The 72,089-nt window shown below is 44.1% G+C and overlaps 1 long non-coding RNA gene across 1 annotated transcript; it reads left to right on the top strand.

The window, feature by feature from the left end:
- The first annotated feature begins 44,596 nt into the window (after positions 1 to 44,596).
- On the top strand, positions 44,597 to 62,247 carry LOC146352147 (uncharacterized). The gene is made up of 3 exons (XR_014787615.1): positions 44,597 to 44,967; positions 60,834 to 60,927; positions 61,125 to 62,247. It is a non-coding gene; the product is annotated as an uncharacterized LOC146352147 (long non-coding RNA).
- Positions 62,248 to 72,089: the final 9,842 nt, after the last annotated feature.

Genomic DNA, 72,089 nt, shown 5'->3' with positions numbered 1-72,089 from the left:
CTCTTCGCATTTGGTGGCCAAAATATTTGAGCTTCAGCTTCAGTATCTATCCTTCCAATGAGCACTCAGGGTTGATTCCCTTTAGGATTGACTGATTTGACCTCCTTGCAGTCCAGGGGACTCGTAAGAGTCTTCTCCAGCACCACAGTTCGAAAGCATCAATTCTTCGGCGCTCAGCCTTCCTTAGAGTCCAGCTCTCACAGCCATACGTTGCTACTGGGAAAACCATAGCTTTGATGATATGAACCTTTGTCGGCAAGGTGATGTCTCTGCGCTTCTTACTATGCTGTCTAGGTTTGCCATAGCTTTCCTCCCAAGGAGCAAGCGTCTTTTAATTTCATGGCTACAGTCACCATCTGCGGTGATCTTGGAGCCCAAGAAAATAAAATCTGTCACTGCTTCCATTTCTTCCCCTTCTATATGCCAGGAAGTGATGGGGCCAGATGCCATGATCTTCGTTTTTTTAATGTTGAGTTTCAAACCAGCTTTTGCACCCTCAACAAGACGCTCTTGGGAGTAAACCCCACTGAAAATAGGGTGCTCTGAAACAACAGAGGACATTACGTCTGAGCTTGGTTTTTGGGGTGGGGGATCAGATGTGTCTCCGTTGCAGGGAGGCATTTTACCCTCTTCTCCCTCCAACTGAGAAATGCAGAGCAGATGCAATCGGCAGGCGATTCTTTCCCTCATTCCTGTCAAATCTCATCCTGACCATGTCCCCAACAACTGAAAACAAACACCCACAGCAGTCAGACTCAGCTGTTTCTTCCGCTATTGGAAAATTTCACAGGGAGGACATGGGGCTCCTGTTCCAAGGGCTGGAAAAAATACCATATTTTTTTGCGTTTGGGGAAAACATGAGATAGGGCTCCTTCACACGGGCCTTTTATCCTGCAGTTGAGATTGCTCCTTCACGGACACCATGACCCTGCCTTTACCCTCCAGGGCATCTCCTGCACTAAATGCCCTTTGTTCCATTTTTAAATAGATCGCAGATAATGAGCTATCAAATTACCCCATTGTGTTCCACTTCAGTTTCCTCTGTGAAAAAGAGTTAAAGCGGCAAGAAGAGGAGCAAGATCAATGAAAGATAATGGAAGACTCAGAAACAGGGAGAAGGAGGGGGGAAGGGGAGGGGGGAAAGGAAGTACGTGTAAAGGGAGTCAGCTGTGATCCTGCATTTAAAACAGCTCCATTTTAAATGCAGGATTTTAGGCTGGTGTAGGGATGCCCATAGGCTGGAGGAAATGGCAGGAGTCACCCTGGAGGGTAATGGCATCATCTAAAAAGCCTGTAAACGTCCGAGAGACAGCCATCTCAATAGCAGGATGAAAGCTCCGTTTGAAGAACCCCTAAAAAGCCCCAAATGTTGCAGCTTTTCATCACTGGGGAGTTGCTGTAGCCCACTGATCATTTTATCTTTCCTTTTGGAGTTGTGTTGACTGTACACAGTTTTCCAAGTGTGGCTACACCATAGATTTATATAATGGCCTTTGTTTCTAATCCCTTCTGTTCTGCAGTATTTTCTTAAAATGTGCTAGCCATTACTATATATGTTTAAATTCTGCCTTAAATCTCAGGACAACAGATTTTTTTGCACTGAATCCTGAGACTGGCTCTGTAGAAGATGGAATCAGAATCTGCCCTGTCTTATTAAGAGGAGATTATATCTACTGTTTTAATGTAAGGGACCATTTGTCAGGAAAAAGGTCCTGTTTATATACCTGCATGATTTGTATGTTAAGGTGAAATGGTTTCACTAAAAATAGACCAGACTTTCCACCTAGGACATCAACATTGATCGTTACAGTGAAACATTTCTGATTACAGATAACAGATGAGATTTAATTAGTGTGGACAGCTGGATCTACCACTGCGATAACATGATTGGAGAAGCCCTGCAATGTTCATTTAGGAATAGTCATTAACTCCTCCTTCATGGGGCTGAATAAGCTGAAGGAGATTCAAAAGACATTAGTTGTTTTTGCACTGCTGTGAATATGGTTAACACACTGGAAGTTAGAGGCTCATGACCTAGTGGAGTACATTAATTTTAACCGTAGCTCTTCAGCGATGCCCTGTTGAGGCTGCTCAAGCATTAGCTACAGGCGTTGCAGCGAGACTCAAGACAAAACGTCAGAATGAAGAAAAAGAGATGGCAAACGTTATGGCTGAGATCTAAAAAGCTGCTTTAAGCATTTCCAAGGGTTTGGGTGCACCCAGTGGTATTTTTGACATTTTCCTCCTTTGAACAGCGGACTTCAGTCTTCCATTTCAAAAGCTGTGTGCCATGCAATATAGGGGGGGGGGGATGCTGTTCAAGAGGCCCAAGTCCAAAGCCTCCTCGGGCATGCAGAGCTAGTCTTTGGATCCCAGTCATGCATTTTATGGTACTTTTGGAATCTGAGATACATGAGCCCTTTTCAGATGTTCAAAAGGGCTAAAATAAACACAGGCAGGAATGGCATTTGGAGGGGCTGTAGCTCAGCGGTACAGCACCTGTAGAAGGGCCTGATTCAATCATTGGCATTTCCAGGTAGGGCTAGGAAAGGATCCTGCCTGAAACCCTGGAGAGCTACTGCCAGTCAGTGTCGAACTAGGTGGTCCAATGGTCTGGCTCAGTGTCAGGCAGCTTCCTATGTTCTTATCATGGCGGCGGACTCTGCCCAAGGAGGCGGAGCAGCACTCACCCAGGCCAAGATGCATAATACCCAAAGCCAGTCAAGTATTCTGGGGATTCTGAGAGAATCCCCAGAGCGAGCCACAGAGCAGGTGATAGCTGCTCTGGAGAGGCCTGCTCCATTATGGAGGCCAGCATTTGCCACAGTCGAAGAATGTGACCAGCAGGGTTCTTAGAGCGCCTACTGTTGTGCTGCTGGGTGGCAACTCCAGACAGCCCCTTTGGCTCCACTCTCCCGCTGTGGCAAATGCCATAGCAGAGAGCAACCGGCGAGCACTTACCTGTCCCGCAGCACCCACAATGTACCCTCCTGGGGGTGGGGGGAGCAAGCAATTCACCACTCCTCCTGCTCCGCTGCATGAGGCGGGGATTCACCTTGCCTCATGGGAGGGCCAGCCCTGGATGCTGGAACCTACTGCCAAGATTTACTCCTCTATCTAGCTGACATCATTTTACCCCTTTGAGCAGTAGTGATGCAGTCCACCACCACCCTTACATAAGATTTATAACACACGCTATATACATGGCATCTTCCGCAGAATTCGTGAAATACACCACATATTAATGTGCCTTTAATTAGGCTCAGATGTTGACATCTAAATGGGAAAGAACACCCGGCTTTCTAGCATTCCCATCTCTGTCCCTCCACTATCCAAAAACCTGCTTTCTTCTTAAGCCGATGTTCTGAGGGAGGATAGATTTTCAGTGAAGTATGAACCAGTTATCAGAGTGCTGAGACAGCTGTTTCAAAGCTAACAGGAAGCCCAAGCCAAATCCCTCTGTTCTAGGTGTGCAAAAAGAAGAGTGTCAAAGGTCTTTCCCACTTTAAAGTAGAACAGTGCAATTGAATGAAAGAGACAGATTTTCTTTCCACAGCCATTACTGATGTGTGTAGAAAATGCTTTTTCTTCTTTCTTTTTTTGATACTGTGCTCTGAAGTATGAGCAACTGTTTAAGTCCACCCTGGTCTTCATTTCAAAAGGTGTACTAAGGAGATGGTGTATTCTTTCTTCTTCAAACATTCATTTCATATAATAGTTCCAGATTTAAGAAAAGGGTTTTTATTCCCCCAACAAATTTAAATGGCTCCGTTTTCAAGTAGTATCTAAAAGTAGGAAAGATATGGGGGGAGGGATCCTCTAATTTTTAGTTTGGGTTTCAAAGAACCAAACACTTGCCTGTTCCTGCTCTCCAAAAGGTTAAAATATTAGACAAAGTGGATGCCAAGATTCTTTGAACCTAGTTGTGGGTGCAAGAGAACTACAAAATAAAATGCTTTTGTTGTGTTGAGTAAAATAACTGCTTTGGCACTGATAACAGAAGTATTGGTTGGCCTATATACATGAAAAATAATCTCTGGCCAGCAATATTTCTCTCTAAAGTGTCTTTCCAAGAAACCCACTAACACATTTTTGAAAAGTATATTGATCTCTTCCTGTGGAGCCAGAAGAGAGTTCTAACATATCTATTTCAGGGCAAGGAATCCAGAGTAAAAAGTTGCACTATTTTAAAAGCAATGCAAAACCCCTCATGTCTCCAGGGCACTGCTGCCTTCCGTGCTAGCAAAGAGCCACATCACAACGCTTCAATAACCAACCGGCAAGATCAATTTTTGTACCAAGGGAATATTTTTGCAAGGAGGAATATGAAGGTTAGTTCCCTGACACTGTATTAAACCTTGCAGTATGGATTTTATTTGGGGGAGCGGGGGGACGGATGGACACTGATTGCATTGCCAATGTATGAATAATGAACAGTAATAATGTTGATTTTTTCACATGGTAAATGTCCCTCCCCTGATCAGTGGTAGTAACATCCTTAACTAGGATTCTTCTGCCACTGAGCTTGCAACCAAAGCTATGTACCATGCACAGCTGAACTACTGTTATCCAGAAACTTCAGGGAACATTTTTAGTTCTGATATACATAAAAAAGAGAGGTCATAAATTGCCTCCATTAAATAGAAGAAGGGAAATATAAATAAATAAGTTTTAATTGAGTGCATTTTCAGAAGAAGGATCCAATCTTCACTCTTCTCTACAAGGTCAGATTATCATATTCATTTTAACATGATAAACCACTACAAGGTGATGTTTGCCTGTTACATGCTCATGAGGAAGAAAAAAGTATTTTCTGAATGCAGCTCCACATGCTGGGATATGAGATTTATCTGGAGAACAACTTCCAGTTTTTCTCTAGCACGGTGGTGCAAAACCATTTGAGGCAGAACAGGCAGATTGCTCCCAACTCAGGCCAACTGCAGGCTGGATGACATCAGAGGACATGGCCTCACCCTTTATTGTCCCCACCACGCCCGTATATTTTTCTTCCCGCTGGGGGAGGCACAGACTTCTGTGCACACAGACAAGACTCAGCCGGCGGCACAAGGAGCAGCTGCTGGCACTGGCCAAGTCCCTGGCTTTGAGCAACTCCTTGTACCCCTATGAACATTGCACACCGCACGAAGCTATTTAGCCTGTGCCAGGAAGAGTAGGCTCTCTTCTCAGCACAGACTGAGTCTCCCCTACCTGTATCCCCACCATGATTTCCAATGTGAGATTGGAGACAAAAGTGGGGATGCCATCCAGGAGGACGTCTCTAGTGCCAAGCGCCATCCCCTGGAAGAACTCTAGTAGGCTCTGCGTGCCAGATTGGGGAGCCCAGCAGCCAAATGTTCTGCACATCATGTCATCAAGTATCTGTGGATGCAACAGATGGTCCAAAATAGGTAAAAATAGTCAGTAGTATCCCTGCCAAAAAACACATAGATGTATTTAAAATTCTATGCAAACCCAGCCTACCATCTTCCATGAAGCAGTTTGGCTATGATAGGCTAAAGGAAACTTAAGGCACAATCCCATGCATATTTAGAAAGAAAAAAGTCCTACAACTCCCATCATTTGCCAACCAGCCAGGCATAGGCTTTTGCCCTTAGCTGCTTTTGTACAGATATTCTGCCTTCATCTCTTTCATCATTTTAAATTAAACAACTCTTGAATGTGGGAAACCAAAACATCTAACATGAGAAGCCAGCAAGTACTCAGTGACTATTCAACAGGGCTACAAAACTGAAACACTTTGAAAAATGGACTGGTGTAGAAATGCCAGATAGTCTTCCAATAAGAAGTGCAGTCTGCTCTTCTGGAGTAATGTTTTTATGTATGGGAAACCATGAATTGCTTATCTTCCATTATCTTGTACTTATGTATTTACACATTAGTGCAAGATAAACGTTTGGAAGAAGCCATTCCTTCATCATACAACATAACAAGATTAAATATAACCACTCTATTAGTGCCAGTGTCAGTCCAAAGTGTTGGGCAAACCGTTGATGGTTGTCAGAGGGTGACACTGCATAAGCAAGGACACAAATTACCAACCTATGCTGATGAGTTTGTTTTGTTTAGTTCCAAGCCAGATGGTTTAATCCACCGTATTACATCTATACTCAATCACTTTAACATTTTAAAATTAAAAATCAATCCAGGGCTGGAAATTATCCCCTTTTGTAGCTATAGAAGGACTCTAACTAATCAAGTTGTGCCTTTGTTTTATTTTCAACAAGCTCCCCAGAGTACCAAATACTTTTAAAAAATCCTTACAGTGTGCAAATTGATTTTAAAAGAAAGCAATTGGTAAATATGTCCTCTGCCATTCATTGAAATATCCATCCTCAATCTACCCTAGAAATAGGTGAGAAAAGAGGAAACACAAAGGTGCATAATTTTGCATGAAAATTCTATATGTTTTTAAATGCACTTTCATTGGTGCTTGCTTCTGGGCCAAGCATCTTTATGAGCTGCCTATGAACTGTTGCATAGGTGAGACATGATTACCCCAATCCAACAAGAGAGATCTGTACATGTAAGCAACCTTCTGTGCATGTTAGCAGTGGAGGTGCCATCTAGTACATACCCCACCAGCACCAAAAAGCTCATCCAAGCTTATTGATATTATTTTATACTACTGGATATCTACATCCGCAACCAGGGACACCAGTTATTACGCACTTGCTCATGACAGCAGCCGGACCCAGCACACAAATTGGTAGCTGGAACTACATGCCACATGGACACAGTTCAGGAGGTGGGAGTCAATCACCAGCACTTGATGGGAATATAGCCAAAGTGCACACAGTTACTTTGTAGCAACTGAATGGACAAGGAGGTTGTGCAGTGGGGAATGGGACAGGGTTTCAGGGCTGTACTGTAGCCATCAAAGAAGATCCAGGAACCAGCTATTATTGTGTTGGGGTCAAAGCCAAGGGATACACCAAGGCCAGGAGACCACTGTTGCTCAGGCAAAGTGTCAGTCCTATTATAACTCTTCCTGTCTAGAAGGGCCCCTGGGTGGGTGGGTGCCCATCCAAAGCATTCTTCATTGCCCAGGAAGTACTGGTAGCTTGACAAACGGGTGAGCTGCATGCAAAGCCAAGGGTCCCTGGTTCTTGCCTGGGTAACCCTTGAGATAGGGCAGGACTGGAAGCAACTCTATTTGTACACCATGCTAAAGGCCTTCATAACTGATATATTACAGTAGCCTGTCATAATAGAATCACAGAATCATAGAATAGTAGGGTTGGAAGGGGCCTGCAAGGCCATCGAGTCCAACCCCCTGCTCAATGCAGGAATCCAAGTCAGAGCATCCCTAACAGAAGAAAACATAACTCTGTAGCCATCAACACAAAAGTCAGGATGTATCTAGAAGAGTCCTCAGTTTCCTGAAGTACCTTTGGCAAGGCTATGTTATGAAAATGTTTTAATTTTTTAAAAATGCCAGTGCAATATCATTATTGGCATCTATTCTGCAACTTTGTAGATGCCCTAAAACAATTCCTTTCTGTTATTGGAGCATTATATTAAGTTGTTACCGATCCTTTTCTCAATCATGAATAAAGATGTTAAACAGTAACTCTGACTCCATGTGAAAATTTTGTCTTACAATATTGCTTGTCACTGTCAACCCCGTTCTGGCATGTTATACATTATTTAATCTGTTATACTTTTGACACCTCTGATTAAAGATTCAGATCACAACAACTGGCTTTTGCAGTACTTGCTCCCAATTCAACACTTCAAACTTTTGCATTACTGCTAGCTAGCCACAAAAGAATATCCAGGCACCAGAATTCCACAATGCTTTTGTTTGAAAAAGAGAAGGAGGGAGTTGTTTTAATCAAGGTGGATAAACTTGTATTAATTTTTCAACTGTCTAGACAAGATCAACGCAAATTAATTTCTCATCACTGACATCCAACCCTTTCTGTGGCTCCCGTTTCAATTCTGATTGTCCTCACAGTCAGAAGTGAAGGACATAGCACTCTGTTTCCTTTGTCAATGCTGCGGAGAGATGTAGCCCTATAATCCACAGTACCAGTGGCACTAATAACAGTAGAAAGCAGACCACTCCATCTTTATCAAGGACTACGTATCAATTGAGACATACTGTTGATGATAACCTGACTCAGCTCTAAGTACAATGGACTCTTTATTATATAGGTCACTATTAGAGTTCACGGCTGCAGGCTCCAGCAAATCACATTTTGCCAAAGTTGGGGGGAGGGTGGAAATACCCAAATATCCAATCTCCTTCAGGAGAAAAAACAACACGTAAAATGCACTAGAGAGTAAAGACATAATTGGCTGGTTTATCAAGCATATGCAAAAAAACCCTACAATGCTAGTCCTTGAATTATTTTAGAGGTAAGAGAACTTCAGCATTTAGATATCCTGTTCCACTGACTTGACAGGCCGACACTCTCTACCTACTGGAAGGCTAAAACATATCAGAATGACAGCACATCAGAACATGAGCAGAATAAATCCATAGGTGTCTGTGCAAGCGGCTAGGGTAGTGTATCATATGCCCTTGCCCAGAATGCAAAATGCAAATGGATTCAAAATAAATATCCCAGGAGGCTTCATCTGCCTGGGGACAACCAGATCAAGAAAATGGGGAGAAGATTAATAACTCCATTATTCATCACCCTTTCATATCAAGGCTTTGCTTTCTATGTACATCATCCCATGTGGTTGGAGCTGGTCTAACTACACAGGCAATCCAAGTGGCCCCATGGGACAGCATCTTTTCAGGGACATCAGAGAAGGCTGAAAGAACTGTCTGCCAGCATCCTCAAAGACACTGCAAGCAATCCTAGGGTGCACCTCTCAAACCATACAATGCAACTACTTGGACCACAGCATTTCCTGTATCAGCCCTACATATACTTAAAGTGTGAGAGCCAGTGTGATGCAGTGGTTAGAGTGTGAGTAGAACTAGAGAGCATCAGATTCTAGTTCCCCCCTCAGCCATAAATCTCACTGGGTGGCTTCACTATCTCTTAGCCTAAGAGGTAGATACTTCACAGGGTTGTGGTGAGGATAAAATGGGTTGGGGGTGGAGAGAACCATGTATCAAGCTCTTTGGAGGAAAGTTGGGATATAAATGTAATAAATAAATATATTATTTATTATTTCTACAGTCATCATTAACTTTCCAGGATAACTTGTCTTCCAGGGTAACTTGTAAAGGGGGAGGTAATATATGTCCTAGACAGGGAGATTGGTGGGCATCTGATGCATGGACCGTTCATGTACCAGGGGAGGGAGGGAATGCCCAATCTCCCCCTTACACATGACAATGAAGAGCGGAAAGAGGAAGTGTGGCTGAAATGCGATTCCTGTTTCCTCATTATATGCCCCCAGCATTTCACTCCTCTGGACCTTTCATTGCTGACTACAAACGGAATCGGTCACACTTTGAAATACTATACAGATGAAGATGAGTGACTGAAACTTGACTTAGAATCTTATTAATAATGGCTGTATTGTGTGATTACGTATTCTGATAAATTCTGCTTGAGGTCAAAGTGGCTTATCCATGATTAATCTGTGATTGATCTGGCTGCTGGCACAGCTGCAACATTTGCATAGCTTCTCAAACAGTAGATGAGAAAATGTCCTTATAGTGTGGGAAAGCATTCCTGAGCAACAACAGAGGTCAAGGTGAGGGTTACTGCACGCTTGAGCTGCAGTCTTGTCTCTCTTAGAATGAATTTTGCAGCTGAAGGACAGACACAATTGCTTTCGTGTACGAAAGGAAGAGGTGAAAAGGAACAAGGACTAAGGAAAGGGCGGGAATCACAAGGTAAGCATAAAGAAAGGAGAAAGAGAGGAAGAAAGGAAGAAAGGGGAAGGTTAGTTGATCTCATTGAAAAGTGATCTTTCCCAAAGCTATGGGGAAAATGGCAGACTGGTTGTGATCTGATACTTTCAAGTAACTGGATGAGTTTACCGCAGTAAGACCTTTAAGGAATTGGGTCTCAATGATTAGCAACACATTGTTCTCGAAAGGTGCATGCCACAGTTCCTTGAAAGGTTCGGTCCTCATCACATCACATTTTTTCAGATTTGTTAGATCTGTAAAGTTAGTTGTTGTTGTTGTTGTTGTTGTTCAGTCGTTCAGTCATGTCCGACTCTTCGTGACCCCATGGACCATAGCACGCCAGGCCTTCCTGTCCTGCGCTCTCTCCCGGAGCGTGCTCAAGTTCATATTCATTGCATCCGTGATGCTATCTAGCCATCTCATCCTCTGCTGTCCCCTTCTCCTTTTGCCTTCAGTCTTTCCCAGCATCAGGGTCTTTTCCAGGGAGTTTTCTCTTCGCATTAGGTGGCCAAAATATTGGAGCTTCAGCTTCATTATCTGTCCTTCCAATGAGCACTCAGGGTTGATTTCCTTTAGGATGGACTGATTTGACCTCCTTGCAGTCCAGGGGACTCGTAAGTGTCTTCTCCAGCACCACAGTTCGAAAGCATCGATTCTTCGGCGCTCAGCCTTCCTTATAGTCCAGCTCTCACAGCCATACATTACTACTGGGAAAACCATAGCTTTGATTAGACGGACCTTTGTCGGCAAGGTGATGTCTCTGCTTCTTACTATGCTGTCTAGGTTGGCCATAGCTTTCCTCCCAAGGAGCAAGCGTCTTTTAATTTCATGGCTACAGTCACCGTCTGCGGTGATCTTGGAGCCCAAGAAAGTAAAATCTGTCACTGCTTCCATTTCTTCCCCTTCTATATGCCAGGAAGTGATGGGGCCAGATGCCATGATCTTAGTTTTTTTAATGTTGAGTTTCAAACCAGCTTTTGCACTCTCCTCTTTCACCCTCAACAAGAGGCTCTTTAGATCCTCTTCGCTTTCTGCCATCAGGGTGGTATCGTCTGCATATCGGAGGTTGTTGATAATTCTCCCAGCAATCTTAATTCCGACCTCTGATTCATCCAACTCGGCATTTCTCATGATGTACTCTGCATATAAGTTAAATAAGCAGGGTGACAATATGCAGCCTTGTCGTACTCCTTTCCCAATTTTGAACCAATCAGTTGTTCCATGTCTGGTTCTTACTGATGCTTCTTGACCCTCGTACAGGTTTCTCAGGAGACAGGTAAGGTGGTCTGGTACTCCCATCACTTTAAGAATTTGCCACAGTTTGTTGTGATCCACACAATCAAAGGCTTTAGCGTAGTCAATGAAGCAGAAATAGACGTTTTTCTGGAATTCTCTTGCTTTCTCCATGATGCAGCGAATGTTGGTGATTTGATCTCTAGTTCCTCTGCCTCTTCGAAACCCCGCTTGTACTTCCGGTAGTTCTTGGTTCGCATACTGCTGAAGCCTAGCTTGTAGGATTTTGAGCATCACCTTGCTGGCATGTGAAATGAGCGCAATTGTGCGGTAGTTTGAACACTCTTTGGCGTTGCCCTTCTTTGGAATTGGAATGTAAACTGACCTTTTCCAGTCTTGTGGCCACTGTTGAGTGTTCCAGATTTGTTGGCATATTGAATGCAGCACTTTAACAGCATCATCTCTTAGGATTTTAAATAGCTCGGCTGGAATACTGTCATCTCCACTAGCTTTGTTGTTACTAATGCTTCCTAAGGCCCACTTGACTTCACTCTCGAGGATGTCCGGCTCAAGTTCAGTGACCGCACTATCATGGCTATCAGGGACATTCAGATCTTTCCTGTATAGTTCTTCTGTGTATTCTTTCCACCTCTTCTTAATCTCATCTGCTTCTGTTAGGTCCCTGCCTTCTTTGTCCTTTATCATGCCCGTCTTTGCACAGAACGTTCCCTTGAGATCTCCAATTTTCTTGAAGAGATCTCTAGTCTTTCTCATTCTGTTGTTTTCCTTGATTTCTTTGCATTGTTCATTTAAGAAGGCCTTCTTGTCTCTCCTTGCTATTCTCTGGAACTCTGCATTCAGTTGGGTATATCTTCCCCTTTCTCCCTTGCTTTTCGCTTCCCTTCTTTCGTGAGCTACTTGTAAAGCCTCATCAGACAGCCACTTGGCTTTCTTGCATTTCTTTTTCTTTGGGATGGATTTCGTTGCTGCCTCCTGAACAATGTTACGGACCTCCGTCCATAGTTCCTCAGGCACTCTGTCTATCAGGTCTAATCCCTGAAATCTATTCCTCACCTCCACTGTATATTCATCAGGGATATGATTTAGGTCATACCTGAACGGTTTAGTGGTTTTCCCGACGTTCTTCAATTTAAGCCGAAATTTTGCAAGAAGCAGCTCATGATCTGAGCCACAGTCAGCTCCAGGTCTTGTTTTGACTGACTGTATGGAGCTTCTCCATCTTTGGCTGCAAAGGACATAATCAATCTGATTTCGATATTGACCATCTGGTGACGTCCATGTGTAGAGTCGCCTCTTGTGCTGTTGGAAAAGAGTGTTTGCTATGATCAGCATGTTCTCTTGGCAAAACTCTATTAGCTTTTGTCCTGCTTCATTTTGTACACCAAGGCCATGCCTGCCTGTTATCCCGGTGATTTCTTGACTTCCTACTTTAGCATTCCAATCCCCTATGATGAAGAGGACATCTTTTTTTGGTGTTAGTTCTAGAAGGTGTTGTAGGTCTTCATAGAACCGATCAACCTCAGCTTCTTCGGCCTCAGTGGTTGGGGCATAGACTTGAATTACTGTGATGGTGAATGGTTTGCCTTGGATTCGTACTGAGATCATTCTATCGTTTTTAAGATTGTACCCCAGTACTGCTTTTCCCACCCTTTTGTTGACTATGAGTGCTACTCCATTTCTTCTAAGGGATTCTTGCCCACAATAGTAGATATGATGGTCACCTGAATTAAATTCGCCCATGCCTGTCCATTTTAGTTCGCTGATTCCCAAGATGTCGATGTTCAATCTTGCCATCTCATGTTTGACCACCTCCAGCTTACCTTGATTCATTGATCTGACATTCCAGGTTCCTAAACAATATTGTTCTTTACAGCATCGGATTTTCTTTTCACCACCAGACACATCCACAGCTGAGTGTCCTTTCGGCTTTGGCCCAGCCACTTCACTCTTTCTGGCGCTACTTGGAAATACCCTCTGCTCTTCCCCAGTAGCATATTGGACATCTTCCGACCTGAGGGGCTCATCTTCCGGCGTCATATCTTTTAGCCTTGTGATACGTTCCATGGGGTTTTCTTGGCAAGAATACTGGAGTGGGTTGCCATTTCCTTCTCCAGTGGACCACATTTTGTCAGAACTCTCTGCCATGACCTGTCCGTCTTGGGTGGCCCTGCACGGCATAGCTTATGGCTTCACTGAGTTACGCAAGCCCCTTCGCCACAACAAGGCAGTGATCCATGAAGGGGTAAAGTTAGTACTAAATGGCTATTAAAAAGTAGCAGAATACAACCTGGAAGTCTCTAGTTGATTGAACTTACACATAAATATTTGATTGATTGATTGATTGATTGATTGATTTAGTGGGGGAAATATGCCACTTTTTGTTTGTTTTTAAAGTCTAAAGCAGTTCACAAAAATAAAATCAACAACATATAATGAAATCAATAAATAAAACAATGTTAAAACAGTAATATATTCCATTAAAATCACCAGGGATAGCTGGCAATGCTAATGCTAGTCAGGAAAACGCCCAGGCAAACAAGTGTGTCTTCGATTGTTGGCAGAAACACCCCACACTAGGAGTTTACCTGATTTCCGTGGGGAGATCATTCCACATGGTGGGTGCCACAATGGAAAAGGCCCTCCTCCACACCATGTCCACATAAACATCAGTAAGCCATGGTTCAGTGAGCAAGGACGCCCCCTCAGAGTGTAAAGACTAAGGCAACCAATACAGAAGACGGCAGTCTCTTAGGCAAACTGGTCCTGAGTTGTTTAGAGCCCTACAAACCAACAAAATCACTTAACTGGAAGCTAGCACAGAGCTTTCCGCACAAGAGTCGTATGTGCACAGTAGGAACCTAGCTGCCTCGTCCTGCACCAGCTGCAGCTTCCAAACCAATGTCAAGGGCAGCCCCACGTAAAGCACATTACAATAATACAATCTTGAGGTTACCAATGCATGAATTACTGTGGCCAGGTTATCCTTGTCCAAGGGGGGATCTTCACGACAACAGAATGAGAAGCGCATTATATTATCTGGATTTTCATGGAATCAGCTTTGGTCTATCAGGGACACACGAAGCAACAAAACCAAGTGCACTGTACCTTTCAATCCGGTTTTCAGGGGTCACACAGTGCTTGAAAGGACCATATTTCCAGGTGGGGTGGGGGGAGTAGAACTGAACGTTATCAACCAGGCAGGGGCTGCTCAACCAATGAGAGAGGCTTGTTTCCCAGTCTATGTCCAGGCTCCACCCCTACTACTACATAATTATGAATGGAGAGCAACTAATTTTTCCCCACGTGTGCAGATTTCCCTGAAGAAGCCAAAATCCCTGGTTCTCAAGTGCATCATCTGAAGGATCCCCCTGAGAGCATCCCCCCACCCCATTTCACCCCATCCCAGCAATCTGCTGCAGAGTTATTGCTCCCACCACATTTTTCCCCATGTACTTCTGCCTTGAGAAGCCATGGCGCTTGCTGCAGAGGCAGAAGGAGGAAGAAAGAAGGGGAGGGAGCAGGAAAAGAAAAGAAGCATTGGGCTTCTTCTTCTTTGCCTTACAAAATCAAAGAAATGGAAAATTGCAATTTATATTAAGCTTATTGTCCAGCTATCTGGAGAATTCGTTCTTTGTAGCTGAGTCATACTTGTATAAATATCCATCATTATGGCTAGGAGAAAGATAGAAAACTCTAAAAGTCTAGAAGAGAGGGTTAGATCACTCACCATATACAAGTATTATCAGGAATTACACCCAGGAGAGAATTCAGGGAGAATTTAACTGGTGCAAATTCAGCAGGTACTATATATGAATGTGTTCACATGGAGCATCACATGGAAATGGTTCTAATCCTAAAGAATTTTCTGCATCTAGTTTTTAAATAAATCATAATAACGTAGTGGTGGAAGATTCTGGAATGTGGCAATTTTTAGTACTAGAAAGCCACTTTAGATGATTCCATGGTAAAGTGGGCATATTCAATGAGGGCAAGGGAAGATAAGATAATAAAGAGATATCAGGACTAAGTACTTCTTCAAAAATGGCAACACCTTCTTTGTTGTTATCATAAGGTTTGATTCAACAATATATTCATTACACAAAGTTTTCCTATCCTATGTCCATAGAATTCAAGGAAGGTTATATGACATGTCTTTTGGAGGAAGAAATGGAAATGACAACATAATGGCATGTTTTTGGGAACATGTTGCAGGTCTAGTCAATTCAAGCTGACATCCTGTAATTTAGCTCTAGTGTTGCATACAAAACAAATTAAATATAATGCTCGACAGTAACAGCTAGCACAAGAAATTATCCCTTTTCTGAATAGTTTACACTCTAAACAGATAAATAGTAGAACATGCAAGAGAGATAAGTAGCTTCGGCAAGGTTGGGACCAATTTATAAGTTTAGCAGAATAAAGCTGTAAAGCTTTTCCTGGACTGCAGCACCTCAAGCTGCAAGGGTGGAGGTTACATTTAGAATGCACCCTTCCTGGGGAGAAAAATCCTCGCACATATAAAGTAGTAGGTTGGTCCAGGTCTAGGTGCATGCAGTTTGGCTTGTGGAAGTAGACTTCTTGTCAAGGGCTCCTTGGAGGGCTCTCTCAGTCTAATCCAGTAGCCAAGTCCAGACGCAGACAAAGGGATTCTTTTCAAAGCTTTATTCTTCTTTTACAACTTACAACTCTACAGGTAGCAACTAGATCTGAGCAGCAGCATCCCTATGCCCTAAGTTAGAACAGTTGGTCCCCTTTAAAGGCAATTACTGGCAGACCCCTGAATATAAGGACTAAGGAGAATCCCTCCCCTTTTCCCTTGGATCCTCTGGGCGCAACTGTTCTTTGAGCGCCAACCGGGCGCTACGCCTCCTTTCCGCGCTCTCCATTTGGCGCCGCTCTCTGCGTCTGCGCCGCGCATCCAACCAGTCTGCTATCGGTGCTGGGTCACTCCCTGGACTGCTTTCTAATCTAGGAATGTTGGTGGGAGGACTCTCTGTCAGCTGCGGGCCCTGGGAAAAAGGGGCGCGCTCCTCTCCCAGGAGCGACTGCTCTTCCTCCGAATCAGAACTACTCTGGGATTCTATGGGCTCAGTGTCCACCCTGACACTTCTCCATGCCTTATCCAAATGGCAGCCCCTCCAGCCCCCTGAAAAGGGTCAGGGGATCCTGCTGAAGGGAGTGAACTGTATTGCAGGGGGAAGAAAGGGATCACCCAAAAGGTGACAGAAGGCACTTTCTGTCAGCAGAGCCCTACCGTCCATGGAAGGTAGATCCTGGATCCAATCCAGTATCCAGGCAAAAGGCCAGACTGAACTCGTCTCCTTGACATGATTGTTTTGTAAGAGCAAGAACTTTTTAGATGGAGGCATAGTTTGAAGCAATACTTGCAGCCTGAACTGGTATACTCCAAGAAAACAGGCCTGACTCTACCATTAGGTAGAATGAGTCAGTCACCTCAGGCTGCAAATTTTGGATGATATGAAAACGCAGGTTCCCGGAGAAGCGACCGCTCCCCACTTCCGCACTGCCTCACAGGCCGCCTATCTATGTAGGATTGCTCCTTTAAGTTGTTATAACTGTATTTATACTGTCAGGGAGGGGGGAAGTGTTAGTAGGATTTTATGGGGGGGGGCAGCAGTTGCTGCTTCTTGGGCTGGGCCTGCAAGAAAACTTTGCAGCTTGCTTCTCTGAATGTATAAACTGACTCTATTTCTGATTTAAAATCAATGAGACGTACTTCCAAGCAAAAAAGCCTCAGGACAGCAGGGACACTCAGAAGGCCAGCAATATAGATGGGAATATGTAACCATAGCCTTATCCAAAACTAGCAGAGTACTACCCATATTATCTCATAAAAAATTGCCATTAGTCTCAGCTTAAATATAGACATCACCAATTGGCATGCATAGTGTCACCCCATAAGTGTAAATGAAAAGGAATGTAAATAACATTCCGATGCCATCATATATTGTAGCCTTATTCTTGCAACTAAGAGATCCATTATTTCCTTTGCAGTAAACAGGCTTTACTGAAATCTTTTATTAGAACACACTATGGTTTTATTCAATTTTCTTCAGGCCTTTTAGTGTATCTCATTTGTCTCTCTTTGTCCATGGAAGCCATCTATAGTAATTCTGTCAGCTACAGGGAGATATTCTGATAGCACTGGAATGGAGGCGGCTGCAGGCTCCAGCGCCTTCAGAGCCAGCTAACAAGCAGGTCATGATTCCTTCTTTCTTAGGTTAATGGGGAGTCTCTAGACAAATTTTCTTTCCCTTTTTATGTTCTGGCAGAGCAATTTTTTCCTCGTGCCCTTAGAATACAATTTTAATGTAAATAATGTATATTTACATTTAAAAAGTGCTCCCTTTATAAATGCACAGTGAGCTGTTTTCTTTCAAACCCACCAGAGCCTCGACAACTCAGTTTATACAATCCAAAATTACTGTTTGTAATTCAGCTATTCTGGAAAACCTTTTAAAAACTCTGTATGAAGGAAAGTGTCTGTGTGTCCATGCATGCAGCTTTCTCCCTTCCGTGTCTGGCTTGAGAGAGAGAAAGCGGGGGGGGGGGGGTCTTCACACGGAGCTTTTATTCTGCTATTGAGATTGCTCACTCACGGAAATTTGCGGGCCCTTTAGATGACATCGTGAACCTCCAGGACGTCTCCCGCACAGAATGAGCTTTATTCCATTTCAAATAGATCAGAGATAATGAGGTTTCAAATTACCCAGCTTGTGTTTCACTTGAGTTCCCTCCATGAAAACGGAAAAGCTGCAAGAAGAGGAGCTATATCAATGAAACATATGGAAGACTCAGATAAGGGGGAGAAGGAGAGGGGAAAGGGGAGGGGGGAAGGAAGCATGTGTAAAGGGAGTCTACTGTGATCCTGCATCTAAAACAGAAGCAGAAAGCCCCGTTGTAAATATGGGATTTTAGGCTGGTGTAGAGATGCTCAGAGAGTGCATGCATGCACACAGTTTTCCCATTTGTGCACCTGGATTGAGAGAGAGACAGAAAGAATGCCTGGTGCTTTCCCACTTATGCATCTGGATTGACAGAGAGCTTTTGTACATGAGGCTCTTAATCATGGTACCTACTTTTGGTTTCGTCGCAGAACAAGTAGTTCTTTCACTTTCAGAAATAATACCACATTTTCCCTGCTCTGAAAAAAACTGGGAAAGTGCTCTTAAAAAATAGAAGTGAAACTGGAGGATCACAATGTCATCTAAAGAACTCGTAAACAACAGCGAGTAAGGAATCATGAGTGCACAATAAATGCCTCGTGTAGAAAAGCTCAGAGAGAGTGACTGAGAGTGTGAGCATGCATGCTTGCAGTTTTCCCACTTGTGTATCTGGACTGGGATCAACGTATATGAATGGTTTTTGCTTCATCAAAATCTAAGAAGCCCATCCAAAATAAGCGAGCGTGTGTGTGTGGAATGAAGTGGGTTTCTCCTTATTCTCTTTTAACTATTTAGAGCAGGTTGGGGAACTTCTTTGGCCCAAGGACCAAATAGACTCTGGACAAGCACATTGGGGTCCACATTCCAGCAGCAGGTGGGGCCACAGCCATACAGCCCCGATGTCCTTGTCCACCCATTCATTGCCATTACACACTCTGTCACACACACGTAACAGGTAAGGCAAGAGGCAGATGAAGCCCTCTCAACCAGCATCTTGACAAGTGACTTCTTGAGGTGCCGGCTGAGTCTGGATCTGGTTTCGCTCGCTGCTCAGCACCCCCAGACATTTTAACGTTTTAGTGTTTTTAATGTTATGCTTTTTATTGTTTTAATGTTTTGTTGTTTTAAGTTCTGCCTTGATGGCTGTTTGGCAAATATGGCGGTATATAGATGTTAATAATAAAATAGTAGTAAGTAAATAAATAAGGCAAGAGGGCTGGTGAAGCATGCTCTGGGGGTGGTTTGGGAAGGGGAAGGGGTGGTTTGGGGAAGGGGCATTCCCATGAGAAATGGGGCTGGATTGGGGAGCCAACCCCAGGCCAGAAGTTCCACATGATTTAGACTGATTTAGACTGAAATCATGCCGTTTTTCCTGTTACAATCCCATAGGTATGGAATACCCCAATAAGAGAAACATAATACTTAACAAATGCTCAGAGTGCTTCACATACACATTACCTTGCTGACTGTAATCCTTACGAAAACCCTATAAAGTAGGCCAGCATTATTTATCCTTATATTGCAGATAAAGGCCTGAGGTCGAGAGAGTGGCTTGCCAAAGGCCATTTAATGAGGCCATAGTAAAAGTGAGATTTAAATCAGGAACTTCCTGATTTGTGAACTTACCATGCAATCCTATACAAGTTTATTTGGAAGAAGGTTCCATGGTGTTTAAAGGGTAAGTATGTGTAAGACTGCAGCCTTAGACTCTTTGCCACTATGCTATCCTAAACACCTTTAAAAAAAAACTTGCACAGCATTCCCTCTTAGGAAAACATTGAAACATTCACTATGATTGTGCTTTCTCATATTTTATCCTTATGTTATATAGTTTTCATCTGTTGACTAAAAAAAACCTATTAGCCACCTAATAAGGTTGGGATATAAATATAAAAAGATTAAGAATAATCTAAATTTTTGTTTCACTGGAGAATTTAATTTGTGCACATAGTGCACAACAGCCCAAGGATTAATGGGCCAGGGGGTGAGGGAGCATGCAGAATTGTGGACAACTTTGCTCTTCAAAGGTATGCCTGTCAAATGAAGGAAACCTGTTCCTGGTAGTGGAGGCCCACGGGAAACTGTGGATTTTGTTGGTCTAATAAAGGTTATGTTGCTATCATCCAGACTCATTGATTTGCCCCACCTCAGGCACTGAAGGACACCTTGTAAATTCAGTGTTTATCCTGGCCAGGAAATACATGGTTTGGTTATTGAGTTCAGGTAAACATCTAGGGCTCCTTCACATGGAGCTTTTATCCTGCTATTGCGCTTGGTTACTCACAGACATTTGTGGGTCCTTCAGGTGACGCTGTCAACCTCCAGAGTGTCTCCTGCACTAAATGAGCTTTAATCCATTTTTTAAAAGATTGGAGATAATGAGCTATCAAATTACAGCACTTGAGTTCCACTTAAGTTCCTTCTGTGAAAAGAAGAAAGCCACAATAAGAGGAGCTAGACCACAGCGCCATCTAGTGGCCATATAATGAAACATATGGAAGGCTCAGATAAGGGGGGAAAGGAAGGGGAAAGGGGGGGAAGGAAGCATGTGTGAAGGGAGTCCGTTGTGATCCTGTATTTAAAACAGAAGCAGAAAGCCCCGTTTTAAATGTAGGATTTTAGGCTGGTGTAGAGATGCTCCTAGTGTCAGTATGGGGTAAGGGATACACATTAAGACAAACAAACAACAAATCCCAACATTACATACATACTATTACATTCACCTAACTTCCCCTAATGTGAGAAATTCTAGGGGAACTACATAAAGTTGTGCACATCATATTATTATGGAAAGGTAAGAGTTTCATTTTATTTTGAGTTCAACATAAAACTGTATTCTCAGAGTTCAGCCAGTATAATTTTATATATGTAATTCAGAAGTAGGCAGAAGGTAGATCGTGATCAACTGGTAGGATCTCTGGGTGATTCGCAGTACATTGGCAAGGATTTCTGGCTCCCAATTGTCAAACAACAGCAACAACTAAAAAGATCCCCCCGACCCAATATTAGAGTGCTTGGAGAAAAGAATGCTTGGAGGAGAAGTGAGCTTGGTTTTGGTACTGATCACAAGTTCCTGAACTACCCTGTTGCTTAATTCTTAGGGCACATACAGAGAGAGGCCTCCTAGTGCTTACAATCAAGAAGGCATTCTGCAGCAATTCTGTCTTGTTTTCCTTAACAGATTTTCCGCTGCAAGGAAAAAGATGGAAGAGGCTGTGGGAAACACTGGAGGGCTACGAATGGAAGACATTGTCTGGATCCACTGTAAAATTCCATGAATGAGGCAGTTTAATGGCACCATAAAATCTTGTCTGGGAGCCCCCTTAGCGTATGTCTGCCTGCCTGATCCGCTATTTTCACCTGCCTCATTGATGGACCATAGGATTCTGATAGAAAACAAACTAAATCTTGCAAGCCTCAGGTCTGCCCACCCATGTAATTCATAATTTTAATTATTTCTATTACTCTGATACTTTCTGAGAAATCATTGTATAACCTTAGCAGTGAGGTCTGAGATAAGATGTTCATGGTCAATCTTACTGAGGAGGGCTCCATTATAAAATGAAATACCCACCAGCTATATTGTGTATGTATGGTATTAAATTGAATAAACATGCAGAGACTTGCTCTGTAAATAGCATAAATACGTCAAATAGTGCAACTTTATATGCTACGTTATAAATGATGAGTGTTATGTTCTTAAAGCAATAAAATACATTTAGCTTTGATCAGAAAGTAAGCTTTGCTTCTATTTACATTTCCCCCCAAATTTTTGTCTCAGCCTGAATAAAACCAAGGAAAAATGCCCCCCTCCCCCTCGGGCCCCTTCACGGCTTCAAAATTTCTGAAAATGTTACATCCCGAGTGAGGATAGCTCAGTGAGAAATAACCCCAATGTGTATCAGAAGGCATTGCCAAAGAATAATGACCTCCAGTTCCACACTTGGATCACAGGATCACAGGAAGTGAACAAAAAGTGATACTGCTTGGCTCTCTTCACACCTGGCATTTTATCCCACTACAAACAGGTCCTTTTGATTCCAGATCCTTTCTGGGATTTACACTGGCCCTGTATTTTACAGGCATCTCTCACAGCACGTCCTTCCGCATTATATCTTTTCATGGCTGGGCCAAGCTGCACAGAACAATCAGGACAGAAGGGGGCTGCTGGCTCCATACCCCCTCCCCTCCCCTGATCATTGGTTCCTGTAACATGATTGATGGCTCCACCCCATCCCTCCACTCCTCCACAGCAGGAGGGAAGTTGGAAGCAGTTCTAGTGGCCTGGATAGGGGGTTATGTGAGCTGATCCCTCCTTCCTCCGAGGGAGAGAGAGTCTTCTTTGTGGCTTACCCGGAGGTTACTGGCGCTGCCAGTTGTTCTCTGCAAGAAATGCAGTATATTGCTTGCACTACAGAGTTTGAAGGGTAAACCGATTTCCGGGTTCCCAACTACAGAAGTAAGAAATCCACAAACAGACTTGTATACAGTCAGTGCACCAAGCCATCCCTAGCAAACTGTCCCACCCCCAGTGACCACTTCACAGGGGACACCTTCTTCATTAGACCTGGCTTTCTCCACCACCACCACCCCCTGTGCTGTTGTTGCTCTTCGCCCTTATTCTGGCTTCCCAATGACCCTGCAAGGTGGGCTAGGAGAAGAGATAGTAGCTGGCTAGGTGGGAGGGAGTCCTATGGAAAACCACCTCAACATTACTGCCTTATCTAAAACAACTCCACACCCAAAAGGAAACTATTAAAAATGACCATTCCAAGCTCTGCATGATGAATTTATTCAGGCAAGGAGAAAAGGCACTTTTAATACCAATTGAAATCCTAACTGTCAAGCCTTTCTCCTACGTGGCTGAGAAGTGAGACTCCCTCATCCATCCTGGGAGGAAAAAAGCACATCAATCTGGTGAGCAAAAGGGAGAAGAAGCAGTCAGTGAAGTCAATGGGAGGGGGCGGTTCAAATAAATGCTCTGAAGGGGATGGGAGACCTTAAGACTGCTACTCTAAGTAGACTTACAATGCACTCCTATGCATGCCTACTCAGAACCAAGCCACACAGATTTCAATGGCACTTATTCCCAGGAAAGGAAAGCCTTACAGCCAATGAGTTTACTCATAAGTAAGCATTGCTGTGTTCAAGGGATCTCAGAGCCTGTAGTGGAATGGGAGAGAGGCAGAAATGGTCACTGGAAGCATGGTCAGTGACTGCCCCCACTTCCCACCAATTTGTTGTCATGACAATGTTATTCTACACCGCCCAGCAACACCCCCTAGCACATGCCCACACAAAGCAGAACAAAGCACTAAAGGGGAAATACACAGGGGAAATGACGATTTCAATCGCAAGCACAGAAAATGCCAGGTTTTTCCCGTTCTCACAAGAAGAGGGAAGGAAAGTTGTGAAATAGCAGCAGGAGAGCAGAAGCGTCATTTCAAGCTCCCATGAACGATCCTGCTAAAAAAAAACTCAGGTGTGAAGAGAGACCTTGTTTTCACTCTGCTGAGTTGGCTGAGTCAGTCCCTAGATGCCAGTGTTTATCCCTCAGAGGAATCTGTATCGTGAGCTTACATCAGGGGTGGGCAGACAAGGCTTGTGGGATCTATTTTGTTTTTTACTAGAAGACCGAGATCTAACTGGTGCAAAAGACTTACACGTTGAATTACAGAATTCTGAGCCCAGAATTTATTTGTAGGACCAGGACTGAATGGGTCTCAGTCCTTCCAAACAAAAAACTACTCCTAGTTAACAAGGTTTCTTCATTTCAGCAGTATAGTTTAGGGCTCTCTGTGTGTGTGTCATTTGGTTGCTGCTATTGTTAAACAATTGGAAGTCAGAACTTCTTGACAATCGAGTGCAAATCACCCAGAGAACAACCAGTAGATCCAGATCTACCTTCTGCCTGCCCCTGGCTTACAACCTCGCACTGTGGTGGAAAGGGACCTTTTGCTAGACACCAATGAAGTGCTTGTATGGCAGGGGAGGCTAAGAGGCTGCCTGACTGTGAGGTAGACACTTCGCATATCCGATCCCTGCTCAGGGGTTGTCATGTTGGGAGAACTCGGCAAGCGTGCGTTACATGAGCAACGTTTAACCCTTGCATAACCCACGTTTGCCGGGTTTGCACAACACAACCCCAAGTGGGGCTTGGATATGCAAAATGGCAACTGCACACCCTTCACACATAGTGAGTGCCACAGCCTCACTATGGGTTAAATAACCCATGGTGGGCTGTCATGTCATGTGAAGCGGCCCACTGTGAAATCTTAGGAGGCAGAGCCTCAGTGAGTTGGGATGGGGGATACAAGGATCATTACTGGTTAAACTCTATGCAGACTGAGAGATGCTGAGACTAAGCAGGGACAGCCAAGTTGGCATATGGTGGGGGAAGAGGAAGATGGGTGTTAAGTGTTGTTGTTGTTGTTGTTCAGTCGTTCAGTCTTGTCCAACTCTTCATGACCCCATGGACCATAGCACGCCAGGCCTTCCTGTCCTGCGCTGTCTCCCGGAGCATGCTCAAGTCCATATTCATTGCATCGGTGATGCTATCTAGCCATCTCATCCTCTGCCGTCCCCTTCTCCTTTTGCCTTCAGTCTTTCCCAGCATCAGGGTCTTTTCCAGAGAGTTTTCTCTTCACATTAGGTGGCCAAAATATTTCAGCTTCAGCTTCAGTATCTGTCCTTCCAATGAGCACTCAGGGTTGATTTCCTTTAGGATGGACTGATTTGACCTCCTTGCAGTCCAGGGGACTCGTCAGAGTCTTCTCCAGCACCACAGTTAGCAATTCTTCGGCACTCAGCCTTCCTTACAGTCCAGCTCTCACAGCCATACATTACTACTGGACCTTTGTCGGCAAGGTGATGTCTCTGCTTCTTACTATGCTGTCTAGGTTTACCATAGCTTTCCTCCCAAGGAGCAAGCGTCTTTTAATTTCATGGCTACAGTCACCGTCTGCGGTGACCTTGGAGCCCAAGAAAATAAAATCTGTCACAGCTTCCATTTCTGCCCCTTCCATATGCCAGGAAGTGATGGGGCCAGATGCCCTGATCTTCGTTTTTTTAATGTTGAGTTTCAAACCAGCTTTTGCACTCTCCTCTTTCACCCTCAACAAGAAGCTCTGTAGATCCTCTTCACTTTCTGCCATTAGGGTGGTATCATCTGCGTATCTGAGGTTGTTGATAATTCTCCCGGCAATCTTAATTCCGACCTGTGATTCATCCAACCCGGCGTTTGTCATGATGTACTCTGCATACAAGTTAAATAAGCAGGGTGACAATATGCAGCCTTGTTGTACTCCTTTCCCAATTTTGAACCAATCGGTTGTTCCATGTCTTGTTCTTACTGTTGCTTCTTGACCCTTGTACAGGTTTCTCAGGAGACAGGTAAGGTGATCTAGTACCCCCATCTCTTTCAGAATTTGCACAGTTTGTTGTGATCCACACAATCAAGTGCTTTAGCGTAGTCAATGAAGGAGAAAGAGACGTTTTCCTGGAATTCTCTTGCTTTCTCCATGATCCAGCGAAAGTTAGCGATTTGATCTCTAGTTCCTCTGCCTCATCAAAACCCAGCTTGTACTTCCGGTAGTTCTCGGTTCGCATTCTGCTGAAGCCTAGCTTGTAGGATTTTGAGCATAACCTTGCTGGCATGTGAAATGAGCGCAATTGTACGGTAGTTTGAACACTCTTTGGCGTTGCCCTTCTTTGGAATTGGAATATAAACTGACCTTTTCCAGTCTTGTGGCCACTGCTGAGTGTTCCAAATTTGTTGGCATATTGAGTGCAGCACTTTAACAGCATCATCTCTTAGATTTTAAATAGCTCAGCTGGAATACTGTCATCTCCGCTAGCTTTGTTGTTACTAATGCTTCCTAAGGCCCACTTGACTTCACTCTCGAGGATGTCCGGCTCAAGTTCAGTGACCACACTATCATGGCTATCAGGGACATTCAGATCTTTCCTGTATAGTTCTTCTGTGTATTCTTTCCACCTCTTCTTAATCTCATCTGCTTCTGTTCGGTCCCTGCCTTCTTTGTCCTTTATCATGCCCGTCTTTGCACAAAATGTTCCCTTGAGATCTCTGATTTTCTTGAAAAGATCTCTAGTCTTTCTCATTCTGTTGTTTTCCTCGATTTCTTTGCATTGTTCATTTAAGAAGGCCTTCTTGTCTCTCCTTGCTATTCTCTCGAACTCTGCATTCAGTTGGGTATATCTTCCCCTTTCTCCCTTGCTTTTCGCTTCCCTTCTTTCCTCAGCTACTTGTAAAGCCTCCTCAGACAGCCACTTGGCTTTCTTGCATTTCTTTTTCTTTGGGATGGATTTCGTTGCTGCCTCCTGAACAATGTTACGGACCTCCGTCCATAGTTCCTCAGGCACTCTGTCTATCAGGTCTAATCCCTGAAATCTATTCCTCACCTCCATTGTATATTCATAAGGGATATAATTTAGGTCATACCTGAATGGTTTAGTGGTTTTCCCTATGTTCTTCAATTTAAGCCGAAATTTTGCAACAAGAAGCTCATGATCTGAGCCACAGTCAGCTCCAGCTCTTGTTTTTACTGACTGTATAGAGCTTTTCCATCTTTGGCTGCAATGGTCATAATCAATCTGATTTCGATATTGACCATCTGGTGACGTCCATGTTTAGAGTCACCTCTTGTGCTGTTGGAAAAGACTGTTTGCTATGATCAGCGTGTTCTCTTGGCAAAACTCTATTAGCCTTTTTCCTGCTTCATTTTGTACACCAAGGCCATGCTTGCCTGTTATCCCGGTGATTTCTTGACTTCTTACTTTAGCATTCCAATCCCCTATGATGAAAAGGACATCTTTTTTTGGTGTGAGTTCTAGAAGGTGTTGTAGGTCTTCATAGAACCGATCAACCTCAGCTTCTTCGGCCTCAGTGGTTGGGGCATAGACTTGAATTACTGTGATGTTAAATGGTTAGCCTTGGATTCGTACTGAGATCATTCTATCGTTTTTAAGATTGTACCCCAGTACTGCTTTTCCCACCCTTTGGTTGACTATGAGTGCTACTCCATTTCTTCTAAGGGATTCTTGCCCACAGTAGTAGATATGATGGTCACCTGAATTAATTCTCCCATGCTTGTCCATTTTAGTTCGCTGATTCCCAAGATGTCGATGTTCAATCTTGCCATCTCATGTTTGACCACCTCCAGCTTACCTTGATACATTGATCTGACATTCCAGGTTCCTAAACAATATTGTTCTTTACAGCATCAGATTTTCTTTTCACCACCAGACACATCCACAGCTGAGTGTCCTTTCAGCTTTGGCCCAGCCACTTCACTCTTTCTGGTGCTATTTGGAAATTCCCTCTGCTCTTCCCCAGTAGTATATTGGACACCTTCCGACCTGAGACGCTCATCTTCCGATGTCATATCTTTTAGCCTTGTGATACGTTCCATGGGGTTTTCTTGGCAAGAATACTGGAGTGGGTTGCCATTTCCTTCTCCAGTGGACCACATTTTGTCAGAACTCTGCCATAACCTGTCCGTCTTGGGTGGCCCTGCACGGCATACCTTATGGCTTCACTGAGTTACGCAAGCCCCTTCGCCACAACAAGGCAGTGATCCATGAAGGGTAGGCCAGTGTAGGCCAGACTAAATTATGGAGGGGCACAGACAATTCTAGGTGTTTTCTCAGCCAATAGGATCAGGATCTCACTACCAGGGAAGGGGCTGCTGCTCAGTGGTAGAGCACTCGCTTTGCATTCAGAAGGTCCCAGGTTTAATCTCCAGTATCTCCATGTAGGACTGAAGAAACGCTGAAATTCTGGAGAGCCACTGCCAGTCAGTGTCAACAACATTGGGCTAGATGGTCTGACTCAGTATAAGGCAGCTTCCTATGCTCCAACTAGCCCGCATTTCTTCAGATGTTCTTGATAATGACCAGATCAATCTTCACTTAAACAACAATATTGGTCCAGAACCATGGGAGCATTCTAAGGCCTCCTGTGTGGCCTTGGCAAGGCACTTTGCGGATAAAATCGATCAGATCAGGAGTGTTAATCCGTGTGCCATGGATACAGTTAGCAAGAAAGAGGAGGCCTGTGGCAAACCAATTTTGTGGGATTGGTTCCAGCTTCTTCTTTCTGAGGAAGTGGACAAGGTGCTTTCATCTGTAAAGCCGACCACCTCCTTACTTGATCCTTGCCTATCTTGGCTCATTATGAGCTGAAGATAGAGATTCGGTGAGAGGATCAGGGTGGTGGTGAACACCTCCCTTGAGAAGGGAGTGATGCCATCAGCCCTCAAGGAGGCAGTGATAAAACCGCTCTTAAAGAAGCCCTCCTTGGATCCCCAAGTCTTGAACAACTTTCGCCCAGTCTCGAATCTGCCATTTTTGGGCAAGGTGATTGAGTGGGTGGTAGCAATGCAGTTGAAGGCACACTTGGAAGAAGCCGATTATTTAGATCCATTTCAATTGGGCTTCAGGCCTGGGCATGGGACAGAAACGGCTTTGGTCGCCTTGGTGGATGATATGAGGAGGGCTTTGGATAGGGGTGAATGCTCCTTCCGTGTTCTCCTCGACCTCTCAATGGCTTTTGATACCGTTGACCATGGTATCCCCCTGGACTGCCTGGAGGGGTTGGGCATTGGAGACATTGTATTACGGTGATTCCAGTCCTTCCTCTCCAGCATGTACCAGAGGATAGCACTGGGAGAGGAGTTTCGGACCCGTGGCCACTCACTTGTGGGGTGCCACAGGGTTCCATCCTCACCCCAAAGCTATTTAACATCTATGTGAAACTGCTGGGGGCTATCATCAGGAGGTTTGGGGTGCAGTGTCATCAATATGCGGATGACACGCAGCTCTACCTCTCGTTCAAATCTTCACCAAGGTTGGCCGTAGAATCCCTGTCCAAATGTCTGGAGACAGTGAGTGGCTGGATGGGGAGGAAAAAGCTGAACCCTGACAAGACTGAGATACTTTATGGTGGGAGACAAGAGGATGTTGGGGGATGTTGACCTGGTGTTGAATGGGGTATGGCTACCCTTGAAAGACCAGCCTGGGAGTCATCTTAGACTCCCAGCTGTCCATGGAGGCTCAGGTGTCAGCTGTGAGCTGGACAACGCTGGCTGTACCAACTCCATCTGATACGGCAGCTGCGCCCCTACCTTCCCAACCATCTGCTCCCATCGGTATTACATGCCCTGGTCTCCTCTCGTTTAGACTACTGTAATGCGCTCTGCGTGGGGTTACCCTTGAAGACAGTTCGGAAGCTGCAGCTGGTGCAGAACGTGTCGGCTCACCTGATTAAAGGCAGCCGCTGGCATGATCACATCACTCCAGTGCTGAAGGAGTTGCGCTGGCTACCAGTTGTTTTCTGGGCCAAATTCAAGGTGTTGGTTTTGACCTTTAAAACCCTATATGGGTCCAGCCCAGCCTATCTTAAGGAGCACCTCCAGCAACACCAGATAGGCCGCTTAACAAGATCAGCCTCGGATGGCCTTCTCTCTGTCCCATCAGCCAGGACAGCTAGACTGGTGGGGACGAGGGAAAGGGCCTTATCTGTGGTGGCCCCCACTCTGTGGAATTCCCTCCCTAGGGAACTCCGCCATGCCCCCTCTTTAATGAGCTTCCGCCATGCATTGAAAACTTGGTTGTTCAGGCAGGCATTTGGGGTGGGTTAGGGTATTTTAGAAAATGTTTTTATTGTAGAATTTTATTGTTTTAAATTGTTTTATGGTGTGTTGTACATCGCCCAGAGTGGCCGGGTGACCAGCCAGATGGGCGATTAAGATAATTAATTAATTAATTAAAATATCCCAGGCTTTGGGAGAAAAAAGGTGTCCTTTTCTCTTCCCCCATTCCTGACACTTCCCCTCCCTAAAGAGGTATGAAAAGTAGTTTAAGGTCCCTGTTCTGGTTTTTAGATATATGTTGTCTTTGTGTATACTGTCTGTTTGTGTTTTTTATATTTTAAATTTTGCATATTGTACTTTTAATGTTTTAACTTCTGTAAACCGCCCAGAGAGAGAGCTTTGGCTATGGGGCAGTATAGAAATTTTGATGATGATGATGATGATGATGATGATAATAATAATAATAATAATTCCAGGCTGGCTGGAATCCTGGGCAGGAGTACTCCCCCTCTGGCTGGCCACAGTCCTTATGAAGGATGGTGGTTTCGGTTTCCAGTTCTTGATCTGTCCTCTCTCACTTTCAATAGGAAGCGTGGCCAGCCTGGTTCTAAATTCCTGACTTGTGTGGCGGATAACTTCCTCCTACAGAAAGAAGAGGAAGGAACTAGAGGATCGGCTATCCTTGACTTGATCCTAACCAATAGAGATGACTTAGTGGATAAAGTAGTAGTTACAGGAACTCTGGGGGAAAGCGAACATGTTGTACTTCAGTTCTTTGCTCTAAGGGAAGCAAAAACCGAGTGTAGTCAAATGCGCACCCTGGATTTTAGGAAAGCTGATTTTAATAAACTCAGAACAATGATCAGTAAGGTCCCATGGCAAGCAACTCTAACAAGAAAAGGAGTCCAAGATGGGTGGGAGCTTTTAAAAAAGGAAATTCTCAAGGCACAATTACAAACCATTCCAAGAAGAAGAAAAGGTGGAAGACAACAGAAGAAGCCAATGTGGCTTCACAAAAAGCTTAAAGATGACCTGAAAACAAAAAAGGACACATATACGGAGTGGAAAGAAGGCCAAGCAACAAAGAAAGAGTACAGGCAGGTAGCACAGAATTGCAGGGATGGTGTCAGGAAGGCTAAAGCTGAGAACGAGCTGAGGTTAGCGAGGGATACTAAAAGCAACAAAAAGGCTTTCTTCAGCTACGTGCATAGTAAAAGACAGAGGAAAGAAATGGTGGTTCAGCTATTAAATAAGGATGGCAAAATGATAACAGATGACAAAGAAAAAGCAGAGGTGCTCAATTCCTACTTTGGTTCAGTCTTCTCCCAAAAGAGGGCCTATGACCCCCCTGGCAAAGGCGAAGTAGAGGCTGAAGGGGAGGATTGCAGCTTGAGATCAATAGGCATATGGTCAAGAAACACCTAATTACTTTGAATGAGTTCAGATCTCCAGGGCCAGATGAACTGCATCCTAGAGTAATAAAGGAACTTGCAGAAGAACTCTCAGAACCGCTGTCTATTCTCTTTGAGAAATCATGGAGGACGGGTGAAGTGCCAGATGACTGGAGGAGAGCTAACATTGTCCCTATCTTCAAAAAGGATAAAAAGGAGGAACCTGGGAACTACAGACCAGTCAGTCTGACATCCATCCCTGGGAAAATTCTGGAGCAGATGATAAAGCAATCCATCTGTAAGCACCTTGAAAACAATGCAGTGATTACTCAAAGCCAACATGGATTTGTCAAGAACAAATCCTGCCAGACGAATCTGATCTCATTTTTGGATCAAGTAACCTCCCTTGTGGACCGTGGGAATGCTGTAGATATCATATACCTCTACTTCAGCAAAGCTTTCGACAAAGTGCCCCATGATATCCTGATGAGCAAACTAGCTCAAAGTGGGCTAGATGAAACAATGATCGGGTGGATCCACAGTTGGCTACAGAATCGGAATCAAAGACTGATTCTCAATGGGACCTTCTCAGACTGGGGAGAGGTAACGAGTGGGGTACCTCAGGGCTCAGTCCTGGGCCCAGTGCTCTTCAAGACTGGAGCACTGGGCAGAAAACAACAGAATGACATTTAATAGGGATAAATGCCAAGTTCTGCACCTAGGAAAAAGAAACCAAATGCACAGTTACAAGATGGGGGATACGTGGCTCAACAACATTACAAGCGAGAAGGATCTTGGAATTGTTGTTGATCACAAGCTGAATATGAGCCAACAATGTGATGTGGCTGTAAAAAAGGCAAATGCTCTTTTGGGCTGCATTAATAGAAGCATAGCTTCCAAATCCCAGGAAGTACTAGTTCCCCTCTACTCAGCACTGGTTAGGCCTCATCTGGAGTACTGTGACCAGTTCTGGGCACCACACTTTAAGAAGGATGCAGACAAACTGGAGAGGGTTCAGAGGAGGGCAGTGAAGATGATCAGGGGTCTGGAAACAAAGCACTATGAAGAGAGACTGAAAGAACTGGGCATGTTTAGCCTTGAGAAGAGAAGACTGAGGGGAGATATGATAGCGCTGTTCAAGTACTTGAAAGGTTGTCACAGAGAGGAAGGCCAGGATCTCTTCTCGATCATCCCAGAGTGCAGGATACGGAATAATGGGCTGAAGTTACAGGAAGCCAGATTCCAGCTGAACATCAGGAAAAAACTTCCTGACTGTTAGAGCAATACTACAATGGAACCCATTACCTAGGGAGGTGGTGGGCTCTCCCACACTGGAGGCATTCAAGAGGAGGCTGGACAGCCATCTGTCAGGGATGCTCTGACTTGGATTCCTGCATTGAGCAGGGGGTTGGACTCGATGGCCTTGTAGGCCCCTTCCAACTCTACTATTCTATGATTCTATGATTCTATGAAATGTGACCAGCATTATTGTAACAAGCTTTAAAAATCAAGGAAAAGGACCAAACCAAGTGGTAGGCTTTATATTACAGCTGCAGAATTAGATGGGTGTGGTGACCAAGTGAACTTGACCTCATTGCTAAAGTTTGCATGTTTACAGTTGCAATCCACAGCTTATTTTCCATGGAACATTCGCATAGACTTTAACAAGGCTATGCTGATGTAATCTGTTATAAATTATATAGCCCAAGTGTCACTTCCTTTTGCATTGCTTTCACAATCCACCCAACTCAAAGCAGGCAGCATTCATCAGAGACTGTTATTTGAAATGTCCATAATTTAAAATGTTTGTGTGTACTATAGGTAGGGATCTGTATTTCATGGATCGTCAGGTACCTTTCATTCCACAGCCCGCTCATTGGAGGAATCAGATTTCCCCCAATTTCCTCAATTTGCCCAAATGCACACTTGCAAAAATGCGCAAATCCCACCCAATGAACAAATCCCCCCCAAATGCAAATTTTCATGCCTTAGCCTATGAGGGCAATATACCTTTCAGACGGTGTTTCTTAATTTTACATATGTTTCTACAACTAAATTTGCATAAAATTCCAGAAAGTAAAAAAAAAAAAAACTGGTCTGTAAATCCATGGAATCCATGCAACTTGGGAAAATCCAGTCCACTGTGGAATCCACAGGTCAGATTCATAAAAATCTGAACTCATTTGATTCCATTGCAGATTTCTCCAACACCCCTAACTGTAGGTCATACTGTTGTACTTTAACCACAGCAGTCCAGTAGAAAATAAGGCACTGCTCTATATTGAATTGGATGACTGGTACATCTAGCCCAGTGCTCCATAATTTGTCCGCCAGCAGTCGCTCTTCAAAGTCCCAGCCTGAGGTCTCTGAGTCCTGGTGTCTGAAACCCTTTAACCTTTAAGTGAGGCAGGCCCCCAATGGAACAATGAAGTTCCTTGCAGAAGCAAGACTCTGGGAGCAATTAATCCATTCCCCCAGCACTAGGCGACGTTTGGCAGTGTAGCCAATGTGACCTCCAAAGAAAATGAAGACAACCCAGGCATGAGATGCTTGCAGATGCTTGTAGTTTTTTAGGGTGGGGTGGGGGGACCATGGGGCACTAGCCATTGATACAGGGTGCAGTGAGAAGTGGAGGACTTCTCAAGCCAGTGCACTGATTCTGACACGCAGCAGTAGCCTGCATACATGCGACTGTGTGCAAGGCCAGTCTCCATACTCTCACTAAAAATGTTCAAAACATTTGAGAAACATTACTTTAACCAGAAAAGCAGTTACAGGTTCAGTTTATAGTTAAATCAGTGTTTCTGAGTTTTGGCTCCATGCATAGCTTGAAGGCAATCTTCAATAAATGCGCATGCCAGATACCACTGTTAAGCTGCAACGGAAGGCAAAGGCAAAGGACCATTGGGCCCTAACTTTTACTACAGTGAGTATGAAGACACCAGTCTACCAGAAAGAGGACTGATATTGTAGTCTCATTATCAGTGCTTTCTTTTGAAAGCCATTATTTGACAAGGCACGGAATCCGTTCTCTCAACCCGCTGTGCAAGTCTCGCCCTCCTTTGCCTTCCAATAAGCCATGACCCTAATTACCTATTAATAGGTTGTCATTATATAGAAGGGGACAGCAGAGGATGAGATGGCTAGATAGCATCACTGATGCAATGAATATGGACTTGAGCATGCTCCGGGAGAGAGCACAGGACAGGAAGGCCTGGCGTGCTATGGTCCATGGGGTCACGAAGAGTCGGACATGACTGAACGACTGAACAACAACAACAAATTATATAGAGATGATTCAGACAATCTGGCACAAGTTGAAAGCACATGTATGGGGTCCCTGAACTAGTTGGTCTACTCATTATTTATATTTTAATATTTTGTATGCGGAGGTAGGATGTTCTAATTCAAATAAACTGCTCCACGCAGAAGGAGGCCTGTGATACTGATTTCCAAATAACTGGGATGTGCACTTTCATAACACTGATGCACATTACAGGACTGTTGTGAGGATAAACAACAGTGGTTAGGAAGGCTCTTTGCACACTAGCAACCCACATCTTTGCAAACCCTAGTCTACTCTGCACAAGGCAGCCTGCACATGGATCTTCAATTAATGTGATTTGCACTTGGGTCTCATGTCCTTTAAACAGTAATTTGGAAACTTGACCAAACTGCTATATGGCTCTGTCACTGACTGTCTTGTTAGTGGCTCTCACAAGAGAAAGGCCAGCCCTACATCTTAGGCTGCATGACTTAACATGGCATAACAGCTACAAAACATTTTTCAATCACTGCATTTATTGTAGTCAGAATTAGGGCCAATAAACAGTATTGCATGATAATGCAGTATTCTTTCAAAATGTGTGAGCATATCTGGAGCAATGATTTTAATCTGCTTTAGTGACAGTGAGCTGAAAAGATAATTGTTGGTGATTCTGAGTTATTTAATATTTATTTGTTTGATGCAGATTAAAGCTATGTGATCTTCAGTCAGTATGCACATGTATACCTTTCAGTCTTTTCTTCATTTCTACACACACACACACGCACACACACACACACACACACACACACACGTTTCCTGGAGGTTATTTTTAGGATTGCCATTTCATCAGTTCCCAACCAGCCTGGTCTGCTTCTTTATCATCTGATGGGGCTCAAGCTTAGCTTCTGTGTCATGCTATTTTGAATTGAAATGTACTTACAATTAAACAAAGTAGCTGTAGTGTTTATGGAGGGTCTATTTCATGGTACTAGCCAGTATTGTATACAATCGTCGTCGTTAAGTCGTTAAGTTGTGTCTCTTCATGATCCCATGGACCATAGCACACCAGGCCTTCCTGTCCTCCGTGCTGTCTAGGTTTGCCATAGCTTTCCTCCCAAGGAGCAAGCGTCTTTTAATTTCATGGCTACAGTCACCGTCTGCAGTGATCTTGGAGCCCAAGAAAATAAAATCTGTCACTGCTTCCATTTCTTCCCCTTCTGCATGCCTGGAAGTGATGGGGCCAAATGCTATGATCTTAGTTTTTTTAATGTTGAGTTTCAAACCAGCTTTTGCACTCTCCACTTTCACCCTCAACAAGAGGCCGTTTAGATTCTCTTCGCTTTCTGCCATTAGGGTGGTATCATCTGCGTATCTGAGGTTGTTGATAATTCTCTCGGCAATCTTAATTCCGACCTGTGATTCATCCAAACTGGCGTTTCTCATGATGTACTCTGCATATGAATTAAATAAGCAGGGCGACAATATACAGCCTTGTCATACTCCTTTCCCAATTTTGAACCAATTTTACTGTTGCTTCTTGACCCTCGTACAGGTTTCTCAGGAGACAGGTAAGGTGGTCTGGTACTCCCATCTCTTTAAGAATTTGCCACAGTTTGTTGTGATCCACACAATCAAGTGCTTTAGCATAGTCAATGAAGCAGAAACAGATGTTTTCCTGGAATTCTCTTGCTTTCTCTATGATCCAGCAAATGTTGTATACAATACTGTAAAACAAATTGAAATGATAAATCTTTTCTCTACCACCAGCGTCCCTTCTTGCACTTGCAGCTACTGCATGAAGTCATTCTATTTTCCAAATTGGTTTTATTTATTTTATTTTATTTTTAGTAAACATTTCTGTGACTCTGTCACTGTAGTAAGAGGCAGGCTAAGAAATGAAGATTTGCACAGGTTACCTACTTTACAAACAGCCAGTGGGCCATTGGGTTTACCAGCTGTTACGATAAATATGCTGATTGGGAACTGGTCTGATTATTTGCCTTACCACACATTTGGTTCCATTCCAGCTCATTCCACTGGAGAATCTGGTAGATCTATCAGTAGAGAAAATGGGCCTACTTTGAGTACTCTTAAACTCTGAATACTCTTAAATTCGATCCCTTGAATAAATATTCAGCTTTATAACCTCATAGCAGAATTAAGATTGTTTTTTAATTACTTTTTAAAAAGAGATTTCAAATTATTCCTGAAAGGATTCAGTAGCTGGGAAAGTACAGCATTTCTTTATTCCAGGCTGTACTACTCCTTAAATTGATGCCATTTACTAGGACCTCTCAACAAGAGTGCCCTTAATTGGAAAAACATCCTTTTCAATCAGAAGTGGCTGAGCTAAAGGATGTCCTCGAAATATCAATGTGGGTTCAAGCTATTTAAAATGTCACGGTTAACCTTTTTAAAAACCTGATTTAATTAGAAAATTATAATTAGAGCATTCTCACCAATAGGACATTCCTGTTCCAAATGAGCCTCTTGTTAACTTTCTACAGCAACAGAGAGCATCTTTTGATTCCATTGTTGCTCACAACATCAAGTATACTGATATTTTGATTAACTTTTATTTGCTAGAATTAGAGTTAATTACTGAAGCATGCCCAAGAGCAAGAGACAAGTCACTTGCTTCAACACACCTAGGCAGTTCTGCAAACACTACCAACAGCTTTTAGGTATAACAAAACAAAATAGACCAATCAATGTCATTTTTATTTATTTTATTTATTATTAAATTTATTAATCGCCCATCTGGCTGGTCACCCAGCCACTCTGGGCGATGTACAACACACCATAAAACAATTTAAAACAATAAAATTCTACCATAAAAAATTTTTTTAAATACCCTAACCCACCCCAAATGCCTGCCTGAACAACCACGTTTTTAATGCACGACGGAAGCTCATTAAAGAGGGGGCATGACGGAGTTCCCTAGGGAGGGAGTTCCACAGAGTGGGGGCCACCACAGAAAAGGCCCTCTCCCTCGTCCCCACCAATCTAGCTGTCCTGGCTGATGGGACAGAGAGAAGGCCATCCGAGGCTGATCTTGTTAAGCGGCCTGTCTGGTGTTGCTGGAGGCGCTCCTTAAGATAGGCTGGGCCGGAACCATATAGGGTTTTAAAGGTCAAAACCAACACCTTGAATTTGGCCCAGAAAACAACTGGTAACCAGTGCAACTCCTTCAGCACTGGAGTGATGTGATCTCGCCAGCGGCTGCCTTTAATTAGGCGAGCCGCCGCGTTCTGTACCAGCTGCAGCTTCCGAACCGTCTTCAAGGGTAACCCCACGTAGAGCGCATTACAGTAGTCTAAACGAGAGGAGACCAGGGCATGTACTACCGATGGGAGCAGATGGTCGGGAAGGAAGGGGCACAGCTGCCGTATCAGATGGAGTTGATACAGTGCTGTCCGGCTCACAGCTGACACCTGTGACACCTCCATGGACAGCTCCATTTAGATGGACAGATCCCATTTAGACTCCATGTCATGGGATTTTTTTTTCTCCATCAAAATAAATGCAAGCAAAGTGTGAGCTGAGTAAAAAGATTCAATTTCAAGTGGCAAGGTATTTTGTGGGAAGCTAGCAACTGTGTGTCCCTTGAATAATACAAGCCTTGGGGTAGAATTGATGCAGTCTGCTAAAAACAGGGAATGAAAACTTCGAGAATGGGTCATGAAGTAACCACGTATGGACATTATTACTTAGCCAGATTTTTAGTTTCTGCTAGCAAATTAAATTAACAAACTGTCTAGGTGAAGAGCTGCAATAACATGAATGCACAGGAGTTTGCACAGACACACCTCTACACACACACGTCCAACAGTAAAGAAGGAACACCAAGACAATGGCCAAATTTGGTCAATACCAATCATATAAAACCTGTTTAATATATAGATAGTATTAGGAGAGAAAACAAAGATATGGAACACAGTGACAGAATATGGTCTTTTTATAGTGCCCAAATTCGATTTTGGGAGTCAACACAGTGATTTTGTATTTCTTTGTCACATAGACAGCAAGCTAGTCCCTTCCTTAACCTAATGCTCTTTAGATGTTTGGGACTACAATTCCCAGCATTTGTGATGATTTGCCATGCTGGCTGGGGCTGATGGGAGTTGAAATCCAAAACATCACAAGGGCACCAGGTTGGGGAAGGCTGCAGCAAGTTATCTCTCTCCACTCCCCCCCGGCATCTTTTCCATTTGTTGCCCAATCATCAATCAGTACACATACATTTTGGGGAGGAAACTGATCAGATTGTTTCCATAAATGCTTTGGAGGTTAGCTTAGAAATTATTAGGGATGTCAGAGAATTCCGCCATGGATCTCAGGGAGGCCAAATGCCAGCGCATTCGGCCCCCTGAAATCGGTGGCAGAACGGTCTGCCCCCCCACCCCCACCCCAGGACAAGATTTACCTGGGGCGGATCTTCCTGGCGGCGGTGGCCATTTCCACTTAAAAAAAAAAAAAAGTGATAGGCTACGTAAAGATTTACATAGCCTATCACGGCTAAGTTTAAAAAAAAAACGTGATAGGCTAAGTAAATGTTTACGTAGCCTATCACGGCTGACTTAAAAAAAAACAAAAAAAATGCGCGTACGCAAATGGCGGTGGCCACGGCCGCCGCCATTTGTGTTCCTTATTTTGGCAAAATAACGGCGAAAATAAGGGGAACGCAAATAGCGTAGCGGACGCTACGCTAATTGTGTTTCCCTTATTTTCACCGTCTTAGTCTACGTATATCTTGACGTAGACTAAGACGTGCCAAAATAAGGAACGCAAATGGCGGCAGCCGTGGCCACCGCCATTTGCGTACGCGTGTGTTTTTTTAGGCTACATAAATATTTACGTAGCCTATCACGGCTGACTGCAGGGATGCAACCGGCGGCGGCTACAGCCGCCGCCATTTGCATCCCTGCTAGCCAGCGGCCGGATGTCCAGCTGCTGGCGGAGCCGGCCGGCGGCTCCGCAGAATCCCTGCAGAGCACAGCCAGCCAGCCAGGATTCCAGGGGGGGAGGAATGGAGCGCCTCCCCCCCATCCAGGATTCCAGGGGGAGGGACGGAGCGCCTCCCCCCCCACCATCAAAATAATCCGCGAGAGGTAAGTGCCTTTCGTTCATCCCTAGAAATTATATCTTTCCTTGTCTAACTAACATGTAAAAGTGTTTTAATTCAAAACTTTCTTCTTTAGCAAAGGAAAAGGGAACCTAACTATAGAATAAACATCCCTGATTAGCTTGTCTCAAAAGGCCTATCACTTGCAGTACCTCTGACTTGTAAGAAATTGCTTGGTCCAGCTCACAAGGGATGAGTGTTACAAGATAGATATAGATAGATAGATAGATAGATAGATAGATAGATAGATAGATAGATAGAGATATGTGTGTGTGTGTGTGTGTGTGTTACTTGTCCTAATTTATCTCTGGATTTGAATTTTCCTCACCTGCCACACTCCTAATACAGATAAGTAGAATATTTGGTCATACAGGAGAGGCTGAGGCATCCCCACATCCCTAGAGAGCGGCAAGAAAAATGCCCATTTAGAGTGGCGGTAGACCATTGATTATTAACATTTTTGTGATTGTAACTAATTTTAATAGGCAAAGGTGAGGAAGGCCCTGCTTGGCCCTTGCCTTCTAACTCATAAGATGCAGTGTGAATTGTGGTATCTTCTCATGAAAATATCAGCATATCAGGTCTCAGTACTCTCCCCCCCAAGCCCTCCGGTTGATTTAGAACTGCCTCAACTGATCAGCTTCAAGTACAATACAATTTTATTCACAGTCCAGACTGAAGACCCAGAATACCTTTCTCCCCCCCTCCCCCAACAAATCCACTCTAGGTAAAACCTAAGCAGTCCAGGGCATAATAGCATTTCTGGGGGAAACTAGCCCATCCTGCAACCTTCCCCTTTGTCACACAGGTTTACACTGGTGATGATGAAGATGATGATGGTGATGTCTCAGATGCCTTCCCCCAAATAAGACTCAAGGTGACTTATAATTGAATTAAAACATCCAAAATTTAAAAGGTTACAACAATTATCCATTAAAATACAACCACACCATAAAACAACTAAAACATCAATGACAGCCATAAACAATTCAACTGATGTATTAAACAGCTATCAAATGCATGGGAATAAAGGAAAGTCTTAATGTAGTGCTGAAAAGATGACAATGTTGACACCAGGTGGGCCTTGCTGAGGAGAGCATTCCATAATTGGGGGCCATCACTGAGAAGGCCCTCTCCCTTGTTGCCTATCCTTGAACCACCCTTGGCAGAGGGCATCAGATGCCGGGAGGGGCGCTCCTATAAAGCCTTACATGGTGCGGGGCCACTCCATCAGCCCTATAAAGTCTTATAGGTTAAAACCAGCACCTTCAACTGAGTTCAGAAATGTATAGACAGCCAGTGCAAGCAGTCCAGAATCGATGTTACATGCTTAGACCTCCTGATCCTTGTTATTAATCAGGCTGCCACATTTAGCACAAGCTGCGGTTTCCAAACCATCTTCAAAGGCAGATTCACATAAGGTACGTTGCAGTAATCTAACCTGGAGGTTACTAGAGCATAAAGCATTGAAGCCAGGGTATCCCTGTCCAGATAAGGGCATTTTCCCAGACATTTGGCAGCACATGATGAGTTTTAATCGGTCCAGGATGTGTCTGTAGTTATGACTGACTGTTCAAAGTTGTTTTTAGTTATATGTTGTTTGTGTATATTGTCTGCGTACTTTTATGTAAATGGCTTTTAAACTTTTTATGTTGTATTTTAATGTTTTAACTTCTGTAAACCACTCAGAGACCTTCGGCTATGGGGTAGTATAGAAATTTAATAAATACAAAACAAAATAACTGGGCCACCTGCTGAAGCTGGTAGAAGGCACTCTGTGCCACTCAGGCCACCTGAATCTCAAGTGACAGTGAAGGTTCCCCAAGCCAGATGATTTTTTAAAACAAAAATGCAACGTTCTGGGGAAATTGCAAAAGAAACCATAACGTTTGGCCTAGCAGGGCAGCTTCCATGAGGTAGATCCCAGTAAATCTTTTCTTGTTTAATGTTAATGTAGTTAAACAAAGAAATCCCGCCTCCATTAACTATGAAAGATTTACAATAGGTGTGGATTGGGGAGCTTGTTTGCATCACAGTGGCATATGACTAATTAACATCATGACCAGGCCCATCATTAACATCATGACCAGGCACAGGGAAATAAAAATCTGTAGTTCTCCTATACAGACAACATCAAAAACTCCCACAAAATCTCGGTGTTCCTTTGTCACACATGACAGTAATGGAAGATTGCCCAAGGGCAAAAATTATCCTTAAGATTATGGTATTTTGCCCAAAGCCAAAGGCTGACAGCAATATGTGCAATCAAAGGAACCATATTTAACCTGAGGATAAATGTATTTTACCACTTTTGCCCTGGAGAGTTTTGCTAGTTCTTTTATTGTCCTTTTCAGCTCTCAAGCACTCTGAAATCTTAGGGGCCTAAGGAGGACATATGTGCATAAAAAAAATCCATACCCAATGGGTTTGATCCAGATTTACACTGGACCAACAGCACTGGTGGAAGTGGACTTCCCTGTCCTGTCCTTCCCATGGCAGCCCCTCCAACCCCCTGAAAATGCTACACAGACAGCTGGTTCGCATTAACCATTAAGGGTGGTTAATAAGCCAGGCTAGCTTGTTAGCCATCCCCATGCATGCCAGCTGGTTTCCCTAATTACCTTCACCGGTTGTGGATTGTCATGGCATCTGAATCTGGTGAGAGTGGATGGCTCGGGTGGTTAATAAACCATCCAGCAACCCTACAACCGACCCTGGGTTCTGTGTGGTCTGTTAACCACACCAGCCACCCATCCTCACTGGTTCAGATGGCACAACAACCTTTGTCCAGCAAGGGTAATTACGGAAATCAGCCAGCAGGCGACCAGCACGGACAGGGATGGTTAACAACCCACCGTTGTTTGTTAACCATCCTCGTGTTGTGCAAACCCGGTCAGAGAGTCAGAAGACCACGCTGAATGGGGTGAGCTGTGCTGTGTGATCTCCAAAAATCAAGCAGAAGGACCTCCCACGAGCACAAGGCCCCACCCTCTTGTGAATGGCAGATCCTGGATCTAACCCAATATGTTCAGTGAGGTCCTGATACACAGAGACATAATACAACAGCACATAAAACATCCTGTGCAGAGCAGGTATATAAGCATATTTGGGACCTTGGAGATGATCCTGTGACAATTAGTCAGGATGAGAAGTGATGAGAGATCATCAGAAAAGTGGCAAAGAGGTCCAGAGATTAAACAGTAGAGCAATTAAAGACTTCAGAAATAATAATAAGAACATAATGACAGAAACTGGACAGGTAACAAATACTGAATGTCTTCAGAATCAGAACCAGCCCTGTGCTAAATCACACGAGAAATTTTCATTTAAAACCTTGGTAAAATGATAAGAGAAGACAACTTTTGCATTGTCTAACAGGGAGAATAGATGTAACTGACAAGAATGGACACACCTATCAGTTTCATTTGCTCCCATAGACACATCTTTTAAAATATCAAGTTCTGTTTGCGAAGGAATTTGCAAGATTCGGTAACTTCTTATTAAAATTAAAAAAAATGAACAAAATTCTGACCCATCTGCACCAGCCACATTCAGCAGGTACAGCTATTTCCAGCATGGAAAGGATTATGTTGTACCTGCCTGCCATGCAGCTATTAACGATGAGGAATCTGTCAGAGCTAAAGACATGACAATCTTAATTCAGCACTACAAACATGGTTGAATTCACAGGGATTTGAACCCAGATTTTTTTAGGAGCTGAACGCTCAGCACTCAAAGCTATCTGCCTGGATGGGTGAATCTGTCAGTTTCACTTTCTCCCACATTCAATTTTTTTAAAATCTCAAATTCTTTCCAGCCAGTTTATGAATGAATTCGTAAATTTTGTTAAATTCTTATCAAAACACAAATTAAATGAAATGCTCACCTTCTCTACTGACAGTATTTAAGGAGATATGACAAGGGCATCTTAGGTCTGAAGGACAAATGTGTAATCTTTCAGATTAGAGTAGTAATTTTTACACAGTCCACAATAACATGATTGTTTCTAAGATGGCAAAGTTATTTAAGTGGATCAGCACCCTCCTTGGATATGTATTTTATTTATTTATTTATTTAAAATTATTTTTAGGCTGCTTTTAAGGGTAGAACCATGTCAAGGCGGCATACTGCATAACTCCCCCCCCCCAAATATATAAAAACAGATAGAAAGGCAATAAATAAATATTCAATAAAAATACTATAAAAAACATATAACACCACTAAAACCTGCATCCCACAGATTAAGAAAAGGCCAGGGAAAACAAGAGGGACTTCAGAAACTTCCTGAAGGCCTGCAAAGAAGGAGTTTGATGGAAGCCCTAGTAGAAGCCAATTCTAGAGGTGCGGGGCCACCACAGAAAATACGCTCTCCCTTGTTTACACCAAATTATCACATCTGGACAGCACTTGTGCATAGTCATCCTTATGACTGTGCTCAGTAAAGGATTTGAAGATATGTTCAGCTTCCTTTCCCATATGATAAATGAGAGAACTAATCTGCACTTCTGCAGTCTCCATGTGGAGTTTTATTGCTATGTGGAAATGAGTAGATGAAATGAATCTTTCCTTCCAATCTGTCCATTCTGAGATTCTGTTGAAGTTGAAGCTTTCTAGGGGTGAAAAACTGTGTCATGGCAAGCCATTCCTGAAAGGTTTGAGGCGTAGACCTCTGACACCATCTCAGGTTATTTCTGAGAAGAAGCCAGGCCAAAATGGATGCCTAACAGAACAACAACTTTATTGCAAAACACAGTCTACAACAATAGCATAACTTACTGCCTCAGTTTGGACACAGTGCCGCCTATGGTTAGAATAGTAATATAACAATTAAACTCCCCATCACCTCAGCCTAACCACCCTTGGCAGCGAGTGGGTGGGCAAGCGAGAAGGGTCTCTGCTGATGACCTCAGAGTATGGAAGAAGGTGGTCCTTCAAGTAAATTGAGCACAAACCATTTAGGCTTTAAAGGTTAAAATCAACACTTTAAATTGGGCTTGGAAGTGCTCCAGCAACTGATGCAGCTGGTGCAGAATCGGTGTCATGAGCACGATGCCTAGGGATTCCCAGGGATTCCCAGGGAATCCCTAGATCTTTTAATATAATTCCCTAATCAGTGCATGGAGTATGGGTTCGGAAATACATAATTTCAGCAGTGACTCTGCCAGGGATTCACAATTAAAACAGTTATGGCAGATGTACTGTCTTCTCCCCCATATTGGGCAGAAGAGGAACCCATTTTTCTGATTCAAGCAAAAGCCTGATTTGCACAGTTCTGGTAAGCTGGCCCTGGTGTTAATCACAATGCCACCTTCCCCCTTTTTCTGAGCTGTTCCAAAATATAATAAATAGAAAGGGAAAACTTTTGACAGATCACTGAGCAAAATGTTTAAGCAGATATTAAGCAGAGCCAGGGCCTGCAGGAGAAGCTACCACCACCCAGGGAAGAGGCGTGCCTGCTGCTGCTGTGCCTGCTGCCGCCGCCGCTGCCACCACCAGTCCTTCCCTGCGGACTTCTGCCTGGCAGACCGCCAGTCCCTGCAGGACCAGGTACTGAGCCAGCTGTGCTGACTGTTTCCACCTGCCCCTCCCTGGAGGGGCTACATAAGCTGGCTGGCTGAGGTGGCCTGGGAGAGTCAGGACCTGCAGGAGAAGCTGCCACCACCGGGGAAGAGGCGGCCCTGCTGCTGCTGTGCCTGCTCTGCTGCGCTGTCACCGCCGCCATTATCACCACCATTTATCACCACCGGTGGCAGGCGCTGGCAGAGCACTAGGGGCAGGCCGTGCCAGGTAAGGGGAACAAGGGGGAGATGTATAATATCTGTCCCCTGCTCTGGGCCTGTCCAGAGCCAAAGGATGGCTGGGGGAGGCGTGACTCCATCTTTGGGCCTTCGTTTGCTGCTCTGCAATGCCAGGCCTGTTACCCAGAAAACCTCCCTCATCCACGACATGATCCTGGATGAGGGTGCAGGCCTGGCATGTATTACGGAGACCTGGCTGGCTGAGGCCACTGCTCCAACTCTGGCGGCCATGTGTCCAGCTGGATTTTCGTATGCACAGCAGCCGAGCGCTGGGGATCGGGGAGGGGGAGTGGCTGTTATCTTCCGAGAGTCCTTGGTCTTCACCAGACCCCCTGTCCAGGAGACCCAGGTTGCTGAGTGCATGTACTGGAGGTTGGGCCCGAAGGGCAGTCTGGGGATTCTGCTCATGAACCGTCCACCCCTCTGCATGATTGACTCCCTGGCTGAGGTGCTTGAGGTGGTCTCTGATGTGCGTGTGCAGTCCCCTAACTTATTGGTGTTGGGGGACTTCAACGTACATTCAGAGGCTGTCCTCACAGGAGCACCTCGGGACTTCATGGAGACCATGGCTTCCTGGGAACTGCACCATATTCCAACTGGGCCCACCCATGTAGCCAGTCATGCGCTAGACCTTGTGCTTGTTGCTGGAGAAGCGGGGAGTGATCTGGAAGTCAGGGGTATATCCACACACACCCTTGTCATGGCCAGATCACTATCTGGTGACATTGGACTTCTCGGTTCCACAACCCCTCCGCAGGGGTAGAGGACCCATTAAAATGGTCCACCCCAGGCATCTTATGGATCCGAATGGATTCCTGAACGCACTTGGAGATTCTCTGGAGCACGCCAACATCCACTCGGATGAGATGCTGGTGGGTGGCTGGAATGCCGCAATCACTGGGGCATTAGATCGGGTGGCTCCGAAACGCCCTCTCCCCCTGAACAGGGCTTGGACTGCACCATGGTTCAATCCGTGGTTACGAGCCCTGAAACAGGAGGTGAGATGGCTAGAGCGGTGGTGGAAGTCTCACTCCAAAGACGATCAGACATAGGCTAGAGCTGTATCTTCAGCCTATCACGTGGCAGTGAAGGCAGCAAAAAAGGAATATTATGCTGCCTCTATCGCATCTGCAGAGTGCTGTCCCAGGAGGCTGTTCCAAGTGGTCCGGAGCCTGGTCGGTCCAGTTGCTCTGGAACCACTGGAGCATTCTAAGCTGTTAGGCCTTGGCAAGGCACTTTGCGGATAAAATTGATCGGATTAGGAGTGTTATTCCGTGCGCTGTGGATACAGTTAGTGAGCAAGAGGTGGTCTGTGGCAAACCAGTTTTGTGGGATCGGCTCCAGCTTCTTCCTTCTCAGGAAGTGGACAAGGTGCTTTCATCTGTAAGGCCGACCACCTGCTTACTTGATCCTTGCCCATCTTGGCTCATTGTGAGCTGCAGAGAGAGATTGGGTGAGGGGATCAGGATGGTGGTAAACACCTCCCTTGAGGAGGGAGTGATGCCATCAGCCCTCAAGGAGGCAGTGATAAGACCGCTCTTAAAGAAGCCCTCCTTGGATCCTCAAGTTCTGAACAACTTTTGCCCAGTCTCAAATCCGCCATTTTTGGGCAAGGTGATTGAGTGGGTGGTGGCGATGCAGTTGAAGGCACACTTGGAAGAAACTGATTATCTAGACCCATTTCAGTCGGGCTTCAGGCTTGGGCATGGGACAGAAACGGCCTTGGTAGATGATATGAGGAGGGCTCTGGATAGGGGTGAACGCTCCTTCCTTGTTCTCCTCGACCTCTCAGCGGTTTTTGATACCGTTGTCCATGGTATCCTCCTGGACCGCCTGGAGAGGTTGGGCATTGGAGACACTGTATTACGGTGGGTTTTTAAAATTTATTTCTTTATTTATTAATCGCCCATCTGGCTGGTCACCCAGCCACTCTGGGTGATGTACAACAACAAAACAGTTAAAACAATAAAATTCTACATTAAAAACATTATAACAAATACCCTAACCCACCCCAAATGCCTGCCTGAACAACCACATTTTTAATGCATGGCGGAAGCTCATTAAAGAGGGGGCATGGCGGAGTTCCCTAGGGAGGGAGTTCCACAGAGTGGGGGCCACCACAGAGAAGGCCTCTCCCTCATCCTCACCAGCCTAGCTGTCCTGGCTGATGGGACTGAGAGAAGGCCATCTGAGGCTGATCTTGTTACGCTGCCTGTATGGTGTTGCTGGAGGCAGTCCTTAAGATAGGCTGGGCCAGAACCATATAGGGTTTTAAAGGTCAAAACCTACCTGGTTCTGGCCCTTCCTCTCCGGCTGGTACCAGAGGGTAGCACTGGGAGAGGAGGTTTCGGACCCGCGGCCGCTCACTTGTGGGGTACCACAGGGTTCCATCCTCTCCCCGATGCTATTTAACATCTATGTGAAGCCACTGGGGGCTATCATCAGGAGGTTTGGGGTGCGGTGTCATCAATATATGGATGACATGCAGCTCTATCTCTTGTTCAAATCTTCACCAAGCTTGGCCGTAGAATCCCTGTCTAAATGTCTGGAGATGGTAAGTGGCTGGATGGGGAGGAATAAGCTGAAGCTGAACCTGACAAGACCGAGGTACTTTTGGTGGGAGACAAGAGGAGGCTGGGGGATGTTGACCTGGTGTTGAATGGGTTACGGCTACCCTTGAAAGACCAGGCCCGCAGCTTGGGGATCATCTTAGACTCCCAGCTGTCCATGGAGGCTCAGGTGTCAGCTGTGAGCCAGACAGTGCTGTACCAACTTCATCTGATACAGCAGCTGTGCCCCTACCTTCCCGACCATCTGCTCCCATTGGTAGTACGTGCCCTGGTCTCCTCTCGTGCTATGGTCCATGGGGTCACGAAGAGTCGGACACGACTTAACGACTGAACAACAACAACAATGCGTTCTACGTGGGGTTACCCTTGAAGATGGTTCGGAAGCTGCAGCTGGTACAGAACGCAGCGGCTCGCCTGATTAAAGGCAGCCACCGGCGACATCATATCACTCCGGTGCTGAAGGAGCTGCACTAGTTACCAGTTGTTTTCCAGGCCAAATTCAAGGTGTTGGTTTTGACCTTTAAAACCCTATATGGTTCTGGCCCAGCCTATCTCAAGGAGCACCTCCAGCAACACCAGATAGGCCGCTCAACAAGATCAGCCTCGGATGTCCTTCTCCCTGTCCCATCAGCCATGACAGCTAGGCTGGTAAGGACAAGAGAAAGGGCCTTCTCTGTGGTGGCCCCCACTCTGCGGAACTCCCTCCCTAGGGTACTCCGCCATGCCCCCTCTTTAATGAGCTTCCGCCACGCATTAAAAACGTGGTTGTTCAGGCAGGCGTTTGGGGTGAGTTAGGGTAATTTTAGAAATGTGATGTTTTTAATGTTGAATTTTATTGTTTTGAACTGTTTTTATTGTTGTACATCTTCCAGAGTGGCTGGGTGACCAGCCAGATGGGCGATTAATAAATTAAACAAACAAATAAATAAATAATATTCATATGGCCACTTACCAAATTAAAATGGATAGCTCACCTAAAGGATGGGCAGGGGAATGGCTTTCGATGTAGAGCAGGGATCCCCAATGCAGCGCCCATGGGAGCCATAGAACCTGCGGGGACCTCCAAAGGTACCCATGAGGCACTCGCCTCCATGCCCCATTAAAAAAACCATGGAAAATATCAGGACAGTCTTCCTTCTCCCCTTTCTATCCTCTAGCCTTACTCTTTCTCTCCCCTCTACATCTTTGTCTTGCTATTTCTCCTTCCCTCCCAGCCTCTAACCTCACTATTTCCACCCCATTTCTTTAGCTCACTGTTTCTCCCCCTATCTAGCCTCTAGCCTTGCTCTTTCTCTACCCGTTTGCCTTGCTGTTTCTCCCCCCTCCCAGCCTCTAGTCTCACTATTTCTCCCGCACACACATGCACACACCCCTCTTTAGCTCGCATTTGACTAGCCAGGCCCCCAAGGCAGCCATTATGTGACTAGCCACATCCTCTGTGGGAGCCATTTTGTGGTAGTGCCCACAGCAGTTTCTCAAATTCCCTCTAGATCAGTGGTCCAAAACTGTTGGGGACCCCCTGATCTGTCAGCACAAAAGGAAAAGCAGGGGAAGCAGTCTGCTTGGCAGGAAAAAAATGTTCCTGTTTTTAGGTAAATCAGTGCACAGCCTAAATATATGTTTGCAATGAATGGTCAACTCTGATTTAGGGAGACAAGTTTTTTTAAAAAAACAATTCCTGATTAGGCCAGGCCAGGCCAGAGCCAGGTTTATGAGGAAAGTGCCTTTTGTCAGGCCCCCTCCTATGGTAGTGAGCCTCCAGGGCTTACCTGGCAGTGGCAAGTAGCCATTTTACTTTCCTACAAGTGTCTTACATGCTACTAGAATTTATGACTGACTGAGAAGTGATACTGTTATAGCCAGTAGGCCAGCCTTCACTGACCTGGTGCCCTCCAGACGCATTGGACTACAACTCCCAGCAAGTCCCACCCAGCCACCGGGCTGGGAAGGCTGCAGTAGGTGGCAGTCATAGGGCCTTTCATTCTGGGCCGTGCTTCACCATTAAACCCATGAAGAAGAAAAAGACAGTGTCCCTCCAGGGCATTGTGGGTAACTAAAACAGCCACTTGCAGGCCCATCTGCCTAGTGGGCCCTAAAAGGTGCTGACACTGGGCCTGATCCAGGTGATCTTTTCCTCACGTTTAACTCACTTCCAGTGCCACTTTCGAACATAGCAACTTTTGGTAAAATTTGTGTTTCCTGGACACCTTGTGCCTGAAAACTGGATGAGAGATTCCAGAATCCTTCAACAGAGGCAAACACGTGTACCACTTCCATGCAGTACTTGGAGTGAAGGGCTAGGTCTTATGGTTTATAACTGCACATGCTACAGCCTATCACCTGTGGATCTTGTATTTGACAAGAACATGGGGAAAAAGTGGAGAAAAATATCACATATAAAAATGCTATGGAAAATATGTCATAAACATCCTCTGTGTAGCTTCAGCTCAATTTTTTGTTTCTAAAAATAAGACAGAAGTCTTAATAATGTGCAGTATGATGTACATTTGGGGAAAATAAATGAAAAAAGAATAGGAAAATTTTAATAGGAAACCAGCATGGCAAATGTCAATAAATGCCAAATGTAATTTAAATCCCAGTTACTTCCATGGATAGGGAATGTGGTTAAGGTGATGGAAGGCAGACCTTCCAAGTATATCTTGAAAGAACATCCTTCTGGTGCCTGACAGGAAGACAGGGATGAATCACAGACAGCAAAACCTAACATATCTCTTAACATGAATTGCAAAGGAATATATATTTGACAGATAATTGTGGCCTGGCCTTTGGTAGTAAAAACACTTCTACTAAATTGAAGGGTTTAAATGAGTGGGTAGCCATGGTGCATTTGACAATATTTTGTGGGAGACGAGACAAGACAGCTGTTCTTTTAGGCAACGTATAGAGGACACAGGATAATATTGGAGAAAAACATTGTTCCTCCTCGTTCCAGGCCAGTGTGTGCATGGAGGGATACTATTTAGAAAGCCAGTATGATGCAATAGTTAGAGTGTCAGATTAGGGCTGGCAAGACCTGGCTTCAAATCCCCATTCAGCTATGAAACTCACTAGACCTTGAGTTAGTCACTATCCCTCAGCTTCACCTACCTTCTAGGGTTGTTGTAAGGTTAAAATGCAAGGGAGGGGAAATGATACGCTCTGAGCTCCTTGGAGGAAGCATTGTTTTTGGCATCTGATCATGCTTAGACTAATATAACAGCTATGTAGGGCTTTAAAAGTTATGATCAGCACGTTTAATTGAGCTTGGAAACATACTGGAAGTTGTTTATGATCTCATTTATGATCTTGAAGGTGAGATACGATCTCATTGCCTGGCCCCTCTTAGCAGCAGCCACAGTATTCTGAGCTAGTTGCAGTAAAGTGCATTGCAACAATGATAATAGAATCATAGAATACAATCCAAGAAAGGTACCTTGGAGGCTATCTAGACCAACTCCTGGTTCAATGCAGGATGGAACTACAGCATCGCTGACAGATTGTCATCCAGATTCTGCTGAAATACCTCGTACCACTGCCTGAGGCAGCAAGTTCTACTGTCTAACAGCATTTACTGTTAGGAATGTTCTTCTAACGTTTAGATGAAATATGGTTCCCTGCCATTTCCATTCATTCAAATCCTGTCCTCTACATTAGTCAACACATACACCGGGCGCAGTTTGCCATTCAATATTCACCTGCTTGCACTGTGCAGTGCCAGCAGCCAGCTTCTTCCACCGCTGTGAAATAATGCCTGCTGGTCAGGGTGTAGTTTCCCTCATGTCTTCAGATACCACTCAGAATCAGTGACCTTGAACTATCTCCAACCCTCGCCCTGTCCCACACACACTTCCACAGCAGGGAGGTCCATGGCTCAGTGGTAGAGCACCTGCTTTGCATGCAGAATGTCCGAGGTTCAATCCCTGGCATCTCCAGGAAAAACTCCTGTCTGAAACCCTCGAGAGCTGCTGCCAGTCAGTGTACTGGGCTAGATGGACCAATGGCCTGATGCAGTATAAAGCAGCTTCCTATTTTTCTGTGTTCTATTGGCTGCATTAGGAGTCAAAGCCATAAAGAATTCTCAGTCCTCCTAGGAGCAAGAGTTGCATTATGACTTCCTGTCCTTAAAATGGGCACGAACAATAGAGAAATAAGCCAAATAACCCCCAACAAACGTACCTAGTGCTGTTCATCTGTATTCCCTCGAATGCAGCCATTACTGCAAAAAGGAAACAAACTGAACATTGGAGATGCAGTAAGTATATTATTCAACTGTTCCAAATCACGACTATAGAACAGTCTTCTCTCCTGGTATTTGGTTGTGGCTCCCATATGTGGTTAGGAGGCCACCCAAGCAACTGCATGCAAAGAAGGGATCCTAAGATCCACTGACACAGTTCCATACACAAACAAAATCCAAAAATCAGAGCAGTCTTGTGTACAAAATCCCACAGCTGCCTGTACCACACAACCACAGGAATCCCAAGACTTGGTAATAGACACACAAAATCCCAAACATTTGTCTAAACACGGCAGGAAAATAGAACCAAGGGAATCAGGTTTTATTCCAAACAACAGTTAGCAAAGATACCGATAATATCTCTGATGCCAACTACACTTAAAATGAAATGTGTCAGTTCAAATAAAAAAGAAGACTTGGTGAACGTGCAGATTTTGTGTTACTGCAGCAAAAGGTGTTTTGTTTAACTTCCCCAGGGCTAGAATACAAAATATCTTCTTTATTAAAAAAATAAAAAAGGGGAAAGAGAACAGTTTTCTGATTAAATATCTCTGGGGAAAAAACTGTGGCAAAACAGATTAATTTTCTTCAGGGGTACATTTCATACCAAAGTTATTTTCTTTGCTAGAACCTACAATTTTTCTTTCTGCAGCAACCCCCTAAAACCATGCAGAATCTGAACCAGGTCCAACAGCACAACCCCAGAGGACATAAGCTCTTCCAAACAGCAGCATGTGTTACGCTGCACTGTTCTCAGCATCTCCACATTTAAATTGTGATTCCAAATGGGAAATCCCCTGTGCCTCCCTGTAATGTACCTAATAAATTCAGCACATTATTTATGTAAAAAATCTGCCCAGTTGAATATTCTGTTGCGGCAAAGCGAGGGGAGGGAGCAGAGAGCACATAATGAGATTTTACCAACTAAATTCTCCTTTCTCTCGGTTAACTTGGAATTTTAACAGAATATGCCACTTGTCCCTTTCATCTTATTCATCACAAGAGCAAGAAAAAGTCAACTGAGGTATTGAAAATGTCCTTTGCTCTAGAGAATTCATAACTGATATCTCTTAAGGCAGAAAGACATTGCACGATGTATGTACATATGCAAAATATGATTTCAAGATTTCAAGCTTATTTATTTATTATATTTCAATCCCTCCTTTCCTCAAGAGAGCTGAAGGCAACTAACAATTAAAATTAAAATTTGTGCAGTGCAATCCTATGCATGTGTACTCAGAACTAAATCCTATCAGGTTCAATGGAACTTACTCCCAGGTAAGCGTACATAGGATTGCCGCCTAAAACAACTTTATAATACAAATGTAAAAAAAAATACAAAAAGACCAGTGGAGTAAGAATAAAAGTATCAATTAAAAAAAACATTTCCAGCAAAAATAACTAACTAAATAAATCCAGCCAAGCTTAAAACGCTTACAACGCAATGCTATACATGTCTACTCAGAAGTGAGTCCCACTGAATTCGATGGGGTTTACTCCCTGGTAAGTGGATATAGGATTACAACCCTAGACAACAATCCCCTTCCAGAAATTAAAGATAGCCACATGTCACATTAGAGGACATGTGGCAGAAGAAAGTTGTAACAGCCACATGTCACATTAGAGGACATGTGGCAGAAGAAAGTTGTAACATATATAAAAGAGGCAAGGTGGTATCTCTTATGAGACCAAAGTCTCAGCTATAAACATCTACACGTTTTTTGAGTTATACAGAATTTTTCATAAAAGTATTTCTCAAGAACATAAATTGGAAAACATTTCATTGCAAATATTTTAGATTTTGGTTTGGAAGCCCTGTCCATGTGTCCCCTCGTCAATCATAGATTTGGAGGGTGGCCATGATAAAGAGGGCTCTTTTGGTAGTAGGCCCCAGCTTTGGAATGCTCTCCCTATGGAAGCTTGCCAGGTACCTACATCATTGTCCTTTTGGCAGCAGGCTATGTGATGGTTTTTGTTTATTCAGACTTTTATGATTTTCTGGGTTTTAAATGATTTATTGTGTTTTTATTGTATTAATTACTAATGAATGGACCAGGTTTTGCACAGGTTGGAGTAGCCCTCAGTCTGATATAGCGAAGCCTTCAAGCAAACTTACACAGCTGTCTGATTTGGACACATTGTCTGAGTGGAGCTATGGCCTGCACATGGCCCTGCCACGTTGCACCCTACAGCCCCTTGAGAGAGGGTCCTGTCTGCTCCAGCCCCCTGAGGGGGGCTGCCTCACATCAGGGGGCAGGCATATAACTCTGTCCCTCAGCCTACTAATCTCCCCTGGCTTCAAACGGTAAGGACGCAAACCTATGTGCTGGTTAGGGAGGTCTGCCCCTAGTGGCTGAAGATATTTCTGCAGGCTTCAAATGCATGAACACATTGAAATGAATTAAGGGCGCAATCCTATGGGTTGTGCCCTGGATACTTGTAAGCCTATCCTATGCAGAGGAGGAGGAGCCTCCGGCCTCCTGTGCTGCATTTTAACTAGACAGGTAATTTTGCCTGTCTAGCGGAGGCTGGGGAAGGGAAGGAGGCTCGGGCGGTGATAGAAAAGGCGTAAGCCAGCCGCCCTGTCTCTTTCCCTCCCTGCCCTCAAGAACGCCTCCTTTCCCCCATCTCTGCATTCCATTTACTGAGTACAGAGAGGCAGCTGGCACGGTTCTCTCCATGCCCACTTTGAGAGACGGGGGGGGGGGTGCAGTTTCCTGGCTCCAAGCTTAGAGCCCTGTCTAAAAGCACAGAGCCAGGAAACCAAAATATCCTATATCCCCAGATGCTGTCTGGGGACATAGAATTGCTCCCTAATGCATTTTTTAAAAAATAACTGTGAGGTGCATACCCCTAGGGTCCTCTTATTATGTTCGCCAAATTTCAGGTGTCTAGATTCCATAATCTTGGTGCTATGGTGCTGATGGATGGACAGACAGACACACATCCTCTTTTATAGACGTTTTAATTCGTACAGTTCCTAGAGAGAAATTGTTCTGTGAGGCTTTTAATAAATATAACAAATAAATAGCAATTTAATACTACACTGGGAAGACCTATGTATACACAAGTACAAATTAGGAATTCTAGCAGCCTTATTTACTGGGGGCAGCCTTTTTCTTGTTGCCCTTGTTAAACAATTGGGAGTTGAAAACACTTGCCAATTTACTGCAAATTATACTGCAATCCACCTTCCATCCAACCCTGGTGTAATGAATATAGTGCTGAACAGACTAGAAAACTTGGTCTCAAATCCCTGCTCAACCATGGAGTTCACTAATTGACCTTGAGCCAGGATACAGGGCAGGATACAACACAATACATAAATAAATCATGTTTCTATGTGAATGTATTTTAAATCTCAAAGGCTGCTTGGTTGCACTCCCATAGTTGCAATCAGAGCATTTGCTGTGGTTAGCATTTGAAGATTCCTACTAAAGTTCAGAGCCATTATGGAGAAAGCACATTTGCATGTGTTTTTTAAGAGTGGAATTTGTATTTTCCATCCCCATTGGCTTTTTCTTGATCATGTAGAGCGGGGGGGAACCCTGTGGTCCTCCAGATGCTGTTGAACTCCAACTTGTTGAACATCTGCCCCAGTTGGCATGGCCAGTGGTCAGAGATTATGGAAGTTCTCGTCCCAGAACATATGGAGGGCCACAGGTTCCCTGCCCATGGTATAGAGCCTGCTTCTGATTAGTAGACTGAAAAGGGTATTATGTTAATAAAATAAGTATGTATGTATGTATGAATAAATAAATAAATAAGATGCTGTTTGAAAGCTTCTGTGCAAAGGAGTGTGGATCCTCCCATACAGAGGGCTCCTAGCATTACTAATTAGAAGGCACTGTGTAGCTAGTCCATCCTTTCCCACCTTAATAGTTTTTCTATGGTAAGAAAAAAGATGGAAGAAACTATGCATAAATACGGGAGGGTCAGAAGTGGAAGACTGTATCGTCTGGACCCCATAAAGTTATGTGACTGAGGGAGGGGGATTTCACAATAAAAGCCTAAACCTGAAGCACCCTGTGAGTAAGCATTTTAAACAGAAATAAAATTAGGCTCACTGGTTCAATTAGGGATGGTTTCCCAGTGCTAAATTACATGACATTAAATGCATCTTTGTATTTACTATGCCGGTTTTAAAGGCAAGTGTAGTTTGGCTCCCAGCTTATGCCACATAATTCTACACTTTGTGCTTGTATACAAAGTACCTAGTTTGTGCTTGTATATCTACCCTGGATGCCCTCTCATTATGGAGGCATCACTGTGTCTGTTTGTTTTGGTCAAGCAATTGCTATTCATAGGGCACATGCTAGCAAAACCATGGAATATACCAAAATTTTATAACTGAAGTGATTCCCATACATCACCCCATATTGTTCCCATTGCACAAGAACTGAGCAGAGTATGCAAGGTCAGATGTGACATGCCTCTTCTGTGTGCAACATGATGCAGTGCCACAAGTGGGTCTGAAGATACTACTGGGCCTTCCTGGTAGTCTGCTTTCATCCACGAAAAACGAAAAAAGGAAAAAAGGTGACTTAGCAGTGGAGAAATAAAGGATTCAAAAGTTCTAAATTATGTGCAGCTGTGCAGGTGCCCATAGAACTAAACAAAAAACAGGGCTGTGCTCCGGTTTGGCCCGAAGCCCAAACTCCAAGGCAAAGTGGGGTGCCTTGGGCTGCTTTGGGCCGCCTCCTAGCCGAGGCGGAGGGGGATCGAAGTGGCCCAAAGTGGACTGGGTTACTCCAAAGAGCTTCAGTGAACCTCAGAGTGATCTGGAGGCCCAGCCATCACTGCTGCGGCCCCCAGCTCCTTAACTGGTCCTCTGGACATGCACCGGCAGCCATCTTGTTCCAGGGAATGGGGGGAGCTATTTTTAAAACGATGACTCCCTGTATTTCCAGAAATAGAGGGAGTCGCCATTTAAAAAATGCCCCCCCATTCCCCAGAACAAGATGGCTGCCAGCGCACATCCAGAGGGCCTAGGAGCTAGCAGCGGAAGCAGCTCCCCTGGCGGCAACGGTGGCAGCCCATCCTCATAGCAAGCTGCCACCGCTGGCCTCACTCAAGCCTTCACGGGCTCCTTGCAAGCAAGGAACCCGTGAAGGCTTCAGCAGAGGCAGGAGTCGGCCTCCAGCTGGGTGTCCTCCCCTCCTTGCAAGGGAGAGAGAGAGTGCAGTTGGAGGGCAACATGTCCTTGTGCCTGTCCAATCTGCATGGTCATCTTCTGTGCAAGGAAGGAGGCTGTGCAGGCTTGACAGGTGGCCAGTGCCTTCCATCAATTGCCCATTACTCCCTCCTTGCAAAGAGGGCAGAACAGGTGGTTGGCGGGCTGTGATGGGCAGCCGTTTCCCCAGCAGCGCCGGCAGCACCTTCCCCAGCGGCTCCCCAGCAGTGCCGGTAGTGGCTTCCCCAGCAGCAGCAGCGGCAATGGTGGCTCCCCTGGCAGCAGTGCCCCCCTGCAGAGCAAGGGCCCAGCTAAGGAGTTGGGGGCTGGGTGGCATGTTCGGGGGGGCGAAGCGGGATTCGAATGTCCGAATCCCACTTCAGCTTTGTACACCGAGGCTGGTTGGGGTCCCCCGAATCATCCCAAGCCAAATCAGGCCCACCTCGGAAGCCCCGAAGCAGATTCCGAGTCAGATCAGGGGGTCCATGCACAGCCCCACTAAAAGATATTGAACCACCAATGACAAATCACTCAATAACCCCCAAAGTCAAAGGTGAAGGGACACTCCCACCGCAGTCACATACACACCAGTAACAATGGTGGGAAAGGAAGGCAGAGCTGAATGCAAAGCAACTCAAGGAAACCACACACAAAAACTATCAGTGAGTTTTGTTAAAATCTCATGGAATAAAACAGACGAAGTACTGGGAGGGAGATGGATCAATAAGTACAGTGTGTACTTATAGTACAACTATAACATAGTACTACAAAATTAACTGTTTAAATGTTACGTTTTCCCTCGAAAGCAGTATTCCCCACACAGATCTACAATTTCTAGAGTCCCTTGATCGAAGTGAGGTGAGTGGGTTAAACTACTTTAAGTTTGTAGTGTGCAGATATGTCCATTGATGGAAACTTTTATACTTCCATCTGTATCATAACATTGGCAATAGACTTCTTTCCACCAAAGAGTGTTTTGATAGCTTTAGTGATCAGGAAGGATTATTGGAGACAGTGAGAACAGATGATACCATTTTGCGTCAGCAGCTTCAAGTACTCCATGTGCTCACACCAACCATTCCCCAAGGTTTTCAGCTGAATAGCTGAGAGATTGCTCAAATGCATTTCAAATCACACCTGCCTAAAAAAGTCTTAGATTGCCCCCGAATACACTTTCCTCCTTCCTCTTCTTAAAGTGTCTAGTATATTGGCTTGGTTACTGGGGGAGCATTTAGGCAATTATTGCTTGAGATGTGCTTGTCTAACTTAAGTAATTAAAACAAAATACACAATCCATTAGACTGCAAGATGTATGCTAAAAAAAAAACCCCTTTTTCTCAGAAATTAACTAAAGCCCTTATGGTAAACACTTTATTTTTAATGTAAAGTTTATCACTTCACAGTGCTTTTCCCAAATAATTTTGTGTGTAGTAATGTTGCCATGGTTTTATCTCTCAACAGCTTTGAATAGCAATTCTAAATCAGTGCCAGCATCAAAGGGCAGAAATATCCTTTGTTCTAAATGATGACATCTCGAAAGAAGGGCAGTATTTTATCAACTTTATATGATAGGTGGAAGGAAATTATGTGAACACATTTATTCTTTTAGAGATGTAATTGCTAAGAGATCATCTGTAATTTTGTCACCTCCCCATCCCCACCACCAAGGTTTATTGAAGTATTTATTAAAATATCATGAATAGACATGATGCTGCAGGAATCAAAGGTTTCTGCATGCAAACACCAAATGTATCTGCTTATCTTTTCAGTAATTCACTGCATCTCTCAGAGACATTCCTAAAGGCAGGGCTGGGCAACCTTTTTGCTTCCAATGGCTGCATGGTGTGAAAATCTATGGGTTGGGGGCCCATATGCACATGGGAGACACACACACACACACACACGCTACACAAGGCGCAGTCATGCACACACCCTCCACATTCACTCTTCTGTCCAACTCATCATACAGAGGTGGGAACGTTTAAATCTCTCCCCCTCCCCATGTGCTCATGAGAGCCCACTTCCTCTTCCCGCTAATCAGCTTGCATTTTAAATCATGCTCCTGAAAGCCCAGGAGCCCAAGTGTGCTGGGGTCTGGGGATGGGGGTGCATGGGGGTGATTCTTCTCATCCACCCTTTTCCCCAGCAAAATCATGCTCCTAACCCCCCCCCCCCAGCTCTCCCTACTCTTGAGGGAAGGCACCAATGCAGGAGCAAGAAGAGGGAATTTCCAAAGGGCACTAAGGGTGCCCTTACCTGGGAGTAAGCCCCACTAAACGCAGTGTGACTTACTTCTAATTGAACATGTATGGGGTTGTGTTATAATTTATTTATTCCAGGTATTTTGATTAAAATCCTTCTCCAGTAACAATGTAAGACAATGTTCTCTATATGCTCTGTTAAAAAACAGATTTCTGAGCCTTTTTGCATTGCAAACTTTTTCATTGTCATCTAGCCTCTCAAACTGACATCCTGAGCATGTCTCAAATTTTCACATGATAATGGAAATGAAAAAGCATGTAGTTCCCCCTTCCTTCCTTTCCTTGCTTGGAGTTTTAAATATTTATAATGGACATTACATTTTGTGCCACCCCACAAAGCTGGTGAGCAGCAGTCATCAGCAGAGAGCAGAACCACACAAGCAGGCTCCGGTCAGGAGGAAGAATGAATGGGAGAGGAGAGAAAATGTGGCAAGGACTGGCAGAGAAATACCCTGCAGTCCAGAGTAGGAGCAACTATGGGCATCTCTACACCAGCCTAAAATCCTGCATTTAAAACTGGGCTTTCTGCTTCCGGTTTAAAGGCAGGATCACAATGACCCCCCTTTTCACCTGCTCCCTTTCCCCCTCCCCTTCCCCTTCCTTCTCCCCATATCTGAGTCTTCCATTATCTTTCATTGATCTCGCTCCTCTTCTTGCTGCTTTTACACTTTTCATGGAGGAAACTGAAGCGGAACACAACAGGGTGATTTGATAGCTCATGATCTGCGATCTATTTAAAAACAGAACAAAGGGCATGCAGTGCAGGAGACGCCTTGAATGACCACGGTGTCCTGTAAGGAGCCCGCAAACTTCCGTGAAGGAGCAATCTCAATCGCAGGATAAAAGCTCAGTGTGAAGGAGCCCTATGTCAGTCAGGGGCAGGCCCCCACCACTATTCCTATTTTGCACACATTGTGTGTTCATACATGTGTGTGTGTGACAGAGAGAGAGAGAAAAGGCAGGCAGGCAGACAGACTGCAGTGTGTGAGGAAGAGGGAAGCATGCAATATCTTCCAGATGCTTAGTATCTTGATCATGTCATGTATCTTGCGATGACTGGTAGTCACTTCCTTCAATGATCTGCTCGGCTATTTTTTAGATCTCTGTCATGGTTTAGGATAATCTTGCGAACAAAGGCTCCCAGCCTCAATGTTGCTCATCTGTAAAATGGAAATGTATTTTCTAGAACACCTTTTAAATGCTTAATAATATGTTTCTTTTCTACATCTATATTTCATATATGAGTCGACATGTAGTATGCAGCTGGGATCACATGTTTTGAGTTATCTGTTCTGTGAGCACTTTTATTTACTGCTTTGTTCTTGTGCCACACTTGTAGTCTAGATTATATATTAGGATGACTTGTAGTCTGTAGTCACTTCTCAGTATCATGTGAGGATGGTACTGCTTAGAGGCCCCTTTCCACTGTACTCTACCTGGATGCACAAAGTTCTTCTTTACCATTGGGCCGTTCTCTTCCCATTGGCTCTACCTCTGACCACACCAGACCCCCCCAAGCTGACCCCTTGATAACTCCACTGGGCCACACAACTTGACCATCCCAGGCTCTGCACTCAGAGCCTGCTCAGATACCAGAGTTTTGTCTGTCAACAGGTGGAGGCGCTACAACAACCTGAAACACACTATGAGAAATCAAACTACTTGAAGCTTGAAAACTCCTCCTTCACTATTGACTGCCCCTTCTACGGTACCTTTTTAATTTTTTTTTCACTTTCTATAAACTTAACATACACAATTTAACAACTTAAGCTGATACGAACACAGACATCAAGTCTGAACTGTGCCACTATTTGGCAATTTCACATGAAATAATGTACACTCACACATTATGGTGGTAGCCAGACCACTGATGAAAATTAATGTTGACGTTCTCATTTTATGCAGATGATGATCTATACTGCAAATCTCACTCCATTAATATGTGTGTTCTGCTGTAAAGTACAAACTAACTGTCCAAGGGAACATTGAAGAGAACGGGAATAAGCAGGCATCTTTATCGCTTTACCCATTATAAGTATATGGGGTCTGAGATTATGCTGTTTGTTAAATGTTGATCCATTCAAGGAATTGTCTCAGGAGTCCAAAGGCTGTGAGGATGGCCTGAAGAATATGCCATTGGACTTTATCAAAAGCCTTCTCTGCCCCTTTGGTTGTGTTGGTTATTTTAATTTGATTTTAGGCTGCTTTTTGTTGTTTTATACTTTGTTTTATTTGTAGTAGTTTTGATAAATGTTTTATGATGATTTTGTCTTTTAATTTGAAAGCCACCTTGAGAATCTCCCAGATTGAAAGATGGGGCAAAAATAGTCAAATAAATAAAGCTCTTTTGTAATAACTGTTTCTGGATCTGATCAAGAGTTGTGTTACAGCCATTATATTAATGAGCAGACTATGTTGTCAGCTCCTTTCCCAATTCCTTAAAATTTAACCCTGGGCTTTGTGTACTATATATATCAGGATCCAAATTAAGTATATCAATGTATAAATAGTACATTGAGTTGGATCCTTATTAGGTTTCAAGATTTCAGAAATGAGCTCTTCATACAGAGTAGGAGGAAAAGTATTCATATGCAACACTTCAGAATGTCCACGTTTTACGTGGAGATACTTAGCTCCCCAACTTATTTTGTTGTTGTTGTTAGTACCAATCAATGTGGAAAGCATCTGGATCAGGTGCTTTGCCATTCTTCACGACACTGTATCATTAACCTGCTGAGGTATTTGTAATGCACACTTTTGTCGATTGGTCAGTGGGCAAAGCCTCTATTTCTGAAAAAATACTGTAATATCTGATAGGGTCTGATTTATTCATAAATCATTTTGAAACTTCAAATTGTTTGTTTATGTTTTAACATGTCCCAGTATGTTCTGCTACAACTCTTTCTCACTCCCTCTCTTTCTGTCTCTCTCACACACATGCGCAGAATAAAATTCTGATTTTCACACCTCTGTAAAGCAGGATTTTGCTGGGCCTCGTCTCTAATAAAATTGCTTAATACAGAGAGTGAATTCTGCTCTTGCTGCATGCATTTTATTCAGCTCAAATTTCAATTGAACAAGATTGTGAAACAGCTTGGAAGTAGGGTAAAAGACAAATTGTGTCAGGGTATCCTTAACTATAGTTTCAGTTACAGTTATTTCTTAATTCTCAAGTGTACTTTTTGCTTGAGGAGTAAGCAATTACATACCCACAAGCAAATTATTTGTAAGCCTCCCATGAGATGGCCCTGGAGGAGACCAGGGAGGCTTTTACTTTAAGACACTCATCCAAGTTTGTTTCATTTGCTCTTTAAATAATTTGTCCCTAGAACAGTGGCATTCAGTTTGGAGTAAACTGATCTATACGCTTCAGCTGCCAGCGTTAGTTGATGCAACAGTGGTGTGCAATCACATATAACTGTCCTGTTCAAGTTCAGCTTAGGACTCCCATGGTACTAGAAGGGCCAGATCACCTCTGGTAAAGTAAGATCATGTCCAAGGAGGTGAGACCCTGGACAGATCACTGTGAGAGGCATGGGCTGGAACTCACTCAAAAAGAGCATTTGTCTCAGCATCATGCAGATACCTTCTGAAGCCTTCTGAAAGCTGGCAGGTCTGGACTTGCTGTTAACCCTGCCCCTTCTGAGGAGATATCTGCTACTGAAAGGGCCATTGTCAGTTCTACAGCCACCTGCTCCTATAGTGTCGGAGCAGTGAGAACTGCATCAGAGGGGTTCCCTCTATGTCCGAGGAGGCTGGTATAGCCACATCCTCTGGTCTGGAACGTCCTAGAGTAGCAGATGATTCATTACTGGATGAAGCCTCCCCATCATCTGTGCCCTCCTCTGAGCCAGAGGGCACTGAGGCCAGAGAACAGGACAATAACTGTGTTAAGGCCCAGCGGGATCAAAGGTAAGCATCATGGTCCAGGACAGGAATGGGTCCAGTCCAAAGGTGGCAAATGTGGCCAGATTCAGGCAATGAGAGCCAGATTGAACTGCCCTTATTTTATCTGTAGCAGATGTCCCAATCAGAAGTTTATTATTACCTCAATGTTGCCTGAATTTGTCTTCAGTTGACCTATCCATTCCCCAACCACCAATGAACAATGAAGGAGATCCAAGGGCACAAAAATAAACTCTTGGTTAGCTTGGAAAGACATGTCTGGAAGACACTGGATTATTCAACTTCCCCTATGCAACTGACAGTATCTAACAGAACTGGGAAGGACCAGTTCCAGGACAATAGAAGGAGAAGCAAATGGAGGAGTACCGGATTTTTTTAAAAGGAATCAGCTTTACTGATTTGGTCCATGCAGGGCTCCACGAAGGAGTGCTCCACACCAGTAAAAATCGCTTCACAGAACACACTTCCTGGTAGGGCTGGGGGTTGGAGTGAATATCATCTGACTGGAGGGGGGAGCTGCTCAACCAATAAAAGAAGCTTCCCCCATTCCCCCTTTCTCCTTTCCCCTGAAGGTCCAGATGCACCTGCATTTCAGGAGCAAGCCTCATGAAGCACAATGGGAGTTACTTCTGAGTAGACACACATATGCTTGTGCTGGGAAAGGTGTGGGGGAGAACACAAAGACGGGAAACCAGCCCCCTTTCTAGCCAACCCAATACTGTGCAGGATCTCTATAACGAAGGTGTTAATTAGTTACTTCCTAAGGAAATAAACCAAACAATGGAGAATCAGAGCCTCGAGATCGCACTTTAGAGCATTTAGAGAATGTGCTTTAAACCGTGCCATTTCATTTGAGGGGGATCTCTGTAAAGTCTGATGTGGGCATTCAGGGGACAAGCCTCATTGAGCACAATTGGAGTTACTTCTGATTAGTCACTAACTGGTTTGTTCAGGGATGGGAAACACACGGGAAACACCCCTTGACCAGGGTCATGGTGAAAGACACACCTCTGGGCAGGGCTAGCATACCCGAGGTCAATGCCGGGGTTGGGGCACACAGCAACTTTACTGCTGAGAACCTGACTTGAGGAAAAGAATCGGACTTTAAGCAGTCTCAGGAAATCCGGGTTTTCCCTGATAAGCTCTGGAGTGGCTGCAGGATGGCTACGACGTCATGTATCCTTAACGATCTCAACATGCAGCCAGTTTGGAATAAATTGCTGGTGGAGACACCCCTCAGGACTCAGAAAATATTCAGCGCTAAGTGAGACATGTGGAGGTGTTTACTGCTTGAATGGTCTGGTTTGTGCATGTTTAGGGAACCAATGCAGATACTCTGGGTCCAAAGTGTCAGGATTTTAAGGCTACAAATCTTTAAAAAAATTACTATGGGAAAATCCTGTTGAAGAAACATATTTCCAAACAAACCTGATTATGTTGTTTTCTTGCTTCTTGAACTGGTGTTGACAGAAGGACTAAATGGTGACAAGTTTTAACTCTTATTCAGGTTAAATCATGCTTTCTAAAGTAATATTCACCTTTGCAGTTTAAAAGTGGTACCTAACTAAGAAAGAAAAATGCCCAGACAATGCTTAATATAGTTTTAGAAACCCTGTCCAATTTTGTTTTTACAGGAAGTAGGAAAAAATGTGGGACAATAGCTCAGAAGTTGAACTGTGAGACACTTTGCCTGTTTTTCTAACCTTTCTTGGGCTGTGGCTAGAGGGGAGGCCTGGGCTTTGCTGAATATGAGAAGTCAGATGTTCCTGTCTTCTTCCTCAGTCCCCTCAGCAATGAGCTGGGGCAATCAGAGAACTGTTTGAACAGAAGAGGAAAAAATATCAAAAGAAAAATGGAAGTCGGTGCTAAAATGAGAAGCCCACAATATCAAAGAGATATTACTGGCGAAACGATAACACAGGCTATTATTTTAAGAAACTGGCTTTCATGAAAATGGGAGCTTGTTGTGGAGAGGAAGCACAGAAGAGTGGAAAGATCAGCACCATCAGTGCTGACTCCTGTCAGAAGAAGGATAAAAATGTCATTATAAAGCAGTTCTTTATCTATTGCCATGACATTGGCAAATGTGTGTACTGCATATTTTTAGGTTCAGCCAATTTTTAATATTCTAAAACAAACAGAAAAACAAGAGAAGTGACTGAGGGGAAACCAAACAAAAGAGAATTAAATTCCAGATTACATGCATGAATTTTGCATTTAGCAGTCATTCTTAGATGCACATCTCCACAGTGTAACACACACACACACCCCACCGCGAAAAAAACAAACTGAAAAACTTTTATGCAGCAGAATCTAATTCAAGGCAGGGTGAAATATAAAGAAATTGACTCTCATAGTTGATTTATCTTACACTTTATCATTGTGGATCAAAATTAAATTTGAAGGACTATTGTTTGCCAGAATACTCAAAAAGGCACAATTAAAACAGATGAATATGCTAAGACAGATTTTGCTCTTGCTCACATGCTATGCCTACTTTTGCATGGATGTCCTGAAACTCTTAACAACATAAGAAGAGCCATGCTGAATTAGACCAAAGGTCCATCTAGTCCAGTATTCCATTCACACAGTGACCAACCATTTGCATGTGAGAAATCTAAAAGTAGGACATGAGTGCAATAGCACCCTCCCAGTCATGTTCCTCAGCAACTGGTGCACATGGGCATACTGCTTCCAATATATTTGTCCAATATAGCCATCAGGGCTAGTACCACGGATAGCCTTTTCCTCCAGGAATTTGCCCAGTCCCCTTTTCAAGGCAGCCATCCAAATTAGCAGCCATCACAGCATCTTGTGGTAGCAAATTCCATAGTTTAATTATGCACTATGTGAAGAATTAGTTGCTTTTATGTGTCCTGAATCTCTCACCAACCAGCTTCATGGGATGACCCCATGTTCTAATATTATGAGAGAGGGAGAAAAATGATTCCCTATCCACTTTCTCCACACCATGCATAATTTTGTACACCTCTATCATGTCTCTCCTTACTCACCTTTTCTCCAAACTAAACCATTCCAGCTGTTGTAACCTTTCCTCATAGGGGAGATGCTTCAGCCCCTTGATCATTTTAGTTGCCCATTTATGCACTTTTTCTAACTCTACTCTTTTTTAGGTATGGTAACCAGAACTGTACACAGTATTCCAAGTGTGGTTGTACCATAGATTTGTATAGGGGGAGAATGATCTTGGCAGTTTTATGTTTGGTTCCCTTCCTAATTATGCCTAACATGGAATTTGTCTTTGTCACAGCAGCCACACACTGAGTTGACATCTTTATTGAACTGTCCACCATGACCCCAATATATTTTTCTTGGTCAGTCACCATTAGCCCAGATCACATCAGCAGCATATATGTGAAGTTGGAATTTTTTTGTCCCAATGTGCTTCACTTTACAGTTGCTTACATTGAACCGCATTTGCCATTTTCATACCCATTCTCCCAGTTTGGAGAGATAATTTTGAAGCTCTTTGCAATCCCTTTTTGTTTTAACTACGCTAAATAAGTTGGTGTTACCAGCAAACTTGACCACCTTGCTTGTTGTTGTTTGTTCATTTAGTCGCTTCCGACTCTTCGTGACTTCATGGACCAGCCCACGCCAGAGCTTCCTGTCGGCCGTCGCCACCCCCAGCTCCCCCAAGGTCGAGTCCGTCACCTCCAGAATATCATCCATCCATCTTGCCCTTGGTCGGCCCCTCTTCCTTTTGCCTTCCACTTTCCCTAGCATCAGCATCTTCTCCAAGGTATCCTGTCTTCTCATTATTTGGCCAAAGTACTTCAGTTTTGCCTTTAATATCATTCCCTCAAGTGAGCAGTCTGGCTTTATTTCCTGGAGTATGGACTGGTTTGATCTTCTCGCAGTCCAAGGCTCTCTCAGAATTTTCCTCCAGCACCACAGTTCAAAAGCATCTATCTTCCTTCGCTCAGCCTTCCTTATGGTCCAGCTCTCGCAGCCATAGGTTACTACGGGGAATACCATTGCTTGAACTATGCGGACCTTTGTTGTCGGTGTGATGTCTCTGCTCTTCACTATTTTATCAAGATTTGTCATTGCTCTCCTCCCAAGAGGTAAACATCTTCTGATTTCCTGGCTGCAGTCAGCGTCTGCAGTAATCTTTGTGCCTAGAAATACAAAGTCTGTCACTGCCTCCATATTTTCTCCCTCTATTTGCCAGTTATCAATCAAGCTGGTTGCCATAATCTTGTGCGTTTTTTTAGGTTTAACTGCAACCCAGCTTTTGCACTTTCTTCTTTCACCTTCGTCATAAGGTTTCTCAGCTCCTCCTCACTTTCAGCCATCAAAGTGGTATCATCTGCATATCGGAGATTGTTAATGTTTCTTCCAGCGATTTTAACTCCAGCCTTGGCTTCATCAAGCCCAGCACGTCGCATGATGTGTTCTACGTACAGGTTGAATAGGTAGGGTGAGAGTATACAACCCTGCCATACTCCTTTCCCAATCTTAAACCAGTCCGTTGTTCCGTGGTCTGTTCTTACCGTTGCTACTTTGTCATTTTACAGATTCCTCAGGAGGCAGACAAGGTGACTTGGTATCCCCATACCACCAAGAACTTGCCACAATTTGTGATGATCCACACAGTCAAAGGCTTTAGAATAGTCAATAAAACAGAAATAGATGTTTTTCTGAAACTCCCTGGCTTTCTCCATTATCCAACGGATGCTGGCAATGGTCTCTAGTTCCTCTGCCTTTTCTAAACCCAGCTTGTACATCTGGCAGTTCTCGTTCCATGAATTGCTGGAGTCTACCTTGCAAGATCTTGAGCATTACCTTACTGGCATGTGAAATAAGTGCCACTGTTCGATAGTTTGAACATTCTTTAGTGTTTCCCTTTTTTGGTATGGGGATAGAAGTTGATTTTTTCCAATCTGGTGGCCATTCTTGTGTTTCCCAAATTTGTTGGCATATGGCATATCATTTATGAATAAGTTGAAAAGCATTGGTCCCGGTGGGACCCCACTGTTTACATCTTTCCATTGGGAGAATTTACTATTAATTCCTACTCTCTGCTTTCTGTTTATTCACCAATTACTGATCCATAAGAGGTCCTTTCCATTTATTCCATGACTGCTAAGTTTGCTCAGGAGACTTTGGTGAGGGATTCTGTCAATGTCCTTTTGGAAGTACAAGTAAACAATGACCTGCTTCAAATGATTAAACAGTCCATGAGTTACTTGAGGATTGTTTCCCGCTCAAACAAGCCATGCTACCTGATCTGGATGATATGACAAACCACTCCCAGCCCAGGTGGGTAATTAGGCAAATGGTGCCCAGCATGTATCAGCATGCACTACAGCTTTAACAAGCTGCCGTGGCTTGTTAAAGCTGTGGGGAGCACACAAACTGGGCCAGTGTCTACTGGATCAACCCTGTCAACATGTTTATTGACACTCTCAGGGTGCAATCGTATGCATGTTTAGACAGAAAAAAAGTCCTACAACTCCCAGCATTCCCCAGCCAGCATTCTGGCTGGGGAATGCTGGGGTTGTAGAACTTTTTTCTGTCTAAACATGCATGGGATTGTGCCCTCAAAGAACTCTAAAAGGTTAGTGAGACACTTAAAGGTTAGTGAGAAAGCCATTTCATTCTTTTTCAGCAGGGCTTGTCCTTCTGTATGCTTACTAATTTTATCTTTAATAATGCTTTCAATCAATTTACCCAGAACAGATGTTAAGCTAACCAGCCTCTATTTTCCTGGGTTTCTCCTGGAACCCTTTTTAAAAATTGCTGTCATATTGGCCAATCTCCATCCCTATAGTACAGAGGCTTATCTTAAGTACATGCTACATATTTTTGTTAGAAGAGGAGCAATGTTACATTTGAGTTCTATAGGAACTCTAGGAGTGATACCATCTGGGCCTGGTGATTTATTAGCTTACAGTTTGTTGATAAGTTAAAGAACTTCATCTTGCATGAATGGGAAGAAAATCACCTAATCAGTCTCCACTTCCTGCCTCGTTAAAGATATATGTGGCTACATAGAAATGAAGTGGCAAAACTGAAAGAAGCTCCTAACCAGCTGTGGCTTCTAACTAGCTGTTCTATTATCATACAGCAATATAAAGCAGTCTTCTTAGGTAACAGATGTCAACTGACAAGGGGTCACCATTATCTATCTCCAATTTCTGTCTCTTTAGCATTCATTTTTAAAATAAAACGTTGAGCTCCATTTCAGATTGGGAAGGATTTCTTCTGCACTTTGGGCTTCTTCATATGGAGCTTTTATCCTGCTATTGAGATTTCTCAATCACAGAAGTTTGCAGGTCCTTTAGACGGTGTTGTGGACCTCCAGGGCGTCTCCTGCACTAAATGACCTTTATTTGGTTTTTTAAAAGATCGGAGATAATGAGCTATCAAATTACCCTGCTTGAGTTCCACTTGAGTTCCCTCCATGGAAAAGGAAAAACCACAGTATGAGAAGCTAGACCAATGAAACATATGGAAGACTCAGATAAGGGGGGAAAGGAGGGGGAGGCGTTTGTAAAGAGAGTCCTTCGTGATCCTGCATTTAAAACGGAAGCAGAAAGCCCCGTTTTAAATGTGGGAGTTTAGGCTGGTGTAGAGGTGTTCTTTTTCTCAATCCTTTATTCCTCAGTCTCGCTTAATAGAACAAGACAGTTATCCTTATGAACCGTTCCCAATTTCTGGCTGCCGTCTCTGCCCACACCCCCCTTCAACAAATAGTCAACCTATTCCACCGCTCTAACCCCTTCCAGACAGTGTTTATACATGCCATCATTTCCCCCATTCTCAAAACCCCCTCACTCAACTCATCCACCCTGCCCCTCCAAGTACAAACTGATTTTATTTCTATTTTCCACTCCCAAATGTCAAAATGGCATTTGTTCCCCTTGTCTCGACTTCTTTTCTTCTAACACTTCTCTTGGCCTGCTACAATCTAGCTTCCTATCTCTACACCAGCATTCCCTGAGCTGGTGCGCTTCAGAGATGATGTACTACAACCTCCTTAATGCCCATTGTCATTGGCCCTGCTGGCTGGGAATTATGGGAGTTGCAGTCCAACACACCTGAAAGGCACCAGGTTGGGGAAGGCTGCCCTGCGTTGCACTGAAATTGACGTCCCCCAAATCACTGGCTATTTCAGCCTCTTTGAGGCATTCTACATAAAGGTGGGAGCAGGACCATGGCCCTCCCCCTCCCCCTCACCCTCCCCCCATGCTCTGGAACCCTGCAGAACTGGAATTCCTGATTGTGTGGAACACTTATGCATGTTCATTCTGTAACATGTATATAGATGCATAGGGACTCTTTTTGACATCCAACTGAATGCACTGATGTTGGGAGCAGAACCTGCAGGGTGCATTCCAATCTGACTTGGGGGCAATGTAAATATGTAGAGGAAATGCCTGTAAGGACCTTTCCTTGATGCCAAAGGGCTTCCCCTTGCCTTAAGCCTTTGAGAGTCTTAAGCCTTACGTCTTCTTCCAACCTGTCAAACCACTCGTTGAGTATTTCCACTGGCAGAGACTGTCCACCCACCTCCAACCCATTTTCACCCACTTTGTCGAGGTCATTCAGTATGCTTAGCCTCTGCCATTCTCTTTCAATATACTGTCCTTGCAAGACCCCATAAAATCCTAGTTTTCAGTACCACCAGTGCACTGATGACACCCAGCTATACCTCTTTATGTCTTCCTTTATTTATTAAGGGTGCAATTCAACAGGATAGACATCCATTAGATGGAAGACTCCGATTTTGGAGTCCTCCATCTATCCTAAGTCCGACCAACAAGAACAAGTTTGGGCAGCATGACAAGGCATGCGCCACCATTTAAATAACCCACGGTGACTTGTTTGAATCATGCAAACCAGCTCAGTATGTCCAAGACTGAACTTTTAATCCTTCCTCGCTATTCTTTCCTCAATTATTTCCCCATAAATTATGAAATTTGCATTCACCACCTAAGTCCCTGTTGTCTGATTTCCCCCCATGGTTGTGGAACTGCCTCCCCAGGCCCAGGGTTAGATTAGCTCCTCTTCGTTGTCCTTTAGACAGCTGATGAAGACAACATTGTTCCACTGAGCTTTTAATACTTCTGCCAAGCTCTCTATTTTTATTATTAACCCCCAGTTTTGTTAAAATATAAAGTTGTTTAGATGTTTCAAGCTTATTTACTTTATTCTTTTGATTTCTACATTGCCTCAAGCACTCAGTGAGTGGAGGGCATCCAAAAATATTCTAAATAAATAAATACCCATTGACAACGTTAGTGGCTTATGATCCTATCAAGCAAGCATGAAGCTTTAATTTCTTCCTCTCCTTTGCTCCCCACATCCAATCTGTCTCTAAGCTGCACCACTGCTTCTGGTATGCTTTTGTGAAAATTCAGTCCTTTGTCTCCATCTACTCAGCTAGCCTAAACCTCAAGCTAGAGACATATGAGAATTTGTTTCAGTTCATTTTGTATCAGGATTTACACAGTTTGGACCTTCCAGATCATATCCAGACTCGGATGCAATCTAGGTCAAAGTCCATACATTTTTGACCCTGCAATGTGATTCGTGGACCAAAAAAATTGTATCCAACAGCATGTGTACTTTTGAAAAATGTGCATGAAAAAATGGGTACTTTCGAAAAATGTGCATGAAAAAAAATCGTACTTTCGAAAAATGTGCATATATTTGCTTTAATCAATGAGACAAGAATGTGAACATTTCAAAGATGCGCACAATTGATGCATACATTTGGGAAAATATGCATGAAAGTGTGCATGGATTTTCATATGAAAAAAAACCAAAGCTCACAAAGCTCACAAATCTGATATGGACTCAAGTTGGAACGAGCTTCGAGATAGAATTCAGAGAACTTCAGCGAGTTCAAGTTGCTGATTCACATGTCCCTGGCTCCAATTAATGGCATGGGGCTTGAACAGGAAGCCTTTGACTCCCCTGGTGCCCCCAGGG

Source organism: Heloderma suspectum, chromosome 2, assembly GCF_057233095.1.
Source record: "Heloderma suspectum isolate Gila_16-S chromosome 2, 16-S_ref, whole genome shotgun sequence".
Taxonomy (NCBI): domain Eukaryota; kingdom Metazoa; phylum Chordata; class Lepidosauria; order Squamata; family Helodermatidae; genus Heloderma; species Heloderma suspectum.
This window is presented reverse-complemented; position numbering and strand designations above follow the sequence as displayed.